The sequence below is a fragment of the Artemia sp. Qi Xiang Cuo genome, chromosome 11 (assembly GCF_049724085.1).
Source record: "Artemia sp. Qi Xiang Cuo chromosome 11, ASM4972408v1, whole genome shotgun sequence".
Classification (NCBI taxonomy): domain Eukaryota; kingdom Metazoa; phylum Arthropoda; class Branchiopoda; order Anostraca; family Artemiidae; genus Artemia; species Artemia sp. Qi Xiang Cuo.
This window is the reverse complement of record NC_142804.1, coordinates 46375064-46427592: the sequence shown is the minus strand read 5'-3', so window position 1 is coordinate 46427592 and position 52529 is coordinate 46375064. Positions and strand designations below refer to the sequence as shown.

At 35.9% G+C, this 52529-nt stretch overlaps 1 protein-coding gene across 2 annotated transcripts; it reads right to left on the bottom strand.

The window, feature by feature from the left end:
• Positions 1 to 2473: 2473 nt before the first annotated feature.
• On the bottom strand, positions 2474 to 40584 carry LOC148947040 (stromal membrane-associated protein 1-like). 2 transcript variants are annotated; one of them, XM_089096824.1, is made up of 8 exons: positions 40376 to 40584; positions 29841 to 29974; positions 27019 to 27158; positions 24164 to 24402; positions 19323 to 19592; positions 11802 to 12019; positions 6364 to 6435; positions 2474 to 4389 (listed from the first exon to the last, which is right to left on the bottom strand). In XM_089096824.1, exons 1-8 carry the CDS (start codon positions 40491 to 40493, stop codon positions 4231 to 4233), a joined length of 1350 nt encoding a protein of 449 aa, XP_088952950.1. In that variant the 5' UTR covers positions 40494 to 40584; the 3' UTR covers positions 2474 to 4230. The 2 variants fall into 2 exon arrangements, with proteins under 2 accessions (XP_088952950.1, XP_088952951.1); XM_089096825.1 differs by lacking the exon at positions 6364 to 6435 and having other exon boundaries at positions 40376 to 40578.
• Positions 40585 to 52529: the final 11945 nt, after the last annotated feature.

Genomic DNA, 52529 nt, shown 5'->3' with positions numbered 1-52529 from the left:
TAATCTGCAATGCTGAATCTATAAGCAAGAAGTAGAAGTTCAGAGTAAGAAGAAGAAGAACCTAGCCTATCCAGCTGGTCGATGAGAAAACGCAAACCAGATTGGTGGTGTTGCTGGACTCCAAGGTATACTTGTAAAGGGGCGAGCAAAGATTGGGGACGGCAAGCCTGCATTATTGCTTGACCGATTGAACCTACCAGTAGGTAGTGAATCTCCAGCAAACAGAAAAAGAGAAGCACAAGGGAGTAGGATCTTAAACTTTCGTCAAAACGGTGTTACGAGGGTTTTAAAACCGAGTGTGATAGACCCTTGTCTCCTCTCCAAATTCTGTACATCCGTCTGACCATCTTTTCCCTTTAGAGGATATCTTAATTTCCCCCTCTTTTCCCTAGTAACTGGAAAACGGGGGGAAAGGCTAATGATAGAGCAATCAACGTGACATATTCATTCTTCTCTTACTGGGAAACCCCAGAAAACAAGTCTTGCAGATTGCTGTACAGGATCTTTATTTGCCCCCCCTTTTTCCCCTGTAAGTGGGGAAACGGGTCCCCCCGTTTTTCACCCTGTTCCGCCAAGGGGATTCTTCGGGACTTTTAGTATTTTGTACGGAATTTTTTCTCTACAAAATGGTGAAAAAATCATTTATATTGCAATTTTGTCCCAGATCGTCGACTTTTTTTTGAGTTTACTGGACTATATGTGTTCCAGCACTGGAATGGAATAAACTAGACATATCAATGTCAGCATAAATTTTGGCAAAAATTGTGAGGAAGGATTGTCAGATCCATTTTTCAAATTGGCAACACACTTCCAAAAGTTAAACACATACTGATTAACATCTAAATTTACCTCAGTTATTATTACACGAAGACGTCTGTGTTTAACGTCTCAAGATCAACATGAAGCAAGCATTCTTTAAATATCTTAACCAGAGGAACAATTGACTTTACTTGCCCGGATTTCGCTAGTTTTGAGGGTCTGAAAAATCAATTGTAAAATGATAGGTTTTCCAGGCCTCAGCTCACTTTCGCTAATGAAAATGAATCCTGTTTCTTAAAGAAAGGATGAAGCATTAGACTTAAATTTATGAACTTTTACGTCTGCACTCTGAAATTCAACGTTTAGTCTTTTAACAATGGGTAAGATGTATTTAAGAAACAAACAAAACGCTTTCACTTTTAGGATGACCAAACCCAAATAAAGATGGCGCTCATGTCCTTTTCATCTAAGAATGGTATCTTAAAAATATTTAAGATGCCACCTTTCTGATAATATTTATAATAGCCTTTCTAACAGTATTTACATTTACAATTATATTTTTATCACTTAGATGAGGCTGAATTTCATTGGATTTGACAGAGCAGAAAGGAGAGGGGAGCTAAAATGTCAGAAAAAGGACCATGATATTTTGAAATAGACTAGCATAATGTCGGAAATTCTGGATTAAATAATCTACCCACTCCTCAATGCTTGGGTATAACCTTGGTTACAGCCAAAAATTTGCTCATTCTGACAGTTGTCAGTATCAGCTGTTCATAATCTCATCCAAATAAAACAGCAAAATTTTGTTAATAACCTGATATTATGCTCAACCATTTGGAAGGGGGTGGGGTTGTTACCCAAAGAACAATACATTTATCATCTTATAATCACATATTTAAAATTAATTATAAAGAAAATAGCTTCTATTATTATTTACGGATTGCTTATGTTGTAAGTTTTTCTTCCTAACTTCAGCTTGCTTCTTCTCTATGTAATTATGACTGTTGACTGAACAAGATTCAACTGATACAAGTTTTGACCATATAAGATAGTGCAAAATCTGTTTGCTTTCTTAGACCACTGCAAATGATAATTTCACGAAAGAGAATGTTACCCTAACTTATCTTGCTAGAAAGCTAAACGGGTATTTTCTCATCCTAATGACTAAAGGATTGTGTATTAATATTAAACGATTACAATGAGAAAGAATGTCGATACTCATGTCAGTGTAATTAAACCGGGAATAACAGATTTTTTTCACTGAAAAAAAGATTACTAAAAAAATGTGCAACTTATTCGATAGGCAGTGAAGTAATAATTTTTTTTCATTTTAAGTTTCAACTTCGCTCCTTACTTCCCTCAGAAAAACTTCTTTTTTTTTTATTAATTACGTCTCAGAGGGGAAAATGATGTGTCAATTTACTTTGTTTGGTTTGGTTTTTGATCGATAGTAATAAAATTATTATGAAACAAAAGAATATGCTGATACTACTGGGTGGAATACGGAGATTACAGCTTCGTTATATGACGAAACCTTATTGGATTCAAATGTGGAAAATAATTTCTTCCTGATAAAGCAGTTCACACAAAAAAATACGTCAGACCAAATAAAATTTGCCAAGCTTATGCCTAGCGGGATAATTCAAAAGTTTCCCGCCAGTCACCATCAAAATACGCCAGGCTGGCGGGAAATACACCAATATGGCAACACTACATAACTGTAACATATATTCAAACGTAACAAAAATGTAATGCTTTTAGGACCATAACGTAAAAAGTAACCTTTTACTTGAAACGTACTGAAAATGGTACGAACGCAACTTTTGTGGCAGCCTTAGCCTAAAGGGGACATTCCTTGGCCAGACCACAATTAATGATGATCAAACACAGAAAAACGTCACGAAGGCACGCCTCTTATTATCATTAATCATAATCACTTGACGCGGAATACACCCTACATTCCTTGAGGTGTACTGCTTTGCTTGATCACTTTTCCTTATGGATAAATAAACAAAGCATTACATATATTCCTATTGTATTTTACAACATAACTACTCTATCCTTTGCTGACTGAAAACTATATTAATATAGCCTGTACATTCCCGTACAAAATAATAACCTATTACATTCAGTGCAATACCTATATAATGTTGGCATTATTATTGGACATTGAAGGGGCTTTTGATAATGTGTTCTATAGGAAAATGATTTCGAGAATTATTGACGCAAATATAGAAGGTCAGTTTTTGGCATTCCTAAGGGATTATTTACATAATAGAAAAGTTAAAGCCAGGGTTGGAGGGGTTGCTTTGAGTTACTTTGGTGTTCTCATCGAATTAACTCAAATAGTTTCTTTTCCCTACGTGGATCAGTTGCGACAATTGTATTTAATTAATATCTATGGTGGTTTTATTTGTTTTTAGTTTATTTTATCTTTGTTTCTTTTGTACTGAAGACGGCTAGTTTACCTACAGGCGAAATAACCGCGTTGTTTTAGTCTTTTATCTTTTCACTCTACAGTCTCGTTTGTTGTCTTTTCATTGAGTTTTATCTCTCTTTGTTGCTGTCTGTCATGGCTGGCCAGTTCCGCTTAAGAACTTACAAACATAGGAAAATTTTTCGGTATATTCCAGAACTTGTTTATAATTAATCTTGGTTTATTATTCGTTATCGTTTCCAGCCTAACATCAAATTTAGCCCCTGTAACACTTGTAATAAATAAAAGGATGAACATTATAACCCATGCTTATATTAAGTGCTGTATGTAGTCCAAACTTGCATTAAAACAATTTGCCGGACAGTTTTTGTTACCTATTCTGTCAGAAGGAAAATAATAACATATAATTGATTATCATTAATGATAATCAATTTCTGGAACATTATCCTTTCTTCTTTCAACCGTTCTCAACCAATTTTGTTTACGCATTATTCTATCTAAACAAAAATTACAAAGCAAATTACAAAAATGTAATTCAGTATAGAAAAAGCTGAATCTCAGCTATCCAGTTATACCAAAATGTCTTCTTTTGTTGAAACACAGAAACCAAAGGACTGCAAAATATAACAGATAAAAAATTGCAAAAAAATGACGGTCCTTCAGCATTTTTTTTCCCTTCCCATAGGAAAACTGTTCTGGGCATAGACCTGAAAATCATATCCTCAAATTCCTGTAAAACTAAAAATGGCAAGATACGATCTTTGGTACGACGACAGGAAATACTTAGCAAAATGAAATACAAAGGTTTCTTAGCGAAGTCGCACTAAATTGTAAAAATAAAAACAAAACATAAAGCAATACCAATCAAAAAGTTACAAATATTCAATTATTAGCTCTTACTCTTATTTGAAAGATATCCCTATAAAACATGCAATCACTGAAACACGCAGTCTCAAACAGCATAATTGCTTCTTTAACCATTTCATCGTTGGAATGCCCAAATTACACGACCATCATCATTTCTCACCAATTCACTGCCACAAATTATTAGACAAAGTTTGACCATTGGGTACTGGATTTGAAGTCTTAGTACTGCTTGGGAGGCTGAAAGCGGTAGGAAACAGCAGAGCTCCAGGTTGATTTCCAACAAATCCACTTCCCATTGATAGTCCTGACATTTGACTTTGCAGCTGAAAGTGAGATATGAGCTTAAATAGCAATGTCAAGAACTAACATAGGGTGGTCAGCGAAAAACAAAATTAAAAGAGTAAAAACAGTTGAGGGGTCGTTTACAGTAATTGTGACAGGGAACTCCTTAGCAATTTTGTGGCATCTACTTTTTATGCAGCTTTGTTTTAGCAAGCCTAAAGTTAAACTCACAGCATGTCCTTATTTTTCCCCCTATTTTTCATTTTACTAACTGGGCATGTAAGGCTGTGCTGTGCTGGTCAAAAACCAAGAAGAATCGTTTGGGCATGCATTGCTTCACCAAAAATCAATACGAAGCTAGAAGAGCCTTAACTAGTTTTTTAGAGCCTTTAACTAGTTTCACAGCAAGTCGTTATTTTTTCCCCTATTTTTCATTTTACTAACTGGGCATGTAAGACTGTGCTGTGCTGGTCAAAAACCAAGAAGAATCATTTGGGCATGCATTGCTTCACCAAAAATCCATACGAAGCTAGAAGAGCCTTAACTAGTTTTTTAGAGCCTTTAACTAGTTTCACAGCATGTCCTTATTTTTCCCCTATTTTTCATTTTACTAACTGGGCATGTAAGGATGTGCTGTGCTGATAAAAAACCAAGAAGAATCATTTGGGCATGCATTGCTTCACCAAAAGTCCATACGAAGCTAGAAGAGCCTTAACTAGTTTTTTAGAGCCTTTAACTAGTTTCACAGCAAGTCCTTATTTTTTTCCCTATTTTTCATTTTACTAACTGGGCATGTAAGACTGTGCTGTGCTGATCAAAAACCAAGAAGAATCATTTGGGCATGCATTGCTTCACCAAAAGTCAATACGAAGCTAGAAGAGCCTTAACTAGTATTTTAGAGCCTTTAACTAGTTTCACAGTGGGTCGTTATTTTTCCCCTATTTTTCATTTTACTAACTGCGCATGTAAGACTGTGCTGTGCTGGTCAAAAAGCAAGAAGAATAATTTGGGCATGCATTGCTTCACCAAAAGTACATACGAAGCTAGAAGAGCCTTAACTAGTTTTTCGACACTCTTGTTGAGTACCCAAAGAAGCCCATGGAGTGACTTATTAAAAAGCATTGTCTTCATCTGAGAAAGGACTTTTCTCATAGTAGTAATGATTCTTCACAATGACAAATCATTCCACCAAAAATCAACGATATTATGCTTCCACAACAAGTTTTAATTTATTGATCTACTTACAAATGCTACTACTAAAGCAAGGAACATAGATAGAGTAGCTAATAATATATCACTATGATACTGTCGCTTCATAATTACACCACGAATGCGGTTTAATGGTTGCAATAATATTCATTTGATCTACCAAAAAGATTAGGCAATATATATTTCAATTAAGAACCAATTTGACCATCGAATCCGATTTCAAATTGAGATTACAATTATAGCAAATCTTTTAATAAACAGATATAACGGAACGTCACAAATATAAACAGCAGATGAAAGGGCACCATAGACAAGGACAATGCGAAACAAAATTAAGGATACGTGGACTTTAAGTAATAGTGATAACCATTCCTTAACCAGACAAGGACAAAAAGCTTATTGACCACAACTTATGCTACATAACTTATGTAGAGTATATACTTTCTTGGATTCCACTGGATAAATATGACGAAAAAAAGAAGAAAAAGGAAAGAATAAAAAAAAATTAGCAGTAAAAACCAGAAAATATTAAAAGTGATTACCCACCCAGCACTTCTTTTTATTGTTGATTGTATGGGTCTTCCGATTTCGTGTCGCTGTGTGTTTATTATTTTATTTTGCAAAAGTTCATATGGAGAGAATTTTTGGACTATTTTGAGGTTTCTACAGCCTGTAAATTTTCCATCATTTACCTGTTCTTCGACTAATTTTTTCTTACATTATGCCTAGCATATTTGATAATGAATGAATAAAAGCAGCCCTAGTGACGCCACAAAGCACCTTTATTTCCCCTTTAAAGGACAAACCTTTTGACTCTCTTCGCGTTTATATAATTCTTCAACTTGACGATTCAGATCCCATATTAACTCCTTAGGTTCCTAAAATCAAACTTAAATGATTTTTTAAACATTAATCACGACTAAATAAAACATTTGTGTTTTCCTTTTTTTAAATTCTTTTTCCTCAAGGGCAAAGCCACATTAAGGTTAAACGAATTAAACCTAATTACGCTTTAAAATCACATGAAAATATTAACAGTATAAATAAATAAAAATTCCGGATAGCTACATTAAAACAAATATCAAGCAAATTTACTGTGAGAATTTGCCCGACGTCATTGCTTATTCAAACCACACATTTATTATCTGATTACATCTACGAACAGTACGTCTATGATTTATAATTAATAATACGACTTAATAAGTATAAAATCCAAACTCGTAAACATTTCTCCTTAGAAAATCAAGTTTAGGTTCAATGCTATAATACCATTTCCTTCTGCTATTTTAGCGGACGAAACGATCATATCTAACTATTTATAATACTTCGATAATCAGTAATGAATTCATAGACAGTACGAAAGAACATTGGATCAGTATTTCCTACCCCCATCCTGCATAAAAAATATTGGTTATTTCTTTATGTTAAATAAAATTATTTAATGTAAAAGTTATTTTTATATTAAATAAAAATAACTTGATTTTGGTGCCAACCTAACAACTAGCTTCCATAACAATATCACACATCCTATTAATCCAGGATTTTTGCGAAAGCTCTGCAAGATGAAAGTATTTGATAATATCTGACTGTAAAAGGGAGATAGACTAGGCAATTACCCCCCCCCGCCCTAAAATTTGCCAAAATAATACTTTGCTGCTTTAAATAAAAAATGTTTCGATGAACAATACTGAACACATCACAAGTAGTTTTTGTTTCGTGGCTATATACGTTTATATTGTACCCCAAAAGTCATTTAAATAAATCTCAACTCACAGAGAACAACAAATACAAGAACACAAAGGAGGTGAAACAGCCACAAAACCTGTATTTTTCGTAAATATTAAGGGAATTTCGAGATGCGATATTTTGCATATCTGTCAAATCAACTGGTCTTCATAAAAATTAAAAAAATGACTTAACAATAAATAAAATACATATTTAAACAATTTATAAATATTACAAGACAACTAGAATATTTTTATACCAACCCCCCCCCCCCCACAAGGATCAAGATAAAGCAAAATATTCTTAAGTAAAAAAAAACTCTTATCGAAAATTAATCATTTTCAAAACACACAGCTTCCCAGAGAAGCTCTTAACTACTAACACCTCTACTCCCCAAAAGAAACGCACACGCACGATTCTGGGGGTGCTTAACCCGTTTTTCCGCCGTCCAAACAAAAATCTGTTAGCTAAAAATTTTCCCAACAATAGTGTTTCCGCCGTGCAACTAAAAACTGTTAGCTAACATTGTTAGAGAATATCTTTGACAAGTCGAATAGTTGTTGGATAATTTACTTCTGTTAGCTAACAATTGTGTTTCCGCCGGCCAAACAAAAATCTATTAGCGAACAATTTTCCCAACATCAGTCTTTCCGCCGTCCAACTAAATATTGTTAGCTAACATTGTTAGAGAATATCTTTAACAAATCGAATAGTTGTTGGAGAATATATATATGTTAGCTAAAAATTGTGTTTCCACCTTCCAAACAAAAATCTGTTAGCTAACAATTTTCCCAACAATAGTGTTTCCGCCGTTCAACTAAAAACTGTTAGCTAACATTGTTAGAGAATATCTTTAACAAATCGAATAGTTGTTGGATAATTTACTTCTGTTAGCTAACAATTGTATTTCCGCCGTCCAAACAAAAATCTGTTAGCTAACAATTTTTCCAACAATAGTGTTTCCGCCGTGCAACTAAAAACTGTTAGCTAACATTGTTAGAGAATATCTTTAACAAATCGAATAGTTGTTGGATAATTTATATCTGTTAGCTAAAAATTGTGTTTCCACCGTCCAAACAAAAATCTGTTAGCTAACAATTTTCCCAAGATTAGTGTTTCGGCCGTTCAACTAAAAACTGTTAGCTAACATTGTTAGAGAATATCTTTAACAAATCGAATACTTGTTGGATAATTTATTTCTGTTAGCTAACAATTGTGTTTCCACCGTCCAAACAAAAATCTGTTAGCTAACAATTTTCCCAACAATAGTGTTTCCGCCGTGCAACTAAAAAATGTTAGCTAACATTGTTAGAGAATATCTTTAACAAATCGAATAGTTGTTGGATAATCTGTTTCTGTTAACTAACAATTGTGTTTCCGCCGTCCAAAAAAAAATCTGTTAGCTAACAATTTTCCCAACAATAGTGTTTCGTCCGTGCAACTAAAAACTGTTAGCTAACATTGTTAGAGTATATCTTTAACAAGTCGAATAGATGTTGGATAATTTACTTCTGTTAGCTAACAATTGTGTTTCCGCCGTCCAAACAAAAATCTGTTAGCTAACAATTTTCCCAACAATAGTGTTTCCGCCGTGCAAATAAAAACTGTTAGCTAAAATTGTTAGAGAATATCTTTAACAAGTCGAATAGTTGTTGGATAATTTACATCTGTTAGCTAACAATTGTGTTTCCGCCGTCCAAACAAAAATCTGTTAACTAACAATTTTCCCAACATTAGTGTTTCCGCCGTGCAACTAAAAACTGTTAGCTAACATTGTTAGAGAATATCTTTAACAAGTCGAATAGTTGTTGGATAATATACTTCTGTTAGCTAAAAATTGTGTTTCCGCCGTCCGAACAAAACTCTTGGCGAACAATTTTCTCAAGATCAGCGCTTCGGCCGTTCAAGAAAATCCGGTTAGCTAACATTGTTAGAGAATATCTTTAACAAATCGAATAGTTGTTGGATAATCTATTTCTGTTAGCTAACAATTGTTTCCGCCGTCCAAACAAAACTCTGTTAGCTAACAATTTTCCCAACAATAGTGTTTCCGCGGTGCAACTAAAAACTGTTAGCTAACATTGTTAGAGAATATCTTTAACAAGTCGAATAGTTGTTGGATAATATACATCTGTTAACTAAAAATTGTGTTTCCGCCATCTAAACAAAAATCTGTTCGCTAACAATTTTCCCAACATTAGTCTTTCCGCCGTCCAACTAAAAACTGATAGCTAACATTGTTAGAGAATATCTTTAACAAATAGAATGCTTGTTGGATAATTTATTTCTGTTTGCTAACAATTGTGTTTCCGCTGTCAAAACAAAAAACTGTTCGCTAACAATTTTCCCAACAATAGTCTTTCCGCCGTGCAACTAAAAACTGTTAGCTAACATTGTTAGAGAATATCTTTAACAAATCGAATAGTTGTTGGATAATCTATTTCTTTTAGCCAACAATTGTGTTTCCGCCGTCCAAAAAAAAAATCTGTTAGCTAACAACTTTCCCAACAATAGTGTTTCCGCCGTGCAACTAAAAACTGTTAGCTAACATTGTTGGAGAATATCTTTAACAAGTCAAATAGTTGTTGGATAATTTACATCTGTTAACTAACAATTGTGTTTCCGCCGTCCAAACAAAAAAGTGTTGGCTAACAATTTTCCCAACAATAGCGCTTCCGCCGTCCAAGTAAAAACGGTTAGCTAACATTGTTAGAGAATATCATAACAAATCGAATAGTTGTTGGATAATTTATTTCTGTTAGCTAACAATTTTGTTTCCATCGTCCAAACAAAAAACTGTTAGCTAACAATTTTCCGCCGTGCAACTAAAGACTATTAACTAACATTGTTAGAGAATATCTTTAACAAATCGAATAGTTGTTGGATAACTTATTTCTGTTAGCTAACAATTGTGTTTCCACCGTCCAAAAAAAAATCTGTTAGCTAACAATTTTCCCAACATTAGTGTTTCCGCCGTCCAACTAAAAACTGATAGCTAACATTGTTAGAGAATATCTTTAACAAATCGAATACTTGTTGGATAACTTATTTCTGTTTGCTAACAATTGTGTTTCCGCCGTCCAAAAAAAAATCTGTTAGCTAACAATTTACCCAACAATAGTGTTTCCGCCGTGCAATTAAAAACTGTTAGCTAACATTGATAGAGAATATCTTTAACAAATCGAATAGTTGTTGGATAATTTATTTTTGTTAGCTAACAATTGTGTTTCTGCCGTCCAAACAAAAACCTGTTTGCTAACAATTTTTCCAACAATAGTGTTTCCGCCGTGCAACCAAAAACTGTTAGCTAACATTGTTAGAGAATATCTTTAACAAATCGAATAGTTGTTGGATAATTTATTTCTGTTAACTAACAATTGTGTTTCCGTCGTCCAAACAAAAATCTGTTAGCTAACAATTTTCCCAACAATAGTGTTTCCGCCGTTCAACTAAAAACTGTTAGCTAACATTGTTAGAGAATATCTTTAACAAATCGAATAGTTGTTGGATAACTTATTTTTGTTAGCTAACAATTGTGTTTCTGCCGTCCAAACAAAAACCTGTTTGCTAACAATTTTTCCAACAATAGTGTTTCCGCCGTGCAACCAAAAACTGTTAGCTAACATTGTTAGAGAATATCTTTAACAAATCGAATAGTTGTTGGATAATTTATTTCTGTTAACTAACAATTGTGTTTCTGCCGTCCAAACAAAAATCTGTTAGCTAACAATTTTCTCAACAATAGTGGTTCCGCCGTGCAACTAAAAACTGTTAGATGACATTGTTAGAGAATATCTTTAACAAATCGAATAGTTGTTGGATAATTTATTTCTGTTAGCTAACATTTGTGTTTCCGCCGTCCAAAGAAATACCTGTTAGCTAATTTTGTTAGGAAAGAATTGGACGGCGGAAAATCCCCTTTAGTCACTTGGAATTAATTTTTCATAACAAAGTATTATGATGTACTGACATTTACCATGATGGCGATGACAATAACAAAAGAGTAAATTCCAAGTAGAATTTAAGTATCATATTCTAAGCATAAACTTTATAACTGAACAGCCACTAAACGCATTTTTTCCTGCTTTTCTGTCAGTTTTTTTATATCCTTTCGTGTTGCCTTATTTTCAATTGGAATGAAATCTTGGCTTTTTGTTGATATAGTAATTATGGCTATAGATTTAGCCATTTGGAACTTTTAATGTTCAGAATAAGTAGGAATATGCAAATGTAAGTAGAAGATGGAATCTCTAGGAGTGCTTGATTTAACTGGCGGAATCGTTCCAGCGGTGCTGTTTATGTCAGCATTGGTCAGTTAATACAAATTTAAATAATATGTAATTACATAGTAGGGATAGATAATAAGGTAGAAATTCACTGGTTCATTTTGAGAATAGGACAGAAATCACATAGAAAAATAGATAAGCCATTCGATTTCTCCTTCAATAATCACTCCAAATACAATAATAACGGCCGACTCAACTGAGTTAATATTGGAATGTGATTAAGCCCTTTTTACCTGTGGTACCTGCCCCTGCATGAACGGATTTGCGCCCATAGATGGTGCTGGTAGTCCAGAAAAAGCCGAATTATTTTGAAGAGAAACTCCACCACTGGGAAAATGACTAGGTACAACACCAACTCTCCCAAACCCTGGCTGGGATTGCATTGGATTAGCAATAGGACCTCCAAAACTAGATTGACTCTGCATCAAATTTTGGTTACTATACCCAAAGCCTACAAAAAAAGAAAAAAATTTACAGGAGTTAAAAAGGTAATACCATATAAGCAAATAATACGCAACAAACTAATCTAAAAGAACGCTTCTATCGTTAGAACAAAATTCCCAGGCTAGTTAGCAATAACTAACTGCACAATTGGTAGTCTTAAGTTTAACTGTTTAATTAGTACAAAGTAAAGTTATATGGTTATACGCTTCTTCTGATAGAAGAAGCAAATGAGTGGTCCAACAAAATATACATGCTCTTCGTTGATTTTGAAAAGGCCTTCGATTCCGTGGACCGTGACACACTCTGGGAAATTCTACAGTACTAAGGTGCCCCCAAGAAAATAATAAGTTTGATCATGGCCTTTTATGAAAATACAGAATGTTGCATAAAGACAGAGAACGGAACAACTAGATACTTCAAAATTATGTCAGGAGTGCGACAGGGGTGCGTTTTATCACCCTTTTTATTTGTAATTTTAATGGATTATGGCAATTTATTTGTAATTTTAATGGATTTGACAGAAGCGACTGGCTTCGGAATAACAGTCGGAAATAAAATCCACTCGGACCTTGACTTTGGGGATGATGTGGCACTTCTGAAAATGATAAAGCAGCGACTCCAGGAGCTCCTTAATAAAGTGAGCGTTAAAGCGGAGAAAGTTGGCCTAAACATCAACATAGACAAGACTAAATCAAGGGCAACATCAGGCTCGCCAGTCGAGCTCCTGCACAAAAATCTTAGAGTCGAACAAGCGCATGAATTTAAGTACCTTTGAATCTTGGTCAATTACACAGGAGAGGTGCAAAATGAGGTCAAAAGAAGAATCGGCATGACCAACGCTTCTTTCAACAAACTTAAGCCAGTAAGGAAATCAAAGAAGTGCTCGCTTGTACTAAAGCTGCGACTTCTGAGTAGCAACGTTTTGTCCGTGCTATTGTATGCCAGTGAGTGCTGGAAACTAGATGTTGGGACAGAGAAAAGACTCGCAGCTTTCGAAAATGTGTGCTTGAGATACGTTCTGAATATCGGTTGGCGTCAAAGAGTCAGTAACAAGGAGGTCCGCAGAAAAACTGGCCAGCCGCTTATTACTGAAGTGATTGAGAAGAAAAGATGGAGCCATCTTGGCCACGTCCTTCGGATGGAGGACTCAAGAATCCCCAGCCAGATTCAACGTTGGCAGCCATGTGGGCCGTCAAAGTAGGAAAGACAGAAAAACAAACTCTGCCACACATGTGGCCAGGATCTACGCAGTGCTCACACATCCATACAACCCCAGTGGGAGGATGTACTTGCCGCAGCGCCAATACGTGACGTCTACCGAGGCTTCGTCGATGCCCTATGCGCACCAGATTGCTCAGGAGGACCTAAGTAACTAAGTAAGAATGCTTAGGTGGGATTTCAATAATTATGTAACTCTGTTTGGGTTTGTTCATGTCAATTTCTTTTTCTCTCTCTCTTTCTGCTTTTTTTTTGGTTTTTGTCCCTTGGTTATTTTATGGAAGAATTTTCACGTGCTTTAGCTGCAAAGGCTCCTTAGAGCTTAATGTTTAAACCCTTTTTATATATCTTATTCCTTGTTTTTTTCCCAATAAATTAAATTCTAATAATAAATAATAAATTTCTAATAAATTTTCTTTCTCTCTCTTTCCCTCCACACACACCTCTCCAGAATAAAATAGGAATTCTGAATCAGAGCTTACCATCACGATATTAAAAAAATTTCAACGCATAGACTTGGAGAAACATATTTGATATTAGGTAAATTAAATAATATTTTTTTTCCAAAAGCTATTTTTCAAAAGACCTAAATTTTACAAAAAACTCAAACTTTCAAGAATTTATAAACGAAAAAACAGTAGGGGAATGGCCAAACTCTGATTACATTGTGAATTCAATGCAAACACTGCAAAGAACTAAACTTGTTCTAAGTCAAAGGTAAACCAATTTAACATTTTTCCTTTGTTACATAATTTAAATGCACAGGAGGCTTGATGGCTGCTAAAAAAAAATAGCATAATAATTGGCGTTAATGGGGGCTAAAAATGGCTTTCTCAGCTCTGCCAAAAAAAATTTTCAGCATCATTCTTTTTCAAATAGCCAATTTAATTTCGAACAAAAATTTTTTTTAGCCAAAGAAAGTTTCATTGTGCTTGTAATTCAATTTTACAGTTAAACTAACACAGTGAGAATTTTCCCATCATCCACTGATTTCAAAAAGTAATAAGTTTTTAATTAAGACTCAGAATTTTACAGGACAATTTCTGTGTCACATAGCATTCAATAAAAAAAAAAAAAAAAAAAAAAAAAAAAAAAAAAAAAAAAAAAATCATTACGCAAAAAGTAAGAACAGGAGAAAAATCACAATGGATTTATAAGAATAGTAAAAAAGTTGCATCACACTAAATTTTCCTAAAAATGAAGGAGTAGAATAGAATACTCAGAATTTGCAAAAACACAGACTTTAACAAACTATTGCATAAAAGCTGTTGGCTATAGAAAACTGACAGAATAAGAATCTGTATTAGAATAAAATAGTCACAGTCCTAGTCCTAGTATAGTAATGCAAAATTACTACATAAAAACTGCTGGTAATAGAAAAGTGACAGAATAAGAGTCTGTATTAAAATAAAATAGTCACAGCCCTAGTCCTAGTATAGAATTTCAAAACTACTGCCTAAAAACTGCTGGTAATAGAAAAGTGACAGCATAAGAATCTGTATTAGAATAAAATAGTGAAGGTCCTAGTCTTAGTATAGTAATGCAAAACTACTGCATAAAAACTGCTGGTAATAGAAAAGTGACAGCATCAGAATCTGTATTAGAATAAAATAGTCACAGTCCTACTACAGTAATGCAGGCAAGCCCTAGTATACTAATGTAAAACTATTGCATAAAAGCTGTTGGCTATAGAAAACTGACAGCTTGAGAATCTGTATTAGAATAAAATAGTCACAGTCCTAGTCCTAGTATGGTGATGCAATTACTAGTAAAGTAGCGCAAAACTATTGCATAAAAACTGTTGGCAACAGAAAACTGACAGCATAAAATCATGTATCATACATGTTTTTGGCAAATGATGTTGGCACAATGTGTTATTTATTTTTTGGTTTCTTTCTTTCTTTTAGACCAGGGCACTTCGTATCGAAGGAGGTGTCGTAGAAACTTCACAAAGGGCTCATTCGATTGCAAATGTGAAGAGCTTGTGCCTTTTTTAATTGCCGAAAGTGATTGGAAGGCAACTAACACCCCTTCCACACCCACCATTTCCCCAAACAAATCCAATTAAAATTTTGAGATAGCATTTTGTTCAACGTAGTTGAAAGATCTGGAAATTATGTAATTGAGGTGGACACTCCCCCCACAGCCCTCAGGGCAAGGGTTGTAAGTTATGCCCTGGGGGCATAAAAGGTTTTTATAGGAAGCTCTGCCCTAGAAACTTCAAAAAGGGCTCATTCGATTGGAAATTTAAAGGGCTAGTGTCCTTTTTAATAGTCGAAAGAGACTGGAGGGCATCTAGCCCCTCTCTCACGCCCACCATTTCCCCAAACACCTGCAATCAAAACTTTGAGATATCCATTTTGTTCAAAGTAGTTGAAAGTTCTGGAAATTTAGGTCTTTGAAGGTGATAGCCCCCTCAGAGCAAGGGTTGTAAGTTATGCCCTGGGGGCATATAAGGTTTTTTATAGAAAGCGTTGTCGTAGAAACTTCAAAAAAGGCTCATTTGACCGGAAATTGAAAGGGCTAGCTCCCTTTTAATGGTAGACAGTGATTGGAGAGCAACTAACCCCCCTCTCAAGCCCACCATTTCCCCAAACACATCCAATAAAAATCATGAGATAACCATTTTGTTTGACATAGTTGAAAGTTCTGAAAATTATGTCTTTCAGGATGACAAACCCCCCACATCCCTCAAGGCAAAGGTTGTTAGTTATGCCCTCGGGGCATATAAGGTTTTTATAGATAGCGTTGTCGTTTAGAAATTGAAAGAGCTAGTGCCCTTTTTAATAGTCAAAATTGATTGGACGGCAACTAACCCCCCTATCACGCCCACCATTTCCCCAAACACATCCAAACAAAATTTTGAGATAGGCATTTTGTTCAACGTACCCCCCCCCCCCCCAGAGCCCTCAGGGTAAGGGTTGTAAGTTATGCCCTGGGGCATATAAGGTTTTGATAGAGAGGGTTGTCGTAGAAACTTCAAAAGGGGCTCATGCGATTGGAAATCGAAACGGCTAGTGCCCTTTTTAATAGTAGAAATTGATTGGAGGGCAACTAACTCCCCTCTCACACCTACCATTTCCCCAAAAACATCAAATCAAAAATTTTAGATACCCATTTTTTCAACGTAGTTGAAAGTTCTGGAAATTATCTCTTTGAGGATGACACCCCCCCCCCCACACCCCTCAGGGCAAGGGTTGTAAGTTATGTCCTGGGGGCATATAAGGTTTTTATAGAAAGGGTTGTCATAAACACTTCAAAAAGGGCTAATTCGATTTGAAATTGAATGGGCTAGCGACCTTTTTAATAGTCGGAAATGATTGGGAGCAAGTAAACCCCCTCTCACGCCCCCCATTTCCCCGAACGCATCAAATCAAAGTATTGAGATAGTAGGTTTCTTCCACGTAGTTAAAATTTCTGGAAATTATGTATTTGAAGATGACAAACGCCCTCACACTCCACAGGGCAAGGGTTGTAAGTTATGCCCTGGGGGCATACAAGGTTTTTTTATAGATAGCGTTGTCGTAGAAACTTCAAAAAGGGCTCATTCAATTGGAAATTGAAAGGGATAGTGCCCTTTTTAAAAGCGAAAAGTGATTGAAGGGCAACTAACCCTCCCCCCTCTCACGTCCAACGTTTCCCCAAACATATCCAATCAAAATTTGAGATAGTCATTTTGTTCAATTTAGTTGAATGTTATGGAAATTAGGTATTTGAGGATGACAACAACAACAACAACAACAACAACAACCCCAAGCCCTCAGGGTAAGGGTTGTAAGTTGTGCTCTGGGGGCATATAAGTTTCTGATAGAAAGGGTTGTCGTAGAACCTTCAAAAAGCGCTTATTCGATTGGAAATTTAAAGGGATAGTGCCGTTTTTCATCGTAGAAAGTGATTGGAGGGCAAAACACGACCCTCTCATGCCCCTCATTCCCCCAAACATATCCCATCAAAATTTTTAGATAGCCATTTTTTTCAACGTAGTTGAAAGTTTTGGAATCTAGGTCTCTAAGGATGACAACCCCCCCCCCCAGTCCTTAGGGTGAGGATTGTAAGTTATGCCCTGGGGCCATATAAGGTTTTTATAGAAAGCGTTGTTGTAGAAACTTGAAAAAGGGCTCATTCGATTGGAAATTGAAAGGGCTATAGCCCATTTTAATAGTTGAAAGAGATTGAAGGGCAACTCATTCCCCTCTCACGCCCATCATTTCCCCAAACATGCCCAATCAAAATTTTGAGATAGCCATTTTGTTCAACATAGTTTAAACTTCTGGAAATTAGGTCTTTGAGGATGACACCTTCCCCCCCCACAGCCCTCAGGGCAAGGGTTGTAAGTTGTGCCCTGGGGGCATATAAGATTTTATAAAAAGTTTTGTCGTAGAAACTTCAAAAAGGGCTCATTCGATGGGAAATTGACAGAGCTAGTGCTCTTTTTAATAGTTCAAAGTGATTGGAGGGTAATTAACCCCTCTCTCACACCCACCATTTCCCCGAACACATTCAATCAAAATTTTAAGATAGCCATTTTGTTCAACGTAATTGAAAGGTCCAGAAATTGTGTCTTTGAGGATGACAAACCACCCACATCCCCCTGGGCAAAGGTTGTAAGTCATGCCCTGGGGACATATAACGTTTTTTATAGAAAGCGTTGTCGTAGAAAATTCAAAAAGGGCTCATTCAATTGGGAATTAAGAGGGATAGTGCCCTTATTAATAGTCAAAAGCGATCAGAGGGTGAATGCCCCACCCCCCACATGCCCATCATTTCCCCAAACACTTCCAATATACATTTTGATATAGCCATTTTGTTGAACTTAGTTGAAGTGTCTGGAAATTATGTCTTTGCGTATGACACCCCCCCCCACAGCCCTCAAGGCTAAGGTCGTAAGTTATACCCTGGGGGCATATAAGGTTAAAATAGAAAACGTAGTCGTTAAAACTTCAAAAAGGGCTCATTCGATTGGAAATTGAGAGGGCTATTGTTTTTTTTAACAGTCGAAAGTAATCAGAGGGAGAATCTCCCCCACCCTACCCCATCACTTCCCCAAACACTTCCAATCAACATTTTGATACGGCCATTTTGTTCAACGTAGTTGAAAGGTCTGTAACTTATGTCTTTGAGGATGACAAACCTCCCCCCATAGCTCACAGGGCAAGGGTTGTAAGTTATGCCCTGGGGGCATATAAGGTTTTTTATAGAAAGCATGGTCATATAAACTTCAGAAAAGGCTCATTGAATTGGTAATCAGACGCTCTAGTATTCTTTTTAAGAATCAAAGTGATCGGGGGGCAGATACCCCCCCCCTACACACACACACACACATACACGTCGTATTGTCCCAAAATGCATCTAATAGAAATTTTGAGATAGCCAATTCTATTCAAAATAGTCTAAATATCATATAACAATGCTTTTGGGGTTTAAACAAACCTCAGATATTAGGGGCAAAGGTTGAAAGTTATGCCCAGGGGGGTATTTAACGTTTTTATGGGAGGGATGGTTGTTTAACTTTAGAAGAGGCTTGGTCTTTTTCCCCGAAAAAGACTATGTCAATATAAAACGAACAGAAATTAATTAAAAAACTTTTTCCACAAAATAAGTTTTTCAAAAAAAGTAAAGAACTCCATTAAACCAAAAATGAACAAATATAGAATCAAATAATCTACCAAGCATACAAATACCACAAATCAGTATAAATAAATTAATGAGACCCAAAACAAACAAAAATTAAAATGAATAACAGATTCAAACTCAAAACGAGCAGAAATTAATATGAGTAGGGTTCTAAACCCCTATGCTTTCTAAAAGCCAGACTGTAATTTGTGCTTAACTGAAAAAAAACTATTTTAAATGTTTTCATTTTTATAACTTTAAGAAATCAACAATTAATTAGGATTCTTAGGAATAAATATTATGTATATTAAGCAGACAATTCTCATTTTCATTTTATATCCAGAACATTTTCGACATTTCTTTTAAGCTGGGCTTTCTTTTCAAAGTTGAGACAGAAAAGGGTGATTTCCTTTAAAAAGCTACCTTCTAAAATATGGGTTCTAGAAACTAAAGAAAAAGCTTTTTTAACCTAATACTACCTTGCGCAGCACCAGAGGGCATACTTTGCCCGAAACCAGTGTTTAACTGTGTCCCTTGCCCATAAAGGGCTAAAATAGAATCCTTATCCAATACTTTCTTTTCACTTATTAGCGGTTGATTGAAAAAGTTTTCTTCTTGAGTCTTCAGATCTGAAGAAGATTTAATTGAATTTTCGGTTGTGCCAGCATCAACAAATCCTCCAAAAATATCGTCTTCTAGACTTCCAGCCTTTTGACTTATGGCACTCGCAGAAGCAGGAGTTCCAACATCTAAAACATAGTTAAATCCTGTGAAAAAGGCAAAAAATGTCTTCAGTAATAAAACAGTGGTAGGAGTAGTCGGGGTTTTGTCTGGAGCAAAATAATTTCTCTCAATATTACTGCTATTCCTGTTTCGTTCCTCAATACAAAAAAGGATTGCCATTGTCACATGATTTATCATGTTTTTTTTTATTATTATTACAAGTTAATCACTGGCCAGTGCTTAAATATTAATAGTTATACTTCATTATGATTCTGTTCATGATAGCATTTGACATTATATAGCACATATCAGATTGACATATCAAAAGTACACTGAATTTAAGATTGTTACAAATATAAAACAATTCTTGGCAACGAACTCTAAGTAAGGAGCGACTCGGTCACATAGTAACCGAAACTCTAAGAAACGAAATTTTTAAAACAATTGATACTTGAAAAGAATTGGTTTTTATGCTGATTCTAAATGTACAAGTATAAAATTCATTCAATTAATATTACCCATCAAAAGCTACAAACCTGAGAAAATTTGCCGAATTTTCGAAAAAGGGGGAAACTCCCCCAAAAAGTTAAGCGATCTTAACGAAAATAACACCATCAGATTCACCATATCGGAGAACCCTGCTCCAGAGCTTTCAAGCTCCTTCTTATCTTATTTACAAAAATGTGAAATTTTATGTTTTTTTTGCCAGAAGAAAGATGGTGGACGCGTATTTATTTGTTTTTTGTTGTTGCTGTTTCTTTTTTTTGGCTCAGGGGTAATTGTATCCAACCAATGGTCCTAGAAAATCAGGAGAGGGCTCATTCGAACGGAAATCGAAAGTTCTAGTGTCCTTTTTAAGTAACCGAAAAGTTTGGAGGGCCACTAGCCCCCCCCTCCCCAAAGATATCCGATCAAAATTTGGGATAGCCATTTGATTCAGCACAATTGAAAGTTTCAACAACCACGTCCTTGGGGAAAGGGCTTTAAGTTACGCAACTTTCTCATTGTTCAAATATAGTAGGCCTATTTATTATTGGGAAATATACTGAAATTTTTGGGAAATATTGCGGGAGGGATATTCCACGGAGAGAATTCTCCATGGGAGGAAAGTTTCCGGAGGGAATTTTATACAAAAAATTTCACACGGATGGGGAAGGGAAGGGGATTTCCTGACATGGTTTGAAAAACGCGTCAGATATTAAATTTTAAAAACAAGTTTATTTCAACTGAAAGTAAGGAGCAAAACTAAAAAATTAAAACGAACAGAAATTATTTCGAATATGAGAGGGACCTCCCCTTCCTCAGCTTTTGCGCTTCACGTTCAAGTTTGACTTCTTGTCACAATTCTTTAGGAAAGACTGCTCACACACAAGGGGCACTGAATATGGATGATAATAAAAAAAAAAAAAAACTTAAAGACTTTATCGTAAAGAGCGAGGGCTGATGAAGGGGTAGTCACCCTAATATAAGGAATAATATCTGCTTGATTAAATGTTTTAATGTTGCTCCTTACTTTCAGTTGGCAAAAAAGCATTTTCTTTATTTAACAATAACAAGAACAAGATGTTGCAAGCATGTTTGAATTCCGTATTAAAGGTTGAGTATTGAGTTAAGTTAGGTATTAAAGTTAACCCAAGTACAATTTTGGCAGTTTAAAAGTGAAGATAAGCATACCAAGGAAAATAAATAAGGAATTAACAAAGAAAGAACTAGCGGTCTTTTTTATAATTAAAACATCTATTTTGATTTCAAACAAATCTGCTGAAAAGCAATCATTTGCGGACGAGTTCTAGACAATCAGAATGGAAAAAAGCCCATTGCAATAACTAAGTTTATGAAATTTATTAGGTTCTAAATAGGCTAATTTCACAAAGTAGCCATTGAAAGGCAAAACTACGCATAACCTCCAAATGGAAAGAAGATTCGCTCGCCAGTGATCGTTCCATAGGGCTCCCTTCTCTAACAATCTTTTCAAAAATGGGTCTCTGTTTTCGACACCCTTGAAGAGGCCTCTTATACACCCTACCCCAAAGACTTACACCTATGTACACCAACAAAATTATGTATGTGCATTTTTCATTGTTTCTGTAATGCTCGATTAAAAGCTTAGGGCAGTTTCTTGCCATAGAGTAGATTCAGATGGAGCCCAACGCTCACTAAATCAGGGAAGCATTTAACAGCTAAACAAAACTGAGACTTCTAAGCATTCTTAAAGTTTTTAATGAAACTGCTTTTCTCGAGAAGATCAAGATAAATCATTTACCTATTTACCAAATAACAATGCCCGCAAATTAATTCCATACGATATAAGCCTTTTTTTCCATCGCCCAAATAAGAACTGTTAGCCAACAATTTTCGAAATAGTTATATTTCCGCTGTTCAAACAAAAATTGTTAGCTGACATTGTTGGAGCATTTCTCAAACAAATCGAACAATTGTTCGACAAAATTGTTGTAGAATATCTATCGCAAAATTTTAAAACTAGATAATGCAGCAAAGTAGTGACTAGTTTCCATGCTTGAGAGTTAAGGACTGCTAAGATTTCTTGCATTTAGCATTTTCTTAGCATATTTTTTTATTGTTCCTGGTTTGAGGTCTTCTTTGCCTCACAAACAATCCCTGAAATTTTCAAGCTGGTGCACAACTTATATTGTACCGGGTTAACGACGCTTTTTGACAACAAAGGTCCTTGCGTCAGCCTGTAGTGTGTTGCTACAGCCGGGTTCGAACTCTGGAGCCCGTATTACCAAGCTGGGATCAAATCCACAGCGCCACCGCAGGACTGATTGACAACTAGCATTGGATTAACAACACTTCTTCACTACCAAGAACCTTGCGTCAGAAAAATTAACGCAAAGATGTATATTGTTAATCCACTGCGCCGCGTGGGAAAGAACCTGAAAACCTCCGATTGAGAGGCACAGTTGGTTCCACTACGCTACCACAAGGTGATTGACAACTTAAAGTAAAGTAATCGGATTAACGACACTTCTTGACTACTAAGGTACTGCACCGGCTCTTCAGTGTGTTGCTACAAAAAGGTTCGATCACTGGGTCCCGTATTACGAAGATAAGGTCAAACCCTCTGCGCCACTGCAGGACTTGATTAACAACTATTCCCAAGCTCGTGGTTTTTAAATTTCCTATCCAACTACTACGTTTCCGCTCATTGTTACCCAACACTTTTTGTTAGCTAACAATTCTATTTCTGCTGTCCAACAAAAACTATTAGACAACAGTTGGATGGCGGAAAAAACCTATAATTTATCCTTTTTAATTTAATTAGACAAATGTTTGAAAATGATAGCAATTACACAGCTAGGCATGATAGAAAGCACAGACACTAGAAGAAGATGACAATCTAGACATTTCCAAAGGGATTTATTTAAATATAATTTTAAATAAAGTTCTTAGTCACAAAGTGGGCAATATTACTATTCGTTAATGTCATGCTTCTATGCAATTCAAGAAATATATCATAAACATTAAAAGACTTATATGCCTCTTGTCATTAAAGCTCGATAATCATTCAGTTACTATTACACTTGAAATAGCATAGGTACTGATTGATGGTTAATATTCTAAGTTCGTGACTTTACAAAATTTTATAAGTAAATGCAGGATCAGTTTCACGGTCAAAGAGGCTGATCCAGAGTAAAACACTGATCGAATTACCTAAGCATAATTTGAGGGAGAAAAGCTTAGTCAGTAAGTGGGTCAGATCTCCCTTCGTGAATGCATAATATATATTGTGTTTTGTCATTATAGCTCAATCCTGGTTCCGCTAATATTAACCTCGAAAACAATGTCATAGGCATTAGGTATAGGCATAGCATAGTTAGGCGCTGCAAAAAGCAGAGGCGCCAATCAAAACAGAGGACACTGGTCGAATTATTTTAATTATTCTAAGTTTAGGTTTTCTACTACTTTACTAACTTTTAGTAATTATTTTACTTTACTTACTATCAATAATTATTTTAATTTAATCTATTTACTCTTATTTTGCTCTAATTTTAATTGAATTGCTTGGTGATGAAGCGGACATCTTATGCAATCCCAGACACATCATGGACATAGTCATATATGCCTGTTGTCATTAAAGCACGACAACGATTCAGTTACTATTGCCCTTGGTACTGTTGTGTGCAGTATTTTCAGTTTCGGGATTTTACCAGGTTATTTACAGTAAATTGCTGGACGTTTCATGATGCAAGAGACTGATCGACATTAAAATCACTGACCAGCAGAAAAAAAGTCAGAATTTTTGGAAATGGTGATAGCTCAAAAACTTGAGCACAAATTTCCTAGCAAAGAATATGATTTCGGTCATCCTACAATATTGGTCCGTGGTTCCAGATTTGACAGCTCCAACTCGTTCTCAGAATGCAAAAAAATTGAACTATTCCAATAGCTTAACCTCTTTAATATAAGACATTATCAAGTTTATACTGAACATACATCCAAACAAAGAGTATAATCTGGTTCATCTTACAATTTTTTTTTTAATTTTAATTTAGTTAAGTGAAATAAATTTAGAGTTAACACAAAACGTGTTTTCTGGCATTTTGCACAACAACGAAAGAAATAAAAGAATTACCTAATCCGAGAAGATCTGCAGAACTGCCACTTCCATTGTGTGTTGCAGCAGCAAGTTTGGTCTTTTGTTTTGAAGGAGGAGTTGGGACTCTCTCAGGCAACGGCACCTTAACAGGAGGTAATTCAACTCTAACTGGAGGTGGCGTAGAATCCCCCCTTTTCTTCTCTTTCTTCCGTCTAATCTCAGCTTCAATTTCTGCCTCCCAATTCACTTTTGGCAGTGGAGTTGGAACATATTCCCTTGAATTGAACAAAAAGCATAATATAGTAGCAAGACCTAGACAAGAAGAGAAGAGTCAAAGGGGATGGTCATAACTAAAACAGATCGAATGGTCCATCCTCCAGGAGGAATTTATAGAAAATGTTGCTGAAATGTGTTTTCTTAGCAAATGGATACAAACTGTAATTATTTTTCAGAAGATACCACACAGGATGTTAAATCGTCCGCTTAATTACACAGTACAATGAGGTTAGGATGCTAGACTTGAAATCCTATGTCTTTGAGGACAGGGGTTTGAGCCCTGGTGTTATTGGTTATTGGGTTTGGAATGTGGCTCAGTGGTGTGACTCTGCAAGCTTAGCCAGAGTCAACCCCAGCTCTAAATTGGTACCCGGAGAAGTCTCGGGAAGGTAAACAGGAAGGGTGTGCAAAAGCACAGGATAGCTAGTCCCAAACCCCCCACAAAACTTCCTGGTTGACGGGCCATGAAACAGAGATCAGCACCGCCAGTAGGGACTGTAAAGTCCAATGCTGTATTATTTACCTTCTTTTTTTTTATCTTACAATGAGTTAGAACGTAAATATTTTTGTTTAGTTTGTAAATGCAGATTATTTCTTTATTTCTCTAAGCGTTTTCGTAGCACCAATGTTTTGATTTTGGGAATCCATATTGCAATATTAGGTTCAAATTTGTAATGAAAAAACTTAGAAAGCATAGTAAACTAATTTTGTTGGAAACTAAACAACATTTATGAATAATGGACTCGATGTGTTTTGACATAAGACTATAATGCTGAAATAATAAGCATCTTTAATGATTAATCATTAAGGAATATTCATTTCAACAAAGTGCAACCCATTGAAATGCATCCATGTCGTTTTGTTTTGCATGGGATATTCGCATAACTTGGAACTTTTATCCCTGTGTGCGCAATTATCAAGATTCCCTCTGAAGCACATTTTTTTTGGATGTTTTAACTGTTCTTTGAAATTCTGATATGATGCCGTGTAGGATTAGGGGCCCCATAAGATGTTGAAATGGTGTCAGTTTGTCCTCTCATCGGTTTTTGGCCTTTAAAAAGGGAAATGCATCTCATAACATGGGATCGAATAAGCCCTTCCCCAATTTTCTACATCCATTCATTTTATATTGGGATCCAGGAGAAACAACAATAATACATGGGAGGCACAGTATACATACCAATTCAATGCTATCGCGTTTACTACAAGGGATCTTTGTCTTTGCGACTTTCAAAATTCTTCAAAAAAGGCCATGGCTTTTCCGTTTGTTATGACCTGTATAAACAGTTTTATTCGAATTCGGTTTTGGAAGCGGCCTAGAGGTGAACGTCTGTATCTGTCCTAATATTGTACTAAATGTTACGGATTATTCTGTGGTAGCAGGGTGGATTGATGCTCTGCTTGACAATACAGGGTCCAGGGTTCGATTCCACCTGCAGAAAAGTTTGGTGAAAGGCTTGCTACGGTACTTATCTCTGTACATAGAAAAAAAAGAAAAAGAAAAGTCACTTCAACGCCCTAAGAGTCATCAAGGGCTCTGGATGAACTTCAACCTTCTTTTACATGCGGGAAATTTAATGACATTCGCATGAGCCTCCACAAACATCCATACTTCTTGTGGTTTCTTTAACAGATCATTTAAGGCAATGTTTCAAGTTTTCTTTTATTTTTATCTAACTTGTCACGAATCACCTGTTTTCTGGCAAATGAAAACATGGAAAGCACAGAAGTTACAATAAAGAACTCAAAAATCAAGGGAGCTCTAACTTCCCTTTAATTTAAATTTAACTTCAATTATAAATTTTAAGAACATATGCTGTACTAAAATAGAAATGTAGTAATAATTTCTTCTCTTTTTTGAGGCACTGTTACAACAAATCAGGAATATATTAAACCGAGGCTAAACTTAAAGGAATGAAATTTTTCAAGACAGAAGACTAGAATTAACTACAGACACACTAGAAAATGGTATTGATGCCTCCAAAAACGGACCATGGAAAAACGGCACATTTTTTACGTAGTATAATGATGGAATATTTTAAATCTAAATTCGATCTGTAACGGAACGTCATGATATCCTGTGACGGATCAGTAGATTAATCTTGCTTTGAAATATGTAAACCATGGTTTGAAACCAGCTGCCACAGGGACCTTTGAAACGGTTCAGGTAACACTCTGGAAGTTTGACTTTTTGTCCCAATTTCTTAAGAACAACTGCTCAAAACACAAGGGCTGTTGAATTAAAGCGGGAAGTTGAGTAGGAGGCAGCCCTCCTCATACAAGAAATAGTTTTTTGTTCGTTTGAAGTCTTAAGGTTATTCTTTACTTTTATTTGGAAAAACTTGATGTTTTTATTATTCAATGTAGTCAAGAAAAATTGGCAATCAATGAATGCATGAATGTAATGATAAAACCATAGAACAGTGGGTAACACAAATGTAAAAAAATAAAATAAAAACTACTAATTTGAGATGTTGGAAGTTTTTTCAGTGTGTCTGAATTTCCACAAAGAAAAAAAAATTGAATCTTGCTTAAAAAGTAGCAAATGAAAGAACCTAAGATTTTATTTTGAAGACAATATTGAAAAAAAAGGAAATTGAAAAAAAGTGGCTAACCTTGCTATATATTTCTTATGTTCATATTTTGAGCGAATAAACTGCTCCAGAGCTGAATCATTTTGAGGTCTTCTGAATGCATCTGGCAAATTTGCTTCATATACTGCTCTTGCTCGACTGTTTCCCATCTGTTGCATACTCTACAAAATGATCACACTGAAATTGGTATTTGTTCATACATCTATATATATTTGGGGAGAAGACGGTCATGGACTTTTCCTAGGAGTATCTATGTTAGAAGCATATTGATTAATTAGAGGTGTCATGAAAGTAACAACTCTCAATGACTCCAAACCCAGCATAGGACGACCTGTGCCAGATCACCACCTGCATTGCTGAGGGGTGTAGGCAGTTTTGGCTTTTTTCCCCATTTGAGGAACACACTATCGTTTGGACTAAACCGTCGATACTTTTCCTGTGCTAACCGACATACAAAGCTTTTACTTTACCTGATTCAAAATCACAAGCAAGTTAGGCTCTGATCCAGTCGTCTTTTGAGGATTCATTTCTACTCAATCCTTGTTTGAAGCATACATCTCAATCAGGTCTAATATTCCCACACAAGTAGCCGATTGTGACTTTCCGTTCTAAGAACAAGTTACGTCCCAGCTCAATTATCCGTCTGCGCAAGTTATGAATTAACCCAATTGCCGATCACAAATGCAGGGCAACACTCTTTTGCAGGGGCTCCTAAAAACTTGATATCATTCCAGGGGATGTTGGAAGAACCCATAAGCAATTGGGGGAGAGATTGTTGGAACACAGGTCCTCAATCGAAAAAGCTATGGAGCTATGCCAAAGGCCTGAGACTTTTGATTCCGCCTTGGCTCAGCATGTGTATGACAACCCGCTCCGTTTTGTTTTATTCGATAACACCTCCATTATTGCCCCTGTCACATGTCTCATCCAAGTTTTCAGGGAGGCAGTTGAGATAAAAAAGTACATTCACCGAAAGGTTGCTCTCAATAGAGACACGGGAGAAACCTATTTAAGCCCCATTTATAATGAACTAATTAATTCTGATCGTTTTTACAAGTATATACATCTTTTACAAGTATATAAATTAAGCAATGCGTGGTGCTATGGCCTAAAGCCAAACTGATTTGGATTGATTTTATCATGAATATCGTCAAAAAGGAAATGGTAAATAAAACTTTCAAAGATTTTAGAGAAAATGGAGGTTTTTGATATTGGTCTTAAGTCAGAGGGAACTTTTGGGGTCTTGGTTTTCGGTATTGGAGATATAAGAGCTTGTTTAAAATACACTGGAAAAATACCATCTATAAAACATTGGTTAAAAATAGCAGTTAGAAGTACACTTAAATACTGTACATATTCCACACTCAGTTTAGCAGGGATATCATCTGGATATACTGACTTATTTGTGTCAAGAGTTTCGAGTTTAAGTTGAGTCTGATGAATTTCAATCACAGGAATGTCACTCACTGCACTGTTGGCCGGCATATGCTGGAGTGGCGGGTGAATTTTACAAATTGAAGCAAAATGATCATTTATGACAGCCGAACCCACTGGGTCACCATTACTGTCCAGTAAGAAAAATTTTGAAGAGACCTTTCCCATGAGATCTTGGACACTTTTGTAGAATTTCATAGGGTCCGAATACAATAACTTATTGAGCACGTGCGCACCATGCTCCTTTCTTGCTTTACGGATTTCACTAACAACAATGTTTCTAAGCTTTCAAGATTCTTGGAAAAATCCTTCCTTAAAGAGTTTATCCTGTTCATTTATTAGGCACAAAATTTTTTTATTTATCCACGGTTTGCAGTTAGATTTGCGAGTAACATTTTTCACTGGAAAGGTGTCACAATATAACTGGAAGAGTTCCGCTGAAAACTTAGAAGCCATTTCATTACCATTGGTAAGACATAGGATATTGGCCCAAGATTTGGAACTAAGTTCTAATTTTAAATAGGCGACCTTCTCGTCAGCAATGGGTCTATAAGAGTAACTGATCAATTGCTAAGGGGGAAAGGAAGATAAAGGGGTCCAAAAGATGCATAGATGGTCACTTGCCCCCAATGGAGGGGCTATTTTGGGGACACAGTAGTAATCTTCAATGTTGGTAAAAATTAAGTCAAGGGTTTTATCACTGCGTGTAGGCGACTTGACCACTTGATCAAGGCTAAGAGCAGAGCTAAGCCACTTTAGCTCTTTAGAGTTACATAAGAGTAACTCTCTCCTCAGACCTCCCCCCACTGAAAAATCCTTTATTCCACCTTCCAAACCTTTGGACCAATATGCATTTATTTTCACATGTATAATAAAGTAACTCTCCCCTCAGATCCCCCCCCCCCAAAAAAAATAAATAAAATTGTCAAATCTTAGAGGAATAGTCACCAAACTGTAAATGAAATTCGTCTGTTTAATTTTCATGAAGTATTTACTTCTTATAAAATACACCATTCATGTTTCATATTATAGTAAGAAACCTCCATTTCAAGTAGCTTCTTTCCCAATCATATACATCTTTGTAAAAGAAAATGAAATGTATGAATCTATGTTCTCCCTTTACATATGGGCCAAAGGCAAAAATCAGAGTTCAGCGCCATATGATCCAGGTATTTCTGCCTCCACCCATGGGGCAAAAAATGACATCAGTTCCTTTCTAGATGATTTAGAGGTTTTTCAAATACAACACCTCAACTCATCTTTTCTTGGCTTTTAGGTAACTCAGAGCATTCAAACAATGCTTTTCCCATTTCATGATTACACTTTCCAATGTAGGCATGAATATGAGAGTTAGCTTACATAGACACAAAATGATTAAGAGGAAAGAAGCAGAAGACAAATTCACTTACCACAACCTGTTCAGGCGTCCAACTATCTAAGTTTACAGATTTAACTTTCGAAATATGGACTCCAAGATTCCGGTGAATACCAGCACAACGAATACAAAGAAATACACCTATGTTCCAAGAAGCCCATCTGGGACCTAAAAAAAATAGTGGAAAATACTGATGTTTATGGGGATCAGTTGACAAGATTAATATTTGCACACTTGAATAATATATACTAGGATTGAACACTAAAATGAATTTTCAAGTTCAAAATGCCTTTGCTTTTCCTGAAGAAGTCCTAAAAAGAATTTAGTTGTTCCTCAAAATTAAATTTCTTTCCAAAAATGACTTTTCATGATCTTCACAACAGTTATCATTGCTCGTATCTCAACAGCACTCTCCATTACGGCATTCTGTACAATGCAAAATATGGTTATTTCTGTGGACGTAAGACACACATTAGCCTACTATTGTCAGCCATTTCCATACAATTCACGGGAATTGGTTTATCCATCTGGTCCCCAATTCCAGACGGCACACCTTCCGTATGTCAGCCAGCATCATGCCAGCCAGCTTCGGGACGAGCCATTGCCACCCATCAAACACGGTGAGGCTATGCACGCAGATTTCCCGTTAAGGGGTCTAAGGACGGAGGATTTACCTATGGCTCGTCCCGAAGATCCACACAATCTCTTAGGAAATAAAAAATTATACCATTCAGGCCACTGCTAAGATTCGTTTTTGAGCTGCTCAGTTGACACCCAAGATTTACATCTGTACATCATTACTCCTTAAGATACAGAGCATCAGTTTCCTGGAGTAGGTTGTATTATTCCACACGTTTCTAAGTTTACTAATAGCACTTCCTGAGTATGTAATATGTGTGGTAATTTCGCGCTCAAGACTCCCATTAGCATTCAACACTTGTTGAGGCTCACACAAAGTAATTAATTTATTGAATCTCCCTAAGCACATAAGTTCCACCTTGGAGTGTGGGAGAAGGAAGGTAATTTGTTTACGCTGTTTTCATGATTTTGTTATCCGTTTACTAATTGATAGACTGAGTCTGAGTGGCTCCATGATGTTAGAGAGCTCATTGATTTTTGGCAGTAGCTGCTCTCTTAAATTAAAATTAAATTAAAAAAAACAAGTTTTTTCAACTGAAAGTAAGGAGCAACATTAAAAATTAAAACGAACATAAATTATTACGTATATTTGGGGGTTCATCCCCTAGTCAATACATTGATCCATGATCTTTCTTCTGGTAAAGAACTACAAATCAACATTTTTGCAGATAGGAGTTTGAAACCTCTACAGTAGGGTTTTCTGACACACTCAATCTGATGGTGTGATATTCATTAAGAAAATCACCCCCTTTTTCGAAAATACGGCAAATTTTTTCATGCTCCTAACTTTTGTTGGGTAAGACTAAACTTGATGAAACTTGAAATCAGCATAAAAACCCGATTCTTTTGATGTATCTACTGGTATCAAAATTTCGTTTTTTAGAATTTCAGTTACTATTGAGCCGGGTTGCTCCTAGGTTGCCCTCTAATCACTTTTGACTATTAAAAAGGGCACTAGCCCTTTGAATTTCCAGTTGAATGAGCCTTTTTTTAAGTTTCTACAACAACGCCTTCTATAAAAAACCATATATGCCCCCAGGGCTTAACTTACAACCCTTGCCCTAAGAGCTGTGGGGGACTGTCCACAGCCCCTATAGTTCAGCGTAGTTGATTTCTATCTAGAAATCAACTACACTGAACAATATGGCTATCTTAAAATTTTGATTGGATGTGTTTTGGGAAATGGTGGGCATGGAAGGGGTGTTAGTCACCTTCCAATCACTTTTGAATATTAAAAAGGGCACAAGCCACTCCAATTTGCAATTGAATGAGCCCTTTTCGAATTTTCTACAACAACTTCTTTGATACAAAGTGCCCTGCTTTAAAGGTTAAAATTAATAAATAATGCATTGTGCCAACATCGTTCTTATGGGGCGGGGGGGGGGGGCGCCAGGGGCCCTCCAATCATTTTCGACTAATAAAAATGGTACAAGCCCTTTGAATTTCCAATTGAATGAGTTTTGGAAGTTTCTATGACAACGTCTTCTTTAAAAACCTTATATGCCCCCAGGGCATAACTTAAAACCCTTGCCCTGAGGGCTGTGGGGGAGTGTCCTCCTCAAAAACATATTTTCTATCAGGAAATCAACAATGCTGAACAAAATGGCTATCTCAAATTTTTATTGGATGTGTTTGGAGGAACGATGGGCGTGGGGGTGGGGGCTAGTTGCCCTCCAATCACTTTCAACAATTAAAAAGGGCACTAGTCCTTTGAATTTCCAATTGAATGAGCCTTATTTGAAGTTTCTATGACAACGCCTTCTATAAAAACGTTATATGCCCCTAGGGCATAACTTAAAACCCTTGCCCTGAGGGTTTTGGGGGATTGATCTCCTCAAGAACAAATTTTCTCTGTGGAGAAAAACTACGCTGAACACAATGGTTATATCAATATTTTGATTGAAGGTTCTATAGCAAATGTCCGGCGTGGAGGGGGGGGGGGTCTTTGCTCACACAAAACTTTCGACGATAAAAAATGGCACTCGCCTACTGAATTTCCAATCAAATGAGCCTGTTTTGAATTTTCTACAACAACGCCTTCTATAAAAACCTTATATGCCCCCAGAGCATAACTTAAAACCCTTTCCCCAAGGGTTGTGGGGGAGTGTCCTCCTCAAAAATATATTTTCTATCTGGAAATCAACTATGCTGAACAAAATGGATATCTCAAAAGTCATTTTGATTGGATGTGTTTTGGGGAATGATGGCCGTGGGGGGGGGGGCTAGTTGCCCTCCAATCCCTTTTGACTATTAAAAAGGGCACTATCCACTCCGATTTCCAATCGAATGAGCCCTTTTTGAAGTTTCTACAACAACTCCTTTGATACAAAGTGCCTGGGTATGGAGAAAAAAAAAACACATTGTGCCCGCATTGTTCTTTACTTAGGCAGTGCTAGCACGCTGCCTATGATTACATCTAGGTCTTACCTAGTATTGCAGTTCTAATACTGATAAGATTCCTTCACTTCGAACTTGTCTACAAAATAATCATGGAATGTCCTTTTCAGATCAAAAACAACAGTCAATCATTGAACTGAGCTCACTGTGCAGAAGCAATGCCAAATTAAACAAAAAAAAATATATAAAATAACAATCTAAAAATCCTTTACTTTTATATTGTCAAAAGTTTCCTTAAAAGGTTTACTTTTACCATACCAAAAGTCCTCTATTTGTTTTGTGTTTTCAGTAAAGTGCTAGTTGTCTGTAATCCTACAAACATAGGGAAATATTATCAGTTGATTTATTTGCATTAGTTTTATTGATATATGTTAGATAGGCTCTCAATTTCTATGTAAACATGCAGACAGTCTTGTGCTGAAAAAAAAAATGTTCATTGTGGATAGATCATTATACATTTTGAGCTGAAGTACCTGCATGCCATTAGAACATGTTGTACCATGTAGCATCTTTGGAAGGGGCTAATCATGGCATTACAATCATCTCAAAGCTGCAGCTTGTCTCATTATGGGCACCTATCAATTGTATTATGCATCTTGTCATAAAAAGTATCTTTCTGCAGTATCTTCCACTGACTTTCCTTCCAGGAAAGTCAGTGGAGATCAACCTACTTGAAACTTACAATATCATCACTGACCCTCTGGAGAAGGGAATACCTGTTGACTTTATTTTACTTGACCTCACCAAAAGCATTCAACAAGGTGCCCCACAGATGCCTTAGGGTCAAAGTATCAGCAGTTGGCATCCACACTGATGTAGTAGAATGGGTGATGCAATTCCTGACAGACCAAAAGCAGCAAGTCCAACTTTTCACCCATAATGGTGATAAAGTATTCTACAAACCATATGACATTGTCAGTGGAATTCCTCAGGGTACTGTCCTTGGCCCCATCCTCTTCCTCATTTACATAAATGATTTGACAAAGGAAGCCACAAATAAAATCACACTTTACACTGATGACTCTAAGGTTTTTGGACCAGCTGTTCAACAAAGCCTGCAATCAAACCTCTAGAGGATCCAGAAGAGGACCAGTGAATGGCTGCTTGAGTTCAACATCAATGAATGCAGTGTCCTCCATTTTGGCAACAACAATCCTCACCACCAGTATACCATGCACAACCAGAAGTTGCAGTCTGATATTCAGCTACAAACCAGTCATGAAGAATGAGACTTGGGAGTACTTGTTGATGAGCAACTGAAGTTCCACAGGAATTGGCAAAAAGTAGTCTTGAAAGCTAGCCCAAGTCTAGACCTGCTGAAATGCACTATCACCAGCCACTCTTGTACAGGCTTCCTGAAACTTTACAAGGCTATTGTTAGGCCATTCTTGGATTTTGGAACATGTCTGACCTCCCCCTCCTACAAGCATGCCATCAGAAAAACTGAAGGAGTTCCAAGATGTGCAGTATGATAAGAGACTAGAGCACCTAAAACTACCAACACAGGTCTTCCAATGTTGCAGATGCAATATGATGCTGACCTACAAATATAAGTCAACCAAAGAACGCCCTCCTCACAAAACACAAGTCAGCACAACACTAGAGGACACTTGCAGAAGCTAGCAAAGCAGAGAGTGAAGACCAGAATGTGCCAAAACTTTTTTACTGAGCATATTTCCAACAACTGGAACAACCTTTACAACAAAACCATGACTGTGCCCACTAGTGCCTCCTTCAAGTCAAGACTTGACAAAGAACAGAACAACAAGCCATCGAAATATAAGTGGGACAGTCCATCTCTCTCAGCTGCCAACCAATTTACCTTAAATTGCATGTCCAACAAGATATGGTGGTGATGAGCCTCCTGTGGAACATCTTGCTGGTGGTGTGACATGACTAAGGTTTGGCATCCCAGGTTAGCCTACACTGCATTGGCCCAGTCCCAATCTATGGTTTGGGACTGGATGGTGGCTTTAGAGAGGCTGTTCCAGTAAGGGATGGTGCATAGAGAGAAGAATTCACAGCACTCACATTGATGGCAATGGGGGAGTTGCAGCTTTTTTGTGTGACCTCTTGTTGTACTTGCAAGGGACGATGATAAAACTTGACTTGAGAGGTTGTTTTCTAGCAGTTTTCAAATAGTATTGCATTCCCTCTCTTTCTTTGATATACTAGGGTGGGGAGTTTGAGGGATACAAGGTGTTCCTCATACAGCTTGTCTTGCAAAGCTGGTATGATCTGTGTTGCTTGCCTTTGGACACTCTTGAGTGCTTTAAGTCCATTTTATAATGAGGAGATGCTAGGGTCATTCCAAATTCCAGGTGTGGATGTACAATAGCTTTTTACAGCTTCTTCACCACACACCATTTTCTGGTACAAACCCTACTCAGATGACCATCTAGAGAGTTGATCTAAATCTTCCTGCATTGTTGAGTGATTCAGGCTAATTTGGGCCTGTCCTAAGAGCTTGCAATTGTCAGCATATAGTGTCAGTGGGCTGTTCAGGTTTGTTGTGCAGTCATTAATACATATGCTGAACAATGTGGGCCCCAAGATTGTGCCCTGTGGGACTCCACTATTGACAGAAATTTCACCTGAATAAACAGTTTTACTGGTGGTATCATAGACTACTACCCTCTGAGTTCTTCCAGTAAAAAAGGCTTCAATCCAGGCAACTATATCCTCATGTACCCTGTATGCTTCCATCTTCAGGAAAAGAACTGGATGCTGTATTTTATCAAAGGCTTTTGATTGATCAAGCAATATGACATTCACTGGAAGGCCATCATCCAAGAGTCTGGTCACTAAGTCATATGTTTCAATGAGATTTGTGTTGATTGAGCAACCTTTATTGAAACCATAATGACTTTTTGAAAGTGACTGATTTCTTTCTAGGTGAGGGATCAGTGCGTCATTGATGATGCTCTCAAGGACCTTGCATACAACAGAAGTTAGACATATAGGGTGATAATTACTGGCTTGGTCCTTTCTCCCTTTTTTGAAGATGGGCATGATGTTGGCCTGCTTCCAGTCACTTGGGAGCACTTTGGAAGTGAGTGACATCCTAAGAATCACTGCTAGTTAATGCAACATCATTGGGCCCATAACACAGTGACATTCCAAATTACCATAATTGACACAGAGCAGAACAGATCCAGCATGGACCTTAATTTTGCTCTGAAGTGCAAATTAAGGTAAAGTAAACATAGCCTAGGCTATGCCTTTAGGCTATCAGTCAGTAAACACTTATCCTAATCAGATATAGAGCTCATGGTTTTGATGAGTTGAGGTAAATCTTCAGGTAACTGCATAGTAAATGCCTTGATAAGATAAAAGTAGAAACCTAAAAGTGAGTAGCCTATAAAATTATGCAGCAAAATTAACCTACATGCTATATGTTCAATGCATTTTGCAATATGCTGCCTACCCATGTAGGCTACTTAGAACTTAAATAAAACCTTTTTGCATGCTGACCAAAGGTCTGAGTTGCACAGGTACCAATCTCCTGATTCATTGCCTTTGACCAGGAGCGCCATGCATGGTTGGGGGCAAATCATCAGATGCTTCCCATGTTTTTCCCCCCAGATTTCTCCAGGTACCCATTTAGAGCTGCATTGACTCTGGCTGAGCTTACTGGGTCACAGCACTGATCCCCATTCCAAACCAAATAACAAGCATCACCAGGACTCAAACCCCTGACCTCAGGATTTCAAGTCCAGAGCACTAACCACTTGGCCTACCCATATACTGAACCAATATTTATGAAATCAAGAAACAGAAAAATGCTGGATAATATACCATTTGGACTAGGCTATGAATGTGCACACTAAGGCAGGGGGGGGGGGATCATGAAAGTAGTTTCCCAATAGAGAATCTGTAGACTAAATTTGTAAGGTAGGCTACACCATGAAGTACATCATGATTTGTAGTGCTGAAAGCTCAACCAAAACAAAGAAAAGCTGTCAGCCATAAACACTACCACATATTAACACTCAGCTGAAGAGGCTGATGAACATTAAGAGTCAAAAATTTAAGAAAATCAGAAAACTGGAATCTCCAAACTTGGACACACAAAGCACTAAGGTGCAGTACAACAGAGCCAGAAACAAACTCCACAATGCAACAAGATACACTGAAAGCTCCTAAAAAGTTCTGGAAACATGTCAACTCCAGACTCACATTGAGGAGACAAATACCAACCCTGGTCAACAAAGATGGATTGACAGCCACAACACAGTCAGAAAAGACTAATGCCTTCAACTCCTTCTTCAGCTCAGTTTTTAAACCAAAACAAGAAGACCCAGATGTCACAAAGAAAAGAGTAACCCCTGAAATTACACTCACAAAAGAGGAAGTAATAAACCAACTTAAGAAACTTCAGACAGACAAGTCAAAAAGCCCAGATCGAATTGAGGCAGCATGGCTAAAGGAATGTTCTGAGTACATTGTTGAGCCACTGCTGGAGATTTTCCAGATATCTATAGACAAAGGGGAGCTGCTATAAATCTGGCATGAAGCGATTGTTGTGCCCATCCATAAGAAAGGGGAAAGGGCAAATGCAGAAAATTACAGACCAGTATGTGTCATGTCACTGGCCTATAAACTAATGGAAGGGTGTATCAGAGACCACAGACTGCACCATGTTCTAGAGAACAAACTGATAAACCCAGATCAGTATGGGTTCCTTCCAAACAAAAGTTGTACCACACAACTATTAGACATGCTGAACAAATGGACCCAAGCTCTGGAAGAAGGCCACAGTATCCTGGTAGTATTGTTTGATGTTGAAAATGCATTTGAGAGCATCTCCTATCTACATCTCATTGAACAACTAAAGGATTTTGGTCTCCAGCCACAACTACTAAAAAACCAAACACTAAGGGTCAGGGTTGGTGAGATTCTTTCTGAACCAGCCAGAGTGCCAAGTACAGTCATTCAAGATAGTGTTCTTGGGCCCCTCCTATTCATACTATTTATCAACAAAATTAACAGCAGTATCTCAAGCTCTACCAAGACTTTTGCAGATGACACTAAACTCTACAGAAAAATAGTATCACACATGGACAAAGCCATCATTCAAGAGGACATTGGCAAACTGACAGAAAACCTGAAAAACCTTGGGCTAAACTTCAACACAAGCAAAAAAAAAAGTCAGGCAGATTGGCAGGAGAAAAGAAACAGCCCCACAGTTAACTATAAAAAGTAGAACAGGTACAAGAGTACCATTAGAGTAAGTGGAATCAGAAAGAGACCTTGGAATTATTATTGACTCTCAGCTTAAGTTTCATGATCCCACAAGTAATATAGCTTCAAGAGCCTTTTACCTTACTGGTTTTATTAGGCGGCGTTTCAAACATCTCGACTAGTAGACTTTTTTAAAGCTATGGAAAAGGTTAATAAAATCAACTACTGACCATGGTATTGTCATACGGGGGTCTCACTGTAAAACAAATTCAGCCAAGTTAGAAAAGGCTCAAAGACGAGCCACAAAGATTCTTCTAGGCTTCAAAGAGATGAGTTATGAAGAGGGGCAGATCCGGGATTTTTTTTGGGGGGGGGGGGGGAGGCAAAATAGGTTAATCAGATGATTTTTTTTTTGGGGGGGGGGAAATAGGTTGATCTAATAAACTTGCATTAGGAGCAAGTTTAATTAACTCAAACTTGGGTTAATTAAGTAAATTACACTACTTTAGACTATGCTAGGGGTGGGCACCCCCTTGCCCCCTGGATCCACCACTGGTTATGAAGAGAGGTTACAGATACTGCAACTTCCAAAACTCAAGTACAGAAGAAAAAGAGGAGACCAAATCCAGATGTACAAAATGAAAAACAAGTTGGAAAAACTCAGCTTCAAAAATTACTTTCAGCTCCTCAAAACCCAGACTACACAAGGTCACTTGGTAAAAGTTTTCAAACCTCATGCCCTAAATAAATCGAGCTAATTTCTGGAGTGTAAGAGCTGTAGATGACTGGAACAGTCTCCCAGAAAGTGTTGTGAAAGCAGACGCCCAAAACACATTCAAAAATGGACTTGACCAATTCTGGAAAGAACACATGTACACAAAAAACTCGATAGCTAAGTATCAGAGAAACAAGACTTGACAAACCAACTGACAGCCATCTAGAGAATGCCATAACAGGGATATTTCCCCAAAGACACTGAGGATCCTGTAAGTTAAGTAAGGACTGTTTTTGTTTTTTTATTGTATTTCCTTATGTGGAGTAGACCTGCTAAACTGATACCATAAATGGATTAAGTAGCTCACTTTGTCCCTAATCCAGTAGGCCCTAATGGAATGATGGGTAAAATTCTACTTTAGCTAGGCTACTTTTGGCTATTTTGGAAAGGGGTTAGGTTAAGAAAATAAAACTTTCAGGGATGGGTCTATATGATAAAGTTATAGTATGTGCTAGGAAGGTATTTTGAAGTACCTACCTCTACTCCTTCTCTCTCTAGAGGGTCATGACCTTCAAAGTCTGTGTTATAAAAGTGAAACCTTGAAAAATAGATCTTCTGCTTAAATGAAGTAGGCTACAACAGACATCCACCACATGGCTAATATGGGAATAAAGTTCATTTGTGATGCAAATGGATGTTATATTTACATTGAGGATGCAATTCTAGGTACGCCTATATATTTGAACATTAGGGGGGTGGGGGTATATATTCTGTGAATATATAGGTTCTAAGAAATTCATAAATTTCTTAGAAAAACTGGAAAACAAGAAGAAGAAGTGAAGATAAAGGCTCTCTCCCTGCAAAATGTGTTAATTAGGATTATTCTGCATATTATTGAGTAAGAATTGTTTTCTTAATGTTTCCTTGTGTCCAGCTTGACTCTTAGGCTTAAAATACTGGTTGGCTAGCCTAATTTAAAGATTTGTATATATATAGGCCTATATATATATATATATATATATATATATATATATATATATAGGCCTATATAGCCTATATATATATATATATATATATATATATATATATATATATATATATATATATATATATATATATATATATATATATATATATATATATATATATATATATATATATATATATATATATATATATATATATATATATATATATATATATATATATATATATATATATATATATATATATATATATATATATATATATATATATATATATATATATATATATATATATATATATATATGATATATATATATATATATATATATATATATATATATATATATATATATATATATATATATATATATATATATATATATATATATATATATATATATATATATATATATATATATATATATATATATATATATATATATATATATATATATATATATATATATATAGGCCTAATAACAATCTTTTGTTATTAGGCTAAATTGTTTCCTTCATCAAAACCCATAGATGAGAACTTTACCCAAAAGTAACCTGTGGTAGGGGGGCCAAAACAAGCTATTTTCATATCTTCCCTTAGTAACCTAAGCTCCCTTTGTGAAGACTAGCCTTTTAAAACTTAATCTTACCTTTAGCATCACAATCAACACAGTATTTATTATCATCATCTCTGAGCATTATATTCAAGGCAGTTTGGCATTTCTCTTGGAGCAACTTCTGTTTTTCCTTTTCTGTTCTAGAAGACATTCTAACTTATTTCATTAATTTAATTTTAAAATGTTTTTATTTACAGTCTAAATACTAAATTATAGGAAAATAAATTAAATAGCAAAGAAATGTAGTTATCGGAACAAAGACATTTTTCTATTTTCTAGAATTAAAAAACATTGAACTGCTATTGAAACATAAGATTTATTTTTATATGTTTAGTCTTTTTTATAATTGTACAAGCCCCAGATGTGACTGGTCCTATAACAGACAACCACAGGACTATTGCGGAGCTCCCACGGCGTCAATTAAGTTAATAAACTTTCAAACAGTTCGTGGTAACGAACCGTAAGTAAGGAGCGACCCAGCTCAATAGTAACCGAAACTCTAAGAAACGAAATTTTGATACCAATCGATACATCAAAGGAATCAGATTTTTATGCTTATTTCAAATATATAAGTTTTATCAAGTTTAGTCTTGCCCATCAAAAATTACGTACCTGAGAAAATTTGCTTTATTTTCGAAAAATAGAAGAAACAACCCCTAAAAGTCATAGAACTTTAATAAAACTCACACCATCAGATTTAGCATATCAGAAACCCTACTATAGAAGTTTCAAGCTCATATCTGTAAAATTAGGAATATTGTATTTTTTGCTAGAAGAAAGATAAAGGATACGTTTTAATTTTTTTTTTCAGGGTGATTGTATCGATTCATTAGACCTAGAATAACGTGAGAGGGCTCATTTGAACGGAAATTCAAAGTTCTAGTGCCCTTTTTAAGTGACCAAAAAAATCGGAGGGCAACTTGGCCCCTTCCCACGCTCATTTTTTCCTGATGTCTCCCAATCAAAATTTTGAGATAGTTATTTTGTTCAGCATAGTCGAAAATCTAATAAATATATCTTTGAGGATGACTTAATCCCCCACAGTTCCCGGGGGAAGGAATTCGAACTTTAGCGTAAAAGGTGAGGTATTGACTAGGGGGCGAACTCCCTAATATACGTAATGAAAACATACGAATATAGAAGTTTCTTTACGTAAGTTAATTCGTAAGTTACGTCAGAACAAAATTTTGAGAAAGCCATTTAGCCAAAAAAAAAAGTAAAACTAATAAGCAAATTTCGTTTTAACTATTCGTGTACGGTGAGCCAAAATGAAAGCTGCATTAATTCAAAACATTCATAAATTAAAAAAAAACAAGTTTTTTTTTAACTGAAAGTAAGGAGCGATATTAAAACTTAAAACGAACAGAAATTATTACATATATGAAAGGCGAGGCCATACCCAGAGGAGGGGTTAGGGGGGTTTGACCCCCTCGAAATGTTTGTTTGACTCGTAAAAACGTAACAAAATAGATATAAACAAATTTTGTATGCGTTTTTTGAATTTTTTTGTGTAACCCCCCCCCCCCCCCGAAAAAAAAAACTTTGAGTAAAACCCCCTCCGAAAAAATCCTGGGTACGGCCTTGATGAAAGGGCCTGTCCCTTCCTCAACGCCTCACTCTTTACGCTAAAGTTTGACTCTGTCTCACAACTTTACTTTTTAAAACAATAAAAAAACTTTAGCGTAAAGAGCAAGGCGTTGAAGAGGGGACAGCTCCTTTCATATACGGAATAATTTCTGTTCGTTTTAAGTTTTAATGTCGCTCCTTACTTTAAGTTAAAAAAAACTTGTTTTTTTTATTTAATCTCATGAAAGTGCGAACCATAAAGTTTATCCCAATCATACAAGGATTTCACCTTTTTGACTTTACGGCAATTTTCAAGGAGGCACACTTGTGCCTCTTTAAAGAGGCGACCCACCACAATGTTAAGCGATTTCCGGTCCTAGCGGTTGCAGAGAGACGGCGGTGGTCGCATTTTGTAGCCTAAGCTCAAACTAAGAAATATACAAAATTTCACCCCCTTCCGACATTATCTTCATGGGGGAAAGTGGGCCGGAAGTTTCGACCTTCGTACGACAGCCCCCTTTAACGTTGTCCGATCGGGCTAAAATTTAGAGGATAAGCTTTCCTAGGGCATGGGAGCTTATCCTCAAAATTTCAGCTCAATCTGATCACTCCTTCCCTGTTTTCTAAAAAACAAATATAGCCACTTAATGTTTATCATTTTTTTGTTAGCTACGCCTACAGGCCACAGTTGGCAACGGATCCGGGTGAATGAGGACTCATTCGAAGCGCAATTCGACCTGTTAGGGAGTGGGAGATTTTCAAACCGAAAAAACTATCCCCCGAATTTACATTTACAAAAAACCTCGTTTTCCTATGAGAGCCCATGTTACTTTTTCCCACAACTACCCCTCTTTAACGTAGTTTGATCGAGGCTAAAATTTAGAGGATGAGCTTTCCTGGGGTCTGGGAGCTTATCCTCCAAATTTCAGCTCAATCCGATCACTCCTTCCCTGTCTTCCGAAAACCAAATATCAAGTTATTTTTTTTTATCTGACACACCTACAGGCCACAGTTGACAACGGATCCGGGTGAATGAGGACTCATTCGAAGCGGAATTCGACCTGTTAGGGCCTTTTGATATTTTCAGACCGAAAAAAGTATCCCCCGAATTTACATTTACGAAAAACCTCGTTTTCCTATAAGAGCCCATGTTAATTTTTGAAATTCCTAAAAGCATAGTATTTCCTCATTAAATTAGATCAAAATAGTCCTCTTAACCCGACAAGACCGACTGCAAGCTTCCAAAAATTCCAGCTCTTTCCCAGAAGTTTTTTTTGTCGAAAAACGAAAATCTTACTTTCTATTTGCTTGCGTCGAAAATAGATTCCAGAGACTAAAAATAATTTATCAAGAGTCTCTGATGGTACAGTGGTCACTATTCCTGCCTATCTTGCCGAAAACCCGGGTTCGATTCCCCATCATAGTAATTTTTTTATATATTGAATTTAAAGTAGTATCTCTTAAATTTAAAGTTTAAAAAAGAAACTCAGTTTCTTTTTTAAATCCAATCTATTAAATCCTTCGGCTCAACAGGCGTCTCCAGAAGAATATCACAGTCGGCCTTCAGCTTACAGGTAAGTCTCCACTGCTTTGATAACATGCCGTATACCCGCATGTTCGAAGAAAAGTTGCAGGAATTAAAAGCCTTAACAAAAGAATCTTCAAAAGCGGGGGGTTTGGGGGCGGCAGCCCCCAACTTTGACCCCTGACACGATCAGCTAACAGTTAGTCAAGCAATAATAAGTAATAAACTGTACAAAAGCGTGCAGAAATTATTTGAAAAAAACTATGTTTTCTACAGAGTTAAGAAGGCTGAGTCACAAGTTCGAACCTTAAAACGTACAGGGATTAGGAGGTACAGTTGGGAGGCTGCCGCCCCCAAACCCCTCGCTTTTGCAGCCTCTTTTGTTAAGGTTTTTTAAGTCCTGTAGCACGCAATCAGTTGGTCGTACCAAGTTCATCACACTATAGGTTGTTATCGGTTAGGGAAAAATCTCCTGTAAAAAATCCAGCAAAGAGGCTCAGTACTGTTTCTAATCAAAGAGATGAAATAGGATGTTCTTACGGTAAAAAATTCAAGCAGACTTCGTTCGTGTTGCAAAGCATTTCTTTGCAAGGGAAAAAGCGGGGGTTGAGGGGGGGCGGAAGACCCCTAAAATAAAAATCTTAACAAAAGAGGCTGCAAAAGCGGGGGGTTTGGGCGGCGGCAGCCCCCCAACTGTACCCCCTAATCCCTGTACGTTTTAAGGCTCAAACTTGTGACTCAGCCTCTTTAACTCTTTAGAAAACGTAGTTTTTTTTCAAATAATTCATAGAAAGTAACTGAAATAGTCAGATATTGAGCTGAGAAAACCACCTTTTTAAGCATTTTTTCCTTTCAATAATATTAAGAAATATTTTTTTGTTTCTTTCATAAAGCAAAATATTGAAACAAGTATACACTATTATAGTTGAAGCACTATTTTATATACTGTTTATATGAAATTTTCCATACTTCTGCTGCTATTGCTTGATTTTGTGGACTTTCTTGAAAAAGTTAAATAAATTTCAACCTTCTCCCGACAGCAATAAAGTCGACCAAATCATGCAAGGAAAACGGTTTATTAACATTGTGGACAGGTTTATTAACTTTATTGACGCCCTGGGAGCCCCGCAAAAGATGACAAACTACCCCCCCCCCCGATGGGCTATATGCTGAAAATAAGCGCGCATTTGAGTAATTTATGTCAAAATATATAAATTTTACTTCAAAGTACACTTCTCGAGCATACTTCTTTCCAATACCAAACACAGTCTAACGTTCTTTCAAATTTCGACAAAGCACTTAAAAATTGTCAAAATAACCAATATTGTTCCTTAAATCATCAAGTTTGACTTGCATTTTTAGCTTTCACTAAAACAGTAATTTAACAATTTTAATGAATTGGAAAGCTACATAATTTTTTGTTAACTAGCAGTTTCCCTTTGATGAGCAAACGGGCGAATTTAATGCATATTACGTAGATTTTTATAGTTTAAACGTCATGAAATAGTGATGAAATAACGAAAGTTTGGGTAATATATAGAAAATACGACAACTATACTTAAAACATGTCTATAAATACCTAATGTCAGGGGCATCCCGAGGGGGGGGGCACCGCCGTCCAAACTTTTTCGGCATTCGGTAAAATTTTCGCTGAAGGCGAAAATTTCGGCAGAAATTTTGCAAAATCAGCTGAAATTAAGCAAAATTCTTGATTTCTGAAGAAAATTCGGCATAAATCAGGTAGTGATTCGGTAAAATTTACCGAGATTCCCCCCTCCCCAATAAAATGAGCCACAGGACGCCCTTGCCTAATGTAATACAATCCTACCTAATGCTGCCTAACGAATTTGGCTTCGAAAAGACATTAGATTTTGAACAACAACAGATAAGCATTTAAAATGTTTCTGAACTTGTTTATTTAGTATTTTAGCAACTCGTGGCACAAAGAGGCAGCAAATGGTTCTAACATTAAAAATTAGTAGATGTTTCAAAACGGGGTCAAAAACGCGATTATCAATATTTCATATTGAACATCAGGAACTTATTTTTATGTTCTATTTTACGCAATCTAGCGCATGTTTCATTATTCTAATGAAAAAATCTAGTACCTTCAAATAATAAGAATTTTTACAAAAGTGCTGGTTCTACTTCCTAAGAGTATCCCACTACTTCCTAAAAAAAAGAAATTCAGAGCTTAGGACTCAATATTTTGACTTTAGAAGCCTCTCTAACATTTGTTTAATTATGCTAAACGGCAATGTTGTTGAAACATAGTATTGTACTGGCTTCAGTTTCTTTGCAGCATTACTGAAAAATGGAGACCATATTCGTTTAACAAATTAATCTAGGATTTCTCTTCAGAAACTGGGGCGTTGTGGGACTTTAACTATTTTGTGCATTTACAAGAAAACTTTTCATCGCTAAATGGCAATGTTGTTGAAAAATAACATTGTACTGGCTTCGGTTTCTTTGCAGTATTGCTGAAAAATGCAGATCATACTTGTCTAACAAATTAATCTAAGATTTCTCATTTGAAATACTTGGGACAAAAGCTTGGGTGGTTTCTAATTGACGCAAAGCATATATCTGGTCTATTTTCAGAAACTGGGGAATTTAACTATTTCGTGCATTTACTAGAAAACATTTCATTGCCAACATTTCAGCTCATTAGGTTTTGGACTTGTTCCCAAGTACATTTTCTTATTGCACATTTTCACCACAATGGATACCTATGATTTACATTGAGTAGCTGAAAAGTTAATTTAACTTGAATTTATTGAATGAAAAACACACAAATCCTGGGACTTTAAAATCACTATTGCGTATCAATAGCCTTGAGATGGTATTCAGACAAAAAAACAAACAAAAAACTATTGTTAATGTGCCATGTGAACAAAGCACTAGTGCAACAAACCACAAATAATTTCCTTATTTTACCTAGTTTCCTCGATATATCGTTTAAAAGTTGCAAAATCTCAGAACTCGTCAACCTAAGTTTACCGATTTTCTAAAAAACTTGGCGTCGGAAGGTGAGTAAAATGATTGAACGAACTGGAAATATTAAGACATTGTGCTTATTATTGATTAGAAATGAAATCTGCTAAGAAAGAAAATAATTAAAAAACGGATAGTCTATAAAATCTATTAATTCCTTCTCCCAGAAAAGTTGACAAGCCATGCCTCTGCGTGGACAGATTTTGTATGCTATCAAGTGATGAAAACTTTCCTGGTTATTGTATAGAACCCAATATTTTTATTCGCGTCAGTAGCCTTAAGCCAATAGTTTATTGTGTCTCTCTTCCAAGGACGTCGCATGAAGCTGATTTAAACCATCCTTACAAGTAGTTCAGAAAGATCCAAAGATAATTTTAAGCGGCCTTTTTGAACTTTCTCAAATTTAGATGTCTGACCTTTCGCTGAGACATGAGTACCAAACAGGACAATTTCAATCTAGCTATGGTTGAACATTCACCTAAGAACAATTAATAGTTCTTAAGTTTATGATTAGAATAGTAAATCTCTTAAATTACCAAGGACAGTGAAAATTGAACCTAATCTTTTCAGTTGGTTCAATGGAAACATACACAACCATAAATATCTTATTCAATTAGGAAAATTCCGGAACGCAAATACATTATGTAAGGATATTACCCTAGAATCTTGTTACAAAATGGGAATTGGAAAGAAATGTATATATCATTATAAAGCTAAAAATGTATATATATTAAAATGATTATTGTTAAAATTATTCAAGATTAAACACTTCAAATTATTAGTTAATTGACTTTCAAACAAGAACTTTTTTTTAGTTAGACCAATTTACCTATTTTGTTATATTTATCCCTTTAGTGTTTTAACTTTGTTCACATATCAATAGAATTTTTATTTTATTTTGATTTCAAAACATTTTTTTTCACTTAATTTTTATTGCGAAAGCTCAAATATCAAATTCAATTTTTTGCTTCAGATGCCAAAAATAAAAACTAAAAGACTAAAAATCTTGTGTGTCATAGCCTAATAGCATAAGTCCAATAGCTTGTTCAAATTAGCATTAAAAAAAAGCCAACTACTGTAACTAAAATCAGATGTAGAGAACCAAAATCCAAGAAGTTCAATTTTAGCTTGAATGCACTTGAATGATTTAAACTTTGTGTTTTTGCAAACATTTTCCTTAAGAGGGAAGACCCCCCCCCCCCCAAAAAAAAAAACGCTTAAAATGTTATACTAAGAGAAAATTGACCAATTCCACATTAAAAAGTATTTAAGCACATTTTTTACATTCAAGAAAACAAGCAAACATCAACACAACAAGGACTTATTTCATTCCACCAGACAATTGATAAAATGGGCCAGAACAAGCAGTACAACTTCAGTTTAATTTTCTCATTTGCTTATTGTTCCAGCCATTTAATCTATTGACCGTTGAACAGCTCACACTGCCTTATTTGACTATTTTGGATGTGAATGGAACCAAAACAGAAACAAAACTTGAATCAACAACGGATTTTAGGATCATCATCCACACGGTATCCATAGAAGAGATAGGGGAGGTAATTGAGCATTATTTACGCTTTCGATATATGTAAGTGAAAATTCAATTCACTTTAGGAAGAGGGAAGGGCGGTCACCTCCTGGATGCACTGCTGCTATTGCTTGACTATTCTGAATACGAATGGGCATAGAAGAAATAAACCAGTCGAATCAGTGATAAATCTTATTTTAAAGATATTGTCATCTAGCATTTAACCAAAAAGTAAGTAGATAAGTCCTATAGCTTTTGGGCTATTAACTCTGTTTGAAGTAACGTGTGATCAACACACTGTGACACTAGTATCCAACTGATTGTCCATTCTTACAAACAAAAAACATCGTCACATGTATCGAATTAGTTTACGCTTTTTCTTGACAATTCAGTGTGGCAACAATGGTGAAACTTCCTATAATAACCAAAATAAAAGTGTAGAAAATTCCAGTTTTCAGGTATGAATAGACCTAAGATAGAGCCAGAGGGCAAAAAATATTTTCATTTTGATGTCCATGGTACTTTAAATACTACTATGAGACACAATCCAGCTACAGTTGCTTGCGCCCAATATAGTCTTGTAGCAATATTCAAGGTGGCATAGCATAAATGCTGAATTCTTTCAAAAAAAGAATGAAAAACAGAAAACTGATGTTCATCTTTGATTTTTTGTGCCTGAAAAATAAACACTTACTTTACTTAACCTCAAGTAACGCTGAACCTAACAACTTACATGGTTCTCTTGAACTTTGAGCACCTTAGGTCTACGACAATCGTGATGACTGTGATAAGTTCCAAGAAATGTTGAAGATTTGAGAACTACATTCCCTTGATTGTCAAATGGAGGGTCGACTAGGAAGGGTTTCAATTTTAAAAATAAAATCTGGTTTACTACTTGCTGAATATTTTACTCCTAGTAGCCTAAAACAACGGACAAGGAACTTCACTTGTGAAGAGCAGGAAAATCATTTTCATTTTCCCTACTGATTGCTTTTTGTTTTAAAGCCATGGCAGTTTGATATTGCTACTACTGGTGACAGCACGGATTCTTTGCTTGAAATTATGGTTACTAAGACCCCAAATATTCAATCGCCACGCCCACAATCCTAGATAAATCTCTGATTGGCTCGTACAAATACTAGGAATTATTGGAAGGGGAATAACAAACAAATAAATTTATAATGGAAGGAAGATCATCTATTTAATCAAAGAAGTGAAAAAACATACTGAAAACACAAGTAATTTTGGTATGCTATAACATACTTTCTCTTCAAAAGGGATGCTAGACCACAAGTCTGTAAGAAATGTATCTTCCAGCAGTTTCTGATGGACGAACAATCTTGACAACCTGTAAAAATAGGTTTTAAAGGCTTCAATAACAGACAATCACAAGCAAATGCCATAAGAGACAAAAATCTCATAGCTGGACATTTCCTGATGATGAATTTCTTAATTCACAAATACGTTTACAAAATTTACAATAGTCGTCGTTTTGTATTCTGGACCTTACTACTATACAAAAGCTGGACAATTTTATTTCTGTCATTTTTATCTGATTTTGTAATTTTTTTAGCTTTATTTGCACGTTATTTTACAAGCGTCTTAGAAATACATAGTAACTTCAAAAATTAAAGAATTTTTTTAGGAAAACATATGCATATATATGCACTACTCTTGTCTCTGCACAAAACCAAGCAGTTGCTGAATGGAAATATCGCAATATTAGGACTTAGGATAAAATTAAGTTGATTAGGGCAAGATTATTATCCCCCCCCCAACGCTGAAGCCCACTACTTATATTTCTTTGATTTTACAGAAAATACTTGCATTTGAACTTCACACTTAAATTTAGAATGCAATGCACATAAAGAAGCACTCTACTATTGTTCAGACTAAGGAGTTTAGAAGTTGTTTGCTTAAAGGCGTTTATTTTTATCTCTCGTATGCGTAGTACGGTAAGATTATGCTAATATATAACTCTTAATTAGAACAATAAAACAAGCTTGCATATAAAAAGATTAACATCCAAACAATATGGACGATTACCGTTTGGGGGCAATATGATTAACTTAACAGCAAAGTATAAACACATACTGACACTGACAAAACTCTCCAAAAGTGACCCCACGTACCTCAGCGCCTCTAGAGGGTAAATGTTGTACTACTTAATCGCTCCGAGCCAATAAATTAAATTTAATACAGCTTTTACGGAACAAGTATAATCACCTACGGAACTTGTGATTTACTCGCCAGGTTCGCATAGGTATGGAATCGTCACCGGAGACGCGGACAAAGGGTCACTTTTTTTGTGTGGAGAGGATAGGTTTTGTCAGTACTTGTTGTATGTGTTTATACTTTGCCGAACAGGTAAAGGTTGTTGAAAAATTATAAAAATTGAAATATTGGAAATAAATACGAAGTAAGTTTATTACGAATAAATACTTCCTTGACATTAATACTATAAACCTAACACAAATTAGTAAAGCACTTTAAATATTCAAGTACTTAGAAATACATAATATAACTTTATTTATTTACACACGCATCGTAAAGCGAAAGTGCTTATATATATATATATATATATATATATATATATATATATATATATATATATATATATATATATATATATATATATATATATATATATATATATATATATATATATATATATATATATATATATTTATATATGTATATATATTCTCGAAAACGACAAGATACTTCTTTCCAAAAACTGACATAAGAACATTTTTTGGCCTGAAAAAACGATCTAGATGGGTTACGACTTTGGGAAAGGCGTCCGTTCCCTACAGCGTCCTTAATTTATTTTCTTAAATCCTCTGAAGGATTTTGGACAGACCAGAAAAAAACTGTCAGAATGAAGTTTGACAGCCAAGAAACTGCGAGTGATTAATCACATAATTAATATTTGTAAAGGTTGCGACTTGAATATATTTTGCATTATTTCTGCAAAATTTTGCAATTGCTTGAATAATTAGCCGCCAAAGAAACGCACAACACAGCCACCTAACCAGACAAACAAGGCAAAGAAGAGAGTAAGCGATTATTAGCGAAATTGTAGCTCATTGCATAATATATATCTTGTGGATCTTTTTTTTTACATGGGTCTTTCTACAGACATGAAATTTTTTTTGGGTTTGGTTCTACTTTTGTCGTTTGTAAAACCCCATGGCATTTATTATAAGCAAAAGAAAATAAGAAAAAGATCTTCCATCTTCCGCACTTGATAGGTATTCAAATTGGAGGGGAAGAATTGACCCTTTGAGTTTGACAACTACCTTTTCCCTTGTATCTTTGCTTAAAAATACTAAGTCTAAAAAAAAATAATCAAAAAGTCTTTTCTTGTGTGAATCAGGGTATGGGGGGCACGCATTTCCACGGGGAAATTTTCTGCAGGAGAGTGGGGATACACCAGACACCGTTTTTATGTCTAAAAGTAGCTTCACCCAGAGAAGCTCAGTCCCCCGGTATTACAGATTAAGACGAGCAGAAACAACGTCCTATAATGATTTAAACTTAAATAATAAATAAATCTTTCTTTACTGACAAACCAGGCAAAGAAGAGAGTAAGTGATTATTAGAAGAATTATGATTTTTGAAAAAAAAATTGTCAATATAAATTTGAAACCAAAACAAAACCTTCGTCCAAACCAAATAAACAAACTAAAAAAATATGATCTCCATGTACCATACCCAAAAACCAACAAACCTTCTTAGATCTTTTATCCCCCCAAAATTTCTATGACAATATATAATATCCATCCATTCTTATCTTTAGAACAGGACGGTGAATTTCCTCTTTCAATACTTTTAATTCCTTACAAAAACCCAAAAATGGATCAAATTATCCTCGAGATATCCACACATTGGGCAAGAACAAGGACCCACTTTTGACTTCACCCTTCCCATGTATTCTCTTCTATCTCAAATTAGAAAACAGTTTCCTCTTACCGGTATTACACACTTAAATTGTGCACTAAGCCTTGCCTTAAAATAAAATTCATCCCCCATACTTCCTTAATCTAAGTATACAGAGAGGAAGACGGTGATGTAAATAGAATAAATACACCATATTCCAGCTCAGCAGCACCCCATGGTAACATCTTCCCCTTTCCTCATTATCATCATTCTGGTTACCCAACTTGTAATTATTATAGGTGACCAAGGAAAACTTTTTAGATACCCAGCATTAAAGAACAAACTTAATTTTAGGGAAAACCTTCGCATTATTTACTGTAAAGAGTAACGCTTTATTCTAAATAGCCCAAAGTTTCAGAGGATAATGACTGAAATGAGGGGGGAGGGGAGGAGGATTCAACAAAAGTAATTGCCTAGTGATACTGATTTCATCTAGGGTCGAATGAAGCTGGTAATCGTATTAATTTAAATTAAGCGTGACTCAGGCTTGGTTACCACCTCTCCTTACCACCACCTCAAGGGTTACCACCAGCAGAGATTTTTTCACAAATCCTATGACTTTTCATGTTTTGGTGGTTTTCTCAATGACTTACAAAATTAACTAATTTTACTCCATATTCAGCCTCTATCTC

Bases quoted from the DNA above. Each gene is read 5' to 3' on its own strand.
- LOC148947040 (XM_089096824.1), bottom strand. From the start codon at position 40,493: ATGTCTTCTAGAACAGAAAAGGAAAAACAGAAGTTGCTCCAAGAGAAA. The intron at 19,593-24,163 runs GTAATTCTTTTA...ACTATGTTTTAG, and splicing joins TGCAGATCTTCTCGGATTAG to ATGTTGGAACTCCTGCTTCT. The intron at 12,020-19,322 runs GTAGTATTAGGT...CTTTTTTTGTAG, and splicing joins GCCCTCTGGTGCTGCGCAAG to GCTTTGGGTATAGTAACCAA.